Source organism: Gigantopelta aegis, chromosome 2 (assembly GCF_016097555.1).
Source record: "Gigantopelta aegis isolate Gae_Host chromosome 2, Gae_host_genome, whole genome shotgun sequence".
Taxonomy (NCBI): Eukaryota; Metazoa; Mollusca; class Gastropoda; order Neomphalida; family Peltospiridae; genus Gigantopelta; species Gigantopelta aegis.
The window spans coordinates 12,469,455-12,541,543 of record NC_054700.1 but is presented as its reverse complement, the minus strand read 5'-3'; the positions used below and the strand labels follow the sequence as shown (position 1 = coordinate 12,541,543).

Sequence of the window (72,089 nt, the reverse complement as noted above, 5' to 3'; positions counted from 1 at the left end):
CGATTGAGGCGTCGTCCCAACCCACCCGCTAACGTCAACTAACTTCGTCAAGCACTCATTCAGGAATGGAACAATATTCCACAGGCAGAAATCAACACTTTAGTCAATTCTATGCGCCTGCGATGCACAGCAGTGGTCAATTCAAGAGGTGGTCATACCAGTTATTAAATGTTTTTGTTTTGTTTTTTTAACCCCTACCACACTTGGTCAAAATTTCTCCCAGTTTCTGTTAACCTATGGCTATGATTTTTGCACCAAACAATGCATCATGGAACACTCTTTAAACGCATATATAACAATTATTCCACCGGTTTGTTTTCATCAAATTATGTTCAAGCAAAGTTAGCGGAAGTTTCTTATTTTGTTCAGCATATATATATATATATATATATATATATATATATATATATATATATATATATAATAATAATAATAATAATAATACCATTTGATATTTCATGCTGGGTTTTGTTTGTCTTTTCGAATACAATTACCATATCCAGAATATACAGACAGGAATTTTCTATACATAAAAAATAGTAACAAAACAAAACAAAAACATAATAATAAAAAAATTAAAAAATGTATTCCATGTGCAATTTTAATGTTAAAAAGGATATAATAGTCTAAAACATCTTACAAAGGCTGCAAACTTCGCGTTAACGATTCCACAAACTAGATATTAACATGTCCGACTGTCGTGTCATGAAATTAACCACTTTGGTCCCAATTATTGACATAATTTGAATATAAATTCACTTACGTCATCCTTTATTGTATAATCAATATTGTTCGACAGACGCATCCTGTAGCAGGCATGAATTCCAGTATGACGGAATCGTCGGTTGCACGGTGATAATTGATGTCTTCTAAGGCCGAAACCACACCGGGTCCTGGTCCGGGTCCGGGTCCGGGTCCGGGTCTGGATCTGGCGAGCATGGTATCAGTTGAAAATGGAACGCACTGTATCAAATGTTAAAAAACCTCACCACGTCTGTGCTGGCGTCAACTACAAATCTGGTAACATACGACGTTAGCGCATGTATCCTGTGCGAGCCACATTTAAAAAAAATTCTTTATAAACAACATGTAAGATATATATCAATCAAAGTAGAATTCTTATAATGATTGTTGGTGTTCTGGGGCGAATCCAGCTTTTCTGATGAGGTGGGGTCCAAGACAAAAAGGGCACCATAACATTATGAAAAGGCACTATTGAAAAATTACACACGGTTCACATGGAACATAATATAATAGTGCTACAACAGGGACGCTGGCAAAACATTTTTTTTTGTTGTTGTAAAAAACCTACAAATCCTAAATAAAAGGGGCACTTCTCACATTTGGGGGGGGGGGGTCAGAACACCTTGGACCCCCCCCCCCCCCCCCCTAGATCCGCCCCAGGTGTTTATAGAAGAAAATATATCTAAAGATATGAACGCAGTTAATATATATTGAAACACGTAACGGTTACAGCCGGTGACGTCAAAATACGTCTTTGCCATACTGACCAGACCCAGCTTCAGTGTATTTTGGGCCTAAAAAGATACTTTGAAAAAGAAGAATTTTTTTTTTTTAGTTAACAACGCTCTCAACAAATTTTATTTACGATTATATGGCGTCAGACATATGGTTGAGGACCACATAGATAGAGAGATAGGAAACGCGCTGTCGCCACTTCATGGACTACTCTTTTCGATTAGCAGCATGGGATCTTTTATATGCGCCATCCCACAGACAGGATAGCACATACCACGGCCTTTGTTACACCAGTTGTGGAGCACTGGTTGGAACGAAAAATATCCCAATAGGCCACCGATGGGGCTACTTTCAAGATGCCACGCGAAATATTGACGGTGGTGATTTTCCATTGTAAAGTTGTAAAGTTCGTGATTAGTATAACCAAGTACCATGCGCATCGGTTTTAATCGATCACTAATTATTTACAATTATTATTTTTGGCGCGTGTGCAGGGGAGGGAGGGTGTCTGGGGTCAAAGCGATTTTTTTTTTCAATATAATAATTTCTCGGAGAACATGACTCGACCCTCCCCCTAAAAAACTTCACTCGCCTAAATCTAGACACCCCCACCCTCTCCTCGGCATAAATTCCTGCACACGCGCCTTCATTTGACATTAGCGTCATTTAGTTTAAAAACTGCTCATTTACCTACTTTTCCAGGCCTCTGGAAATTGCGAGAACGATCGTTTCGTTCGCACGTTGCTCGCGCAAATTTAATTTTGCGTAACCTATTTTTTTTTCGCACAGAATTTGGAGCACCATTTACTTGGATATAACGGGTTACGCAAAAAGGAAATGGGTTACCTGGATTTATTTCTGCGTAACCGATAAATGAGTCACGCAGATTTTCGATTCTCAGAGGCCTGTTTTCATTTCATTTATTGTCATGCTTACTAGTGTGTCCAAATAAGGTTCATGCACGCTGTCCTGGACACACACACACACACACACACACACGCACACACACACACACACACACACACCTCAGGTATCTAGGCTGTCTGTCTAAGACAGTAGATAAGCGGTTAGTGGTTGGTGAGAGAAAAGTCGGTCTAGTGTCCTTTCACTCGCCCTGGGTGGGAGCCGATACCGGGGTGTCAATCTCATTGAAATCAGCTCTACTATTGGTCTACCCAGTGGAGCTAATTTTAAATCAGATTGCCAGGATGCGAACCCAGTACCTGCTGGCCAGCCTTATATCCTATGGCTTAACCATTAGGTTACCTACTTTGTGCAGTTACGATACATATTAATAAGCTACCGTAGTCGTATAAGGTCCAAAATCATAAAGCTTTCGTACCAGTAACATTACGGGTTATGACTATATATATATATATATATATATATATATATATATATATATATATATATATATATATATATATATATATGTATGTATGTATGTATGTCTGTATGTGTGTGTGTGTGTGTGTGTGTGTGTGTGTGTGACCCTCTCTTTTTGGCAACTTCCAAGCCACTGAAATGTATTTATTGTTAGCGGGTGACATGTAATATCTCGGTCGACTTGTTTTTTTAGGGAAAGCCTAATATATTATAATGCCTGTTAATGTACTTTAAATGTAGCACCCCGTTTCTAAATTGTGTATGCGCCTTTTGTGAAACTATGCACCCTTCCCTAGAACAATCCTGCATTGGCCCCTAACAAGCAGTTACGAAAATTGCCGAACACGTTACCGGATAAACGTCGTCCTTTCTTTGACGTGACGTCAACAATGCTGTGACGTTTAGTTTTAATATGTTTATGGATGTCAACGCGATACTACGCACATTTTCCTGAATGTGGTTAAACTACAAAAATGTGGGATCAGAATCGTTTTTTGGCATTTATAATCATATTTATTTAAAATGTGTATCTAACTACTATAAGTGTAAAATGTGCATGGATATAATACTACCTAATGACGACGGCTAACTACTGTGCTGTCCTGTTGCAATATCTTGTACAAGCTGCAAGCATTGAGCGGATATATGAATTGAGGTAAGTGCCTGGTTGTTTGTTTCTTCTATTGTTTGTTACATAGCGGTAATTGTTAAATACCCGAGCATAAATCGGCAAACGTTACAGAAGTTAAGAACGGCCTATTATCACTCGTTATGTTATTATCTATTAACTATTAACCCCATAAGCGTACGGGCTCCTTTTTGTGTGTGTGTGTGTGGGGGGGGGGGGGGGGGGGGGGGGCACAGGTACCCCCCCCAAACAGAAACCCGTAATACAAGTGCTATAGTTACATATTATTTAACGTTATTATATCATATCTGACATTGTTGTTTGGGGATACCTGGGGGGGGGGGGGGGGGGGGGGAGGCTGGCTTTTGCCCTAATTAAAACAAAATACCCGATACGGCGAATCTGGATAACATCATTTATTATATACATAGCAATGAAATATATAGATCTACGGAATCCATAAAAGTCATATCCTGTGAAAAGTCGTATTTTTCACTGTATTTTAGCTACAGTGAAAATATAGAAGTCGTATTTACTTTTTTTGTAAAAGTGCATGATTAAATTATCTCCCTTTGTCTCTGTTCTTCGTATTTAAATTTGATGATTACCAATGCATCTGCAAAGCAGTTTATCGGTTCGTCCAGTCCACCAAACCAGAGTTATAAATAAATAAAATAATCTTCAAAACTAACCACCTGTACACCCCTACACAAGAGTTGTAATTAAAATTAAAAAAAAAAAAAAAAAAAAACTTTGCAGTATAGATTAATGTACATATTATATTATCAAATTATTAGTAGGTTTGACAATCAACCCGGCCCTCCAAACCAAAACATTATACTAAACTGTTAACTAAACTATACATAAAGAATGTTCAAAACCACCCGCTTGTAAGCCCTTATGTACGAGCTGCTACCACTTAGAACTCGGAAACGATGCACTCTACTATAAGTGGCCAAAGGTGGGGAGGTAGCGAACTTCCGAATATATCAATATAACAGGTTACTAACTATTCTTCAAAAACAACTTGGTAAAATCATGCATACCATTCCGTATGTGACCACAGTAATACAGCTGAACAAGAAAGTAACCAGCCATCCCAAACCTATGTACCAATCAGGGTAGGACTACTAATTATCAACTTCTCTCTTTTCAGCCGCCATGGGTCCAAGCCAGCCAGCCACAAAACCTACCTATATATATAACGCACATTTATGTATTTGCACCATGCACTTAGTAATGAATAACACTAGCAGACGCGGTAAGTCATCTAGGGCACTGAAAGACAACCAGAGAACAGAATATAGAAGACCGGCCAAGTAAGATCAATATAGTTAATGGCGCTAGCCCACAACAAAGTAATATACAGTTACCAATAGATAGATAGCGATAATCACTTGAAGTTGCGGGGGAGGGAAACCAAATCAAAACAAAACCACTATTACCTAGCACGCCATAAAAGGACGACTGTGATGTATGTGACTATTCATTACTAACCAACTAACTCTCTCTTCTCTCTCTCTTTCATTGTATGTTAAATAATATGCTAGGCACTAGGCTTTTTTAACCAATACACACACTACAAGGGCGTGCCCTTCAAATTAGATAACCAGAATAGACTAATCCCCCCCCCAGCCACTGTGTTAACCAACCTACACAGAGGCATGGGGGGGAAGGGTGGTCATGATGACCGTTGGATACACTAGAATAGGGACGTAAGACAATAGGTACAACCTAAACACCAAACTAGGACTACACACAGACAGCATGCTCACCGCAAACAGCACACAGGATGCATTGACTAATGATAACAATGCATCCGCCCAACACTAAAATGGCCAGCACGTGCTCAAATAAGGAACCGGACAAAAGAAACCGGTTCCGAGTACACAATTGCAAACACCCGGGGTAGGCCGAACAAAAGAATACCGGCCGCCCCCACCCCAATAAACCAAAATACTCGCTGCTGGAATGTACTTGGTGTCACTGAGGAGCAAACTGAAGACCAAATCAACACCTGCGCTTCGACCACCCCGGAACAACTGCCTTGCCTACCAGTGTCTACACAATTGCACGAGTCTCCTCTGGGCTGTCATGCCACGACCTGAGTAGGTCAGGTCCTTCTAAGGACCCCATGGACAGCCTAGGGAGACAACCAGCATCATGAAGGTCTATAAATAACGAGCTACTCTCGAACCACTAACGAGTTACACTCGAATTCCAAAATCTATACTAGCTCAATTTTTTTACCTTTCGACCGACCGTTCAAAATTGCGCCTAATCACTCAACAAAACTGCGCACCTTTTCTCTTTTGGTAATCGCTCCACTCAAAATTCCATAGCACCCCAAAACCCATCCGCCTGCTACCGACTCAATCGGACTGCTGGTGCTCCCTTGCCAGTGCAGACGGTCCCTTCTCCTCCCCCCCCCCCACCCACCTTTCCTGTCTTGGACAGAGAGGCCGGCCAAGGCCGGCAACTGTGCCCACGACAGGCGTGCGCTACAACAGCTTGCTCTGAACGTGCACGTAAAACCCTTTGACCTTGACCTTGAATGCATCTGATCGTATTTGAACTTCCCGCCCCGGGACTGACCACTGGCGAAGTCAGAGGCTAGACCCGGGGTGGGCGTGCCCGAACCTTAGTTGGATATGGGCACGTAAATACAGTTCCGCATCCGCATCGTATTTGAAAAATAAAAAATGTAATTTAAACAACTGTACCTATAAAAACGGGATACGAAGTGCAATTACGATAAAAAATATAAAACAAATTGAATACGAAACTAAATAATGATGACACAATGTAGTGTCATCGAGTGTAAGTGTAAGAATTTAACGGCGTTCGACTCGTTTTGTTTTTGTGGGAGTTTTTAGAGGATCGCTTTGTCAGGTATGTTTGCACCGCAGTATTGTTAAATAAATGTTAATAAAGATAAATTTTAATCAAATTTCTTTTTAAAAGTCTTTCTGGCAAAGTTCCATAGGAAGAAATATATTATGACGTTACGTGTTTTCGATAGGATAAGTGAAAGATATTAGGCTACCAAAGAGCGAAAGATATTGTCAAAAATTAAGAAATATGTATATAATAAATAGACCATTTCATGGGTTTTTTCCGAATACGATTTTTATGTCAACTCGTGATGTGTGAAAACCATATTTTTACTAATTGCTTCGCAATTCGTGAAAATATGGTTTTCACACATCACTCGTTGACATAAAAATCGTATTCGAAAACCCCCATGAAATAGCCTCTATTTATTCATATTAGCATTACTACCAAATAGCTACATAGAAAGAAAGAAATGTTTTATTTAACGACGCATTCAACACATTTTATTTACGGTTATATGGTGTCGAACATATGGTTGAAGGACCACACAGATATTGAGGTAGGAAACCCGCTGTCGCCACTTCATGGACTACTCTTTTCGATTAGCAGCAAGGGATCTTTTATATGCACCATCCCATAGACAGAATATCACATACCACGGCCTTTGATGTACCAGTCGTGGAGCGAGAAATAGCCCAATGGGCCCACAGACGGGGATCGACCCCAGACCGACCGCGCATCAAGCGAACGCTTTACCACTGGGCTATGTCCCGCCCCTAAATAGATGTATAGGGTTGCAAATACATCGCTGCGCATTTTTACATGGATTACAACTAAGTTGGAGGATAAATGATGGAAATACATGGTAAAAAGGTCTCAGGTTAGCACATTTTGCCCGAATATCTGTATCATTTTGGGGGCGGAACGTAGCTCAGTGGTACAGCGCTCGCCTAATGCGAAATCGATCTAGGATCGATTCTCGTCGGTGGGCCCATTGGGCTATTTCTTGTTCCAGGTAGTAAGCCACGACTGGTATATCAAAGGCCGTGGTATGTGCTGTCCTGTCTGTGGGAAAGTATATATAAAATATCCCATGCTGCATTAGGAAAAATGTAGCGGGTTTCCTCTGATGTCAACGTGTTAGAATTACCAAATGTTTGACGTCCAATAGCCGATGATTAATTAATCAATGTGCTCCAGTGGTGTAAACAAAACAAACTTTAATTTTTGAATACTTTGAGGCAAGCGAGGCTAATCTCCTGTGTATTATAAACATGTGACGATTATAAACGCAATGTAAATATGAGCGACGGTGTAGTACAGTATAGACAAGAAAAACACACAAAAAAACCCCACAATACCAGTCGACTGATTACAATTTTCAGGGTCGTTGAAACTGGGATACTTTCCTTATTGTAATAAACCAGTCTGATTTAAATCCGTTCCGTAGAGGGGGGGGGGGGGGGGGGGGGACCCACTATTTGGGGGTGGGGGTGGGGGCAACTCACATTATGTATGTATGTGTTGTATGTATATATATGTATAATTTTATAAAATTTAATACAGTAAACAAAAAAAGAAAGAAAAAAGGTTGAATGGCGAGGGGGTTGCATTGCCCCCATGCCCCCCCCCCACTACATTGGGGGTGGGGGTGGGGGCAACTCACATTATGTATGTATGTATTGTATGTATATATGTATAATTTTATAAAATTTAATACAGTAAACAAAAAAAGAAAGAAAAAAGGTTGAATGGCGAGGGGGTTGCATTGCCCCCATGCCCCCCCCCCCCTCGCTACGCATCTGATAACTATTACTGGTAGAACTGATTTCAATCACATTGTGTCATTCTTTATATTTAAACTGACTCTCCCCCACCATCACCAACCCCCACCCGGTCGTCCCGTTTAAAATGACCCTAACCGGTTTAATTGGATATAAATATTATAGTATAATTATAGTTCAGTTGGTACTGATGAGTTCATGGTATTTGTAGTAATAATATTATTCTATTTTCTCCTGTAAACTCTTATCTTGTCACTACAGCTTATGTATCATGCATGTTCCTCATATGACTTACTGTTTGCATTTACCATATTTTGAGACCCACTAGCCGATGTATTTTTCGTATACCACCCCCCAACCTTAAAGTGAATCAGAAAAAACTGGGGGTTAAGCTGCTCATTTCTGAAATAACGGGTAGCATCTATGACTACCCTAGTTCCGCACAAAATTTGAGTACTTTGTTTTTCAGGTACCCCATACATGTTTCAAGCACACGGCTACTTGACACAGTGGTACTAGATGAAATAAAACTGCATACATTTTTACCCAGATGAAAGGTTTTTTTTTTTTTTTTTTTTTTTTTTTTTTTTTTTTTTTTTTAGCAACCAACACTCACATTTATCACCAATCACAGGACTTGTGGTGTTCACTTCTCTATCAAAAGTTCTGTGCACCTCGAACTTTGACTCAGCCGGAAGTTATTTAGTTTAGTACTACCAGAAGCAACCTTACTCAATATTACGAGAGTGAAAATGAAGAGGATGAATACATGACATATATATCATGAAAAATCTACTGTTAGGTCATTTATCATTGGGTCATTGATCAATGGGTGGTGTATTTTCAAAATAAAGTACTTTTTGTTATTTTGCACTATTTATGTCGTTATTTGAAGCCTGTGAATATATGACTACTAAGTTCATTTGGTGATGGTCGATCATTTGAAGGTATAACCGAAGCATACTAGTATACATAGTTAGTATACTAGTAATTGCCATGTTATGGTGAGAAATGTTAGCGTCGCACTATTACACAATTTGTGACATAAATTATCTTAGTCGACAAACTGCAATGATAAAGTATAGATCAATTAGGACCATCAGTTATATAGAGATAGAAACTGGAAATAATAAAAACAAGGTTGGCATTGTGAACTACTGGTTGGCGTAAAATGCAATAAATTGTTATTTTTTTTCTAGCTACTACAGGCCGGACTCGGGATAGGCGTGTTCGAAACCCTAGTGGTATATGGACATGTTAAACCAGTTACTAAGCTAAGCTAAGCAATGCCATAATTAGCTGGGAATGGTTTAATATGAATTACTGGTGAATATCGACAGAAAAACATATTTACGTTTGGTGCCTTCGGATGGTACCGATTGGTCAAATTTGGGGTCTCAACACATGAACTAATTATGTTATTTATATTATTATTTTATTTACTATGAATACCCATAATGTAACCAGCCACATGAATTCGTAGTACTAATATCTGTACCTATATATTTAGAATTAGAATTATTACTATACCACTATAATGTTAATAGTGCACATATATATGTACATCCCACCACTATTACTAGTATGCTATGTTAATTTTACCATTAATTCTTAAATCACTCTCCACCTGTATTTGTATATTTGTATATATACCGTGATTATATATGTATGTATTTATGCTGATAAGTTTGTTTAACTTAAGGCAAATAAAGAACTTGAACTTGAACTTGTACCGCCAGTATCGGCTCGTCGTTACCTTTTGACTGCACACACCGACAAATATGTATTGGTGCAATTAACTAGTGCCGGGAGGTAGATATTCGTAATTAGTAAATAGCTAGTTGTCCCACTATGTAGAATTAATTTTAGGACCATTTATACAAGTTTATCTACTTCCCGGGCATTAACCGGTTTATTACTGTAAATAGTTATGTAGACTTTCCCATCTAAAATCACAGAACTGACCAATTACGTAGTCCCAAATAAAATAAAAGTATACTATCACTTGGGTATCGTGGGCTGCAGTGTTTGCTCCAACGTAGTATACCTACAGGCCTAAGAGTGTACATTTTTCATTTGAAAAATACTATAACCCCATTTCGTTCCGTTAATATAACTTGAAATATATTTAGTTAAATAGTTTATTATATTATCACGTCATTTATGTTGTTTTACAAGTCAGGTTGATTAAAGAGAAGCGCCTTGTAAATTACTGCTTTTGTTTACACTATGCATACAGGAGTTGGTCGGAGCTGACGTCACTTCGTCCCGAGCTAGAGTACCGGACGCATCGAAAAGAAAAGAAAATGGCTGCCTCCAGTTAGCAGGAATAATCACGTTGTTTTTTTATTAACTCTAAAATTACGCGTTTTTCATTTGTTAAAGTGTCAGTATGTGTTGGTGGTCCGGGTATGCATCTTTCCAACACATAAGGCTCATGTTTGAGTTTACTCTCCCTTTAATCAATTAGCTGACTTCATTTCATTTCATTTCAACTTATTTCCGTGCTTATATCCAATTAAGTTTCAAGCACGCTGTCCTGGGTACACACCTCAGCTATCTGGGCTGTCTGTACAGGACAGTGGGTTAGTTATTAGTTGGTTAGTGGTTAGTGAGAGAGAAGAGGGTGTAGTGGCCTTGCACCTACCCATTGAGCCCTTAAGAACTCGTTTTGGGTAGGAGCTGGTAACGGGCTGCAAACTTTGTCTGTAGTCCGATGGCTTAGCCACTGCGCCACCGAGGCCGATCATTAGCAGACTGACATTACCACAGTATTGTTTTATTGCACAGTACCTGTTTAAAGTGGGTTTTTTGTTTGTTATATCTATATTTTTATAGTCTGTATTTAATTGGGTCAGACTATTCTATTATTTTCTACAAAGTTGAACTACATGTCTTATTCAAGGTAAAATGCTGGGGCCCTATTTTCGAAGCCATCTTAGCGCTACGAAATCGTAAAACCGTCGTAGGTTGTGACGTCACTACAGCGCACGCCATAGTGACGTCATAGCTTACGATGATTTCACGATTTCGTAGGCTAAGATAGCTTCGAAAATATGGGCCCTGGAGTCTAGTTGTAACATCTTCCACAGATAGACATACAAAAATAACCCTTACACTTGACAAATATATATATTCTGACAACATGACACAGACGTAAGACAATCACTACAAGAATGAATTAACACGTCATCTCGGGAGACTTTGTTGTACAACCGAGGGAGTAGCTAATTGTATTTAACTTGAAGATATTACATTCCTCCCTTCCAGTTCACTGTTACTGTGAATTAGACAAAAACACATTACAAATTATTGTCCATGTTATACTTCAATGTTCATAAAATTTAAAGTGAACTGTTAATTATATTTATCTTGTAAATCAGAATGTTCAATGTTCAAAACAAATGTTCTTGTTTCCTGTTAACTATGAACTATGAACTGACCAAGGGATTATTATGCCCTTTTTCACACAGGTCATGCATTTACACTATTTAACAAAATCTTTGTGAGATGTGTTGGTAGACGCCTTTCACGAACAGGATAACGTCTCTCTTGCACATCAGGAGTGCCAACTACCGGATTCTGAGCTACTGGAACAAATATTGGTATAGCTTCTGATGAAGATGCAGTTTCAATAACATCATTGGAAACTTTGTCCCCTTCAGTCTCAATCAAAGGAATAGGTGGCTGTATTGGTACTTCAGGTATCATTTCTTGAACCCGTTCAGAAACACAACTCGACACCTGACATGATCTTGATGACGACGGATGATACGATTATCATGATCTAACCTGACACGAGATGATACTGGTCCAGATTTTTCCACAATAACACCTGATACCCATTCGGGTTCCCCCCTGAAATTTCGAATATATACATGTTCACCGATTCTGAAATTTCGAACACGAGAATGTTGATCATGTGTTTTCTTTTGATACTGTTGTCTCCGTTGTACTTTCTGTGATAAATTTGGATGTAACAAATCTTAAGTGACTGCGAAGCTGTCGACCCATCAAAAGTTGAGCGGGTGATTGTCCAGTTGTACCTTGTGGAACATTCCAATAGCTTAGCAAAAAACGAGCCAATTTCGTTTTAAGACTTCCTTCCTTCATTTTATTAAAACTTGTTTTAAAAGTCTGTACTGCCCTCTCAGCCAAACCGTTAGACGCTGGATGGTAAGGAGCGGATGTGTTATGTTGAATTCCATTTCTTTCATAAAATCCTTTGAATTCCATACTTGTGAATGACGTACCATTATCACTCACAATGACTTCTGGCAATCCATGATTACTAAATGAAATGCGTAACATGTCCATTGTAGTTTGAGAACTTGTAGATGCTACAGGATATATGTCCAACCATTTAGAATGAGCATCCACAATTATGAGCCACATTTGATTGTGAAATGGCCCTGCATGATCCACATGAATTCTTGACCATGGTCGTTCTGGGAGTGGATGAAGTGGAGATTTAGGAGGAGATTTTTGATTTAACTGACAAGTATGACATAATCTTACTGTCTCTTCAATTTCTTGATCCATTTTTGGCCACCAAATCAAGCTTCTAGCCAATCCTTTCATTTTAGTCATTCCAGGAAGAGTTGTATAAAGTTCTTTCAGTACTCTCTCTCGTCCTTGAGGTGGAACAATTATTCTTGATTCCCAAAGCAAACACCCATCTTGTGTACTAATTTCATCTTTACGTCTGAAATACGATTGCAATTCATCGTGTGTACAGATGTTTGGCCACCCTTTCTGGGTATATAGCAAAACTTTGGACAAAACTGGATCAGAACGTGTCCACATTTTTATTTGTTTAGCATCAAGTGGTGTTGATTCCAAACGTTCCAACATAAGAATTACCTCCCCTGGCAAAGGAACTGTCTCTGGAAAAGAAGGTAACGGTAATCTGCTAAGTGCATCACTATTTTCATTTTCTTTGCCACTTTTGTATTCTAAATGATAATCATATGCTGCTAATGTCAAAGCCCAACGCTGTAGACGTGCAGATGCCATGGATGGTATACTCTTGTTCTCACCAAGAAGACCAAGCAAAGGCTTATGATCAGTTGTGATCTTAAAACTTCTGCTATACAGATATTGATGAAATTTCTTAACTCCAAATATCATTGCTAATCCTTCTTTGTCTAGCTGTGAATAGTTCTTTTCAACAGGAGCAAGTGTTCTTGAAGCGTATCCAATTGGTCTCTCATCACCGTTTTCCATCACATGAGACAAAACTGCACCAACTCCGTAAGGAGAAGCGTCGCATGATAAAATCAATTTTTTCTCTAGATCATAATGTACCAATAAAGTATCTGAACATAGCAAACGTTTAGATGAATCAAACGCTTGTTGTTGTCTTGACGACCACCTCCACACCGTATTTTTCTTCAGCAAATCATATAGCGGAGCTAACATCGATGACAAGTTTGGAAGATACCTGTGATAGTAGTTGGCTAAACCAAGGTGAGTGAGTGGCCTCCTTAAGGCCGTTTGGGTGCACAGCTTATAGGGACGAGATGGGTTGCATCCCGTTAAGAAAACCCCTAGATTGACAGTCGATAGACGTTGAAGGTGTAGTGCTGTGCTGAAATACAGATCTTGAGAAGCCGGATCCGTCTGAACGAGAGAGAGTATCAGACTAGGATATAGTCCAGTCGTCATGGGTTGGTATAGTGGTGCGGACAGGCCCGACTCCGGAGGATACGAGATGGTATCACTATAAAGCAAAGTAAAGTCTAGAAAAGAGTATTAGGGGCCGACCCCGCTTCCTATTTCTTCTTAGAGTGGGGCGGTCAATCTTCCAGTGCTGCTAGGACAGGCTCGGACATGTAGAAACTAAACGCGAACAACCGTGGCGTTCTGCAGAATGGCCGTCATACGAGTCACGAAAAAACAAGTCAGCATAGTCAGGCGGAGTAATGACGTGGAGACGAGAAATCTCGCTAAAAAAGAATCCAACCTGGTGGTGCAGACTGTCGAAACAAGAAGTGTTCCAGCGTTCAATCAGTTCCAATGGCCGCATACATCCCAGTAGAAAACTTCATTTCGCTGACAAAAACAACGAAATGAAGGATTCCAAAGTCGAGCACACGAAAGCACGTGCAGTGTGCACCAGCGAAACAAACACGTCTTACCGCGTGAAGCTCCAGACTGGGAATGAAGAATTGGGAATACGCATGTGTGTAACACATGGGATGTGTAACAAATGGGAGACAACCGTGAGTTTTGGGCCTTAAAAGTTGTCAATAATTATCACCGTGCAACCGACGATTCCGTCATACTGGAATTCATGCCTGCTACAGGATGCGTCTGTCGAACAATATTGATTATACAACAAACGATGACGTAAGTTAATTTATATTCAAATTATGAACCGAAATGGTTAATTTCTTGACGTGACATTCGGACATGCTAATATCTAGTTTGAAGCAAATGGTCCGCTTTCAGAACTAAAATATACAGGTATATACATATTGAGTTTATGGTGGTAGTAGTATCCAGGCCTGTTGAGTGCCATGATTGACCTACTTTCCCGTGATCACGTGACCTTGGTAGGAAACAATGGCCTTTGTATAGGAGGGTGCTGGCCTTTGTGTAGGAAACAATGGCCTTTGTATAGGAAACAATGGCCTTTGTATAGGAAACAATGGCCTTTGTATAGGTGGGTGCAGGTGTCTGACCTTGGTAGGAAACAATGGCCTTTGTATAGGAAACAATGGCCTTTGTATAGGTGGGTGCAGGTGTCTGACCTTGGTAGGAAACAATGGCCTTTGTATAGGTGGGTGCAGGTGTCTGACCTTGGTAGGAAACAATGGCTTTTGTATAGGTGGGTGCAGGTGTCTGACCTTGGTAGGAAACAATGGCCTTTGTATAGGTGGGTGCAGGTGTCTGACCTTGGTAGGAAACAATGGCCTTTGTATAGGAAACAATGGCCTTTGTATAGGAGGGTGCTGGCCTTTGTGTAGGAAACAATGGCCTTTGTATAGGAAACAATGGCCTTTGTATAGGTGGGTGCAGGTGTCTGACCTTGGTAGGAAACAATGGCCTTTGTATAGGAAACAATGGCCTTTGTATAGGTGGGTGCAGGTGTCTGACCTTGGTAGGAAACAATGGCCTTTGTATAGGAGGGTGCTGGCCTTTGTGTAGGAAACAATGGCCTTTGTATAGGAAACAATGGCCTTTGTATAGGTGGGTGCAGGTGTCTGACCTTGGTAGGAAACAATGGCCTTTGTATAGGAAACAATGGCCTTTGTATAGGAGGGTGCTGGCCTTTGTGTAGGAAACAATGGCCTTTGTATAGGAAACAATGGCCTTTGTATAGGTGGGTGCAGGTGTCTGACCTTGGTAGGAAACAATGGCCTTTGTATAGGAAACAATGGCCTTTGTATAGGTGGGTGCAGGTGTCTGACCTTGGTAGGAAACAATGGCCTTTGTATAGGTGGGTGCAGGTGTCTGACCTTGGTAGGAAACAATGGCCTTTGTATAGGAAACAATGGCCTTTGTATAGGTGGGTGCAGGTGTCTGACCTTGGTAGGAAACAATGGCCTTTGTATAGGAAACAATGGCCTTTGTATAGGAGGGTGCTGGCCTTTGTGTAGGAAACAATGGCCTTTGTATAGGAAACAATGGCCTTTGTATAGGTGGGTGCAGGTGTCTGACCTTGGTAGGAAACAATGGCCTTTGTATAGGAAACAATGGCCTTTGTATAGGTGGGTGCAGGTGTCTGACCTTGGTAGGAAACAATGGCCTTTGTATAGGAAACAATGGCCTTTGTATAGGTGGGTGCAGGTGTCTGACCTTGGTAGGAAACAATGGCCTTTGTATAGGTGGGTGCAGGTGTCTGACCTTGGTAGGAAACAATGGCCTTTGTATAGGAAACAATGGCCTTTGTATAGGTGGGTGCAGGTGTCTGACCTTGGTAGGAAACAATGGCCTTTGTATAGGAGGGTGCTGGCCTTTGTGTAGGAAACAATGGCCTTTGTATAGGAAACAATGGCCTTTGTATAGGTGGGTGCAGGTGTCTGACCTTGGTAGGAAACAATGGCCTTTGTATAGGAAACAATGGCCTTTGTATAGGAGGGTGCTGGCCTTTGTGTAGGAAACAATGGCCTTTGTATAGGAAACAATGGCCTTTGTATAGGTGGGTGCAGGTGTCTGACCTTGGTAGGAAACAATGGCCTTTGTATAGGAAACAATGGCCTTTGTATAGGTGGGTGCAGGTGTCTGACCTTGGTAGGAAACAATGGCCTTTGTATAGGAAACAATGGCCTTTGTATAGGAGGGTGCTGGCCTTTGTGTAGGAAACAATGGCCTTTGTATAGGAAACAATGGCCTTTGTATAGGTGGGTGCAGGTGTCTGACCTTGGTAGGAAACAATGGCCTTTGTATAGGAAACAATGGCCTTTGTATAGGTGGGTGCAGGTGTCTGACCTTGGTAGGAAACAATGGCCTTTGTGTAGGAAACAATGGCCTTTGTGTAGGAAACAATGGCCTTTGTATAGGTGGGTGCAGGTGTCTGACCTTGGTAGGAAACAATGGCTTTTGTATAGGAAACAATGGCCTTTGTATAGGTGGGTGCAGGTGTCTGACCTCGGTAGGAAACAATGGCTTTTGTGTAGGAAACAATGACACAATGGTCTTTGTGTAGGAAACAATGAAACAATGGCCTTTGTGTAGGAGGGTGCTGGCCTTTGTGTAGGAAACAATGGCCTTTGTATAGGTGGGTGCAGGTGTCTGACCTCGGTAGGAAACAATGGCTTTTGTATAGGAAACAATGGCCTTTGTATAGGTGGGTGCAGGTGTCTGACCTCGGTAGGAAACAATGGCTTTTGTGTAGGAAACAATGACACAATGGTCTTTGTGTAGGAAACAATGAAACAATGGCCTTTGTGTAGGAAACAATGGCTTTTGTAGTGGTGGGTGCAGGTGTATGGTCTCGGTAGGAAACAATGACCTTTGTGTAGGAGACAATGGCACAATGACCTTTGTATAGGAGACAATGGCCATGGAGGAAACAATGGCCTTTATGTAGGAGACAATGACCTTGGTGCAGGTGTGCGATCATGGTGTATTCAATTCAATGTATTGTATATTACCAAACAAACTGGTGTCAGCAAACAAATAAAAGCAAAGAAACAACAACAATTAATAATAACACTATGTACAGGCCATGTGTAAGTCTGACGTTGGTTTTGACTTCATTGTATAACGTCTACTGTGTTGTTGTATTTTTGTATTCACAGTGGACATAGACGTGAATGTTTTGTCACAGTGTTTTATTCTAGACACCAAAAATAATAGCCGTTAAAATATGTCTCGTGGGGAAGGACTGTAGCTGTTTGCTGACTGTTTGGTCTAAAGTGAGGCTTTCATGTCGCCAGACAAAATGCGTGTGTGATGATTTTCATTCATTTGTATTTCTTTAGCACATTGTTGACGTTTTCTTTGTTGTCGTCATTCAGCCATTCATTCATTCGCTTTATAATAGAGGAGTACTTTATCAGACCTCTTCATCGGCCCTCATACAAAGGCATTTTATTACGCCTCTCCGAGTGTTTATGAAACCAGGTGAACTGCAAAAGACATACCGACGCGTGCCCATCTTAAGTAGCAGAATAAATTTGTTATGGTATGCACACTGACCGTCAAAGTTTGTTTGTGTTTAGCGACATCACTAGAGGACATTGGTTTATGAATCATCGGTTATTGGATGAAAAACATAATTTTGACAGTTTTAGAGAGGAAACCCGCTACATCTCATACCCCTTATGGGGCCAGTATTTCATAATTAAATACAAACTTTTGCGTGTGTGTGTGTGTGTGCGCGTGTGCTGGTGTTGACTGAATGAGGTCAAACGCGAAGGTGGTAACTAGTGTGTGTGTGTGTGTGTATGTGTGTGTGTGTGTGTGTGTGTGTGTGTGTGTGTGTGTGTGTGTGAAACACTCCCAGCTCATTGCTATGGAGAAAGAACGCGTGACTGCAACTCAGCTTTTCTTAGTTATGTCCTGCGTCCATGAGTGTGTCTCTGGACGTGTCCCTATGGTAGTGACACTGGTAAAGGGTAATAAGTTGGTAACGATGTTTTTTGGGAGCTCGCACGATGAGATTTGTGCCTGGGAGGAGGGGCACTGGTCATACGTATCACACACATTCAAACATTCCTGTACCATATCTTTATGCGTCATAAGGTATATATGTAAAATAGTTTTGGAAAACATCATCATTTGAGATAGAACCTTCAAAGGAGCAACATGTCAGACCAGTACAAGTTATATGTACCCGACGTGGATAAGTGGACCCGTTTCTATAAACTGCAGGCAGAAGGTAAACTTCAACCTCATTTTCCAGTGCAACGTGGTGGGAAAAGTCAGATGATGTACAGTGTAGATCGATGTCTAGAACTGTATGACCCTACATGGAAAAAAGAAAAGAGGAACAGAACAAGCCTCCGACACCCAAAGTCGTCATGGTGTCCCCAACACAGCAGGTGGTAGAGCAAGCCAAGGCCGATCTGAAACGGAAACAACAACAACAAAGTGGTACGGGCTGGAAAGCCCCGAAACTGAAGAAGCATTTCTAAATAAACTATAAAAGGAACTATGTGGGTCAGATATCTTCATTTCATTTAGAGTCGTCATGCAGAGCACATGTTCAGAATGTGGTTTCACATTCTCGCGCAGAGACACCATGTTAAGACATTTTCAACAAAAACATGCTAAAAGATCTACCACCACCACCACCACAGCAGCCACCACCACCACCACCACAGCAGCCACCACCACCACCACCACCACCACAGCAGCCACCACCACCACCACCACAACAGCCACCACCACCATCACCACAACAGCCACCACTACCACCACAGCAGCCGCCACCAATACCACCAACACCACCACCACCACAGCAGCCACCACCACCACCACCACCACCACAGCAGCAGCATCCCCTAAGATTGCTACATCCCTTCACCATGATCGTGTCGGGACCCACGTCGTGTGGAAAGACATTTTCGGTATACAAATTGTTGAGGGATGGTAAAATCCAGCCGCCTCCTCAGCGCATCATCTGGCTCTACAAACGATGGCAACCTCTCTATGATACGATCAAAATGGTTGCTCGAGTAAAATTTGTTCAAGGTATACCTGCGAATTTGGAAAAGGATCGTTATTTGGATCCCAGAGTCAGAAATCTCATCGTGTTGGACGACCTGATGTGTACAGCTGGAAAAGACCCAAGGATCACCGACCTGTTCACAGAAGGAAGTCATCACAGAAACTTATCCGTCATCGCCATCAACCAGAACCTGTATCACAGCTAGGATCCGACACAGAGAAGAAACTGCCATTATCTAGCGCTGTTCAATAACCCCATCGACAAGCAGCAAGTTCTGACGTTGGCACGGCAGATGTATCCGGAAAACACTCGTCATTTCATGCATCGGTTTGAGGAAGTTACCCACAGGCCCTACGGACATCTCTTGGTGGACTTGAAACCGACCACGCCCGAACATTGGCGCCTTCGACGTAATGGTTTAGAGACGGGGCCGTCCGGATGGTATATAAGCACGAGCGTAACGGCGAATGTCTCAGAAGAGTTTCAACCACCGTCGAAAAAAGAGCTCTACGTGCAAATCATGCAAAGGGACGCATTCAAGAGAAAACTACCAGGCATACCCGCCTACGAAAGTGACGACGAAGAAGAAGATGAGGTAGAGCCCTATCTGAAAAAGGTCAAGAGGATGCAGTCTTGCGATACGTGTGGTCTGGTCTTTAAAGACGGAAGTGACTTGCAGCGACACGTGAAAACGTGCGAGGAGGGAAATGAAGAGCCGTCGTCCGATCTGGAAAACGAAGGCATTCGTCTCATGGTGGAACGTGAATTCGACATCAATCATAATTATCTCCAAAGCAAGAGGAAACGCTACGAAGATAAAAACATGTCCCAAGATGCCATCGAAAGAAACATGAAGACATTGCAATGGAAGTTATTTAAAGACACATACTCTCGCTTTCTGACCTATATGCATTACTTTGACAAAGGTCCCAACACCAGGAAAATTCTTCAGTTTGTGAATCCAGACAGAGATCTCAGACCACAGATTCGTTCTAAATTAAATCAGTATTGTTCCTGGATCGGCGAATATTTGGACGAACAAGACGACGACGATACCGACGATGAGGATACTGATGATGAGCACGAAGATGAAGAGAAATGAACACTAATATTATTCACATGTCGCCCTTAGGGCCTCTCGATGTAACCCAATGTATGTCCATTGCATGTGTAGTTGTCTATAGTGATTGTAATTTAGAAATAAATGAAAAAAAAAAAAACATTGCGTTTTTTTTGTGTTTTTTACTCTATGACTAGATTTGTGATTGGATATTTCTACCCCGCTACTTTATAGTAGCAAGAGCTGTGTGCACAAGACAGAACATACCACGGCTTTTGATATACCAGACATAATGTACTGGTTGGTTATAGCCTATTTGGCCATCGACGGGGATCGATCCTAGATCGACCGCTGTATTTACCCATTTGGTAATTAAAAAGCCCTGTAAGAAGGCTAGTAGAGAAATTTTGTTTAAAAATGCAGTTATTTCCCTTTGGTCAAAACGTACTACTTGTTAAACCCACGGCAGCGCGCGTGTCGCCGACTTACACTAATGGATTAATCACGTGTGACATTTCTCTCTCTCTCTCTCTCTCTCTCTCTCTCTCTCTCTCTCTCTCTCTCTCTCTCTCTCTCAACCATTGCGGTTTCTGTTTTGTTTACTCTATAACTAGATTTGTGATTGAATATTTCTGCCGCTACTTTATAGTAGCAAGAGTTGTGTGTACAGGACAGCACATACCACGACCGTTGATATACCAGACATAATACACTGGTTGTTTATAAAGGCTTGTAGTCTAGGGAAATACTCATGTTCAAAATGCAGTTAAAAGAGCATAGGTTAGGTTGGAGCGTTGAGTTGCAGTCACGCGTTCTTTCCCCATAGCAATGAGCTGGGAGTGTTTCACACACACACACACACACACACACACACACACACACACACACACACACACACACACACACACACAACACATACACACACACACACACTAGTTACCACCTTCGCGTTTGACCTCATTCAGTCAACACCAGCACACGCACACACACACATGCAAAAGTTTGTATTTAATTATGAAATACTGGCCCCATAAGGGGTATGAGATTGTATATATAAAATATGCCTTGCTACTCATGGACAAAATGTAGCGGGTTTCCTCTCTAAAACTGTCAAAATTATGTTTTTTCATCCAATAACCGATGATTCATAAACCAATGTCCTCTAGTGATGTCGCTAAACACAAACAAACTTTGACGGTCAGTGTGCATACCATAACAAATTAATTCTGCTACTTAAGATGGGCACGCGTTGGTATGTCTTTTGCAGTTCACCTGGTTTCATAAACACTCGGAGAGGCGTAATAAAATGCCTTTGTATGAGGGCCGATGAAGAGGTCTGATAAAGTACTCCTCTATTATAAAGCGAATGATGAATGGCTGAATGACGACAACAAAGAAAACGTCGACAATGTGCTAAAGAAATACAAATGAATGAAAATCATCACACACTCATTTTGTCTGGCGACATGAAAGCCTCACTTTAGACCAAACAGTCAGCAAACAGCTACAGTCCTTCCCCACGAGACATATTTTAACGGCTATTATTTTGGGTGTCTAGAATAAAACACTGTGACAAAACATTCACGTCTATGTCCACTGTGAATACAAAAATACAACAACACAGTAGACGTTATACAATGAAGCCAAAACCAACGTCAGACTTACACCTGGCCTGTACATAGTGTTATTATTAATTGTTGTTGTTTCTTTGCTTTTATTTGTTTGCTGACACCAGTTTGTTTGGTAATATACAATACATTGAATTGAATACACCATGATCGCACACCTGCACCAAGGTCATTGTCTCCTACACAAAGGCCATTGTTTCCTCCATGGCCATTGTCTCCTATACAAAGGTCATTGTGCCATTGTCTCCTACACAAAGGTCATTGTTTCCTACCGAGACCATACACCTGCACCCACCACTACAAAGGCCATTGTTTCCTACACAAAGGCCATTGTTTCATTGTTTCCTACACAAAAGCCATTGTTTCCTACCGAGGTCAGACACCTGCACCCACCTATACAAAGGCCATTGTTTCCTATACCAAAGCCATTGTTTCCTACCAAGGTCAGACACCTGCACCCACCTATACAAAGACCATTGTTTCCTACACAAAGGGCAGCACCCTCCTATACAAAGGCCATTGTTTCCTACCAAGGTCACGTGATCACGGGAAAGTAGGTCAATCATGGCACTCAACAGGCCTGGATACTACTGGTGGTGCAAAAACAAAATAGAAAAGGTCCACTTGGTTCATATTCGAACCCATCCAGGTCCAGCTCACGCTACGCCCCTGAAAACACTTTTAGAAAAAATAAAAACAACCCCTCCCCTCAAGGTTATCAAAAGCCGAAGCACCACTGACCCTCACGCCAGAAATACAGTGCATAACAAAACATTTTTGTTTTTGTTTTTGTAATTTAAAAAAAATGTATTGAAAACAATTGGAATGGTATTTAGATATTGTATAAATGTTTGTCATATTTCATACGATTCTTAATAATAATGACATTTTTTAAATTTAATAATTATCAACGTATTAATACATTTCATCAACTTTTATTTGCCGATACGAATTTAAATTGTCGCATAATATAGTAATCGGAAAATAATGGAACAAATAAAGAGGCGGATCTAGGGGGAGGGGAGGGCCCTTTCCCCCATAAATTTTGCGACAGTTATAATTTTAGTATCTATTAATTTCCATTTTTTTACGACCCCCCTACAAACCTCCGCCACTGAAATATAATGTCTGTACTGTAAGTAACTATTTATAAATGTTCAGTTTGTGTTCCGAGGCCGACGATGATGGCATGGTTTCAAGATATGGTATGTCAAGTGTTAGTTTGGAATAGCAGTTGATTAAAATATTATTTTATTTTATAGCTATTTGTCATTTGTATATTTTAATGCACTTTCTCCCAGGTATACTGATTTAAAAAAACACACGCACCAAAACCAAAGTGAAAAAGACGTTTTTCATAAATATATTAATTACCCCCCCCCCCCAAAAAAAAAAAAAAAAAAAAAAAAAAAAAAAAACCCCCAACAACAACCCAAAACAACCCCAACAACAACAAAAAAAACCCAAAAGAAACAACACCTTTTATGTAGCAAATATATACATTTTCAGGATTATTGCAATTAAAAGGTCATTTACCATCATTAAAAACATTTGCTGATCATAAAAGGGATATAGCTATTTATTTGAAACTATGTTTCTTTGTTTGTTTGTTGTTGTTTTTTTGTTTTTTTTTTAATTGAAATGTACTGGGGTTACATGACGTGATTTTTCAAAACTATGTGACCATATATTATGGCTACAAAATTAGCGTCCATGATAAGCAAGACATTATAAAGCGACCTTTTGCTATTGTGCCGTTTTACTAAACCTAGCCAGAGTACACCCGTTTTACACCAAAATACCTATATTAGCATGGGCTAGAATTACCACAAAGAAGTTAAAGTTTGTTTTGTTTAACGACACCACTAGAGTACATTGCTTTGTTAATCATAGGCTATTTTCTTGGGATGTCAAACATTTGGTAATTTTGACATATAGTCCTAGAGGGGACCATCGCACAGACAGGACAGCATACACCACGACATTTTGTATACCAGTCGTGGTGCACTGGCTGGAACGAGAAATAGCCAAATGGGCCAACCGACGGGAATCGATCCCAAACAGACCGCGCATCAAACGAGCGCTTTACCACTGGGCTGCGTCTCGCCCTCACAAGAAGTCTTCAATGTTAGCAAGTTACACGTTTGTAAACTACATGCTTTCTTCTATCAACTTCAGTCAGTTGCCACTACAAACTAAAGCTGTCTGCAATACAATAATCACAGTCAAACGGTCACTACTTGCGCGGATATATTTCCGGATGGTTTGGCAACTAAAATGGGGAGATAACTGTGATCTGTAACCTGTTGCTGTATTGGCCATTCTCAAAGGACGGTGAGGTTTAAGAGTCCGCTATCTAAAGCAAAACACCCTACGATATTGCGTTTGTGTATTGACCTTGATAATCGAGTGTAGTCAAAAGATACTAATAGTAATGGCCCGCAAAGATACCGAACAAAACTGAATCACCTTTTCTAAATGCACAAATAATACAAAAACTAATCTAAGTCAGCTCCAAATAGATCTCATTACGTGAAACAGTCGATACGTTTACTATTCATATGGAAATGGCTGAAACAAAAACCATTGTACTCAGTCGGAAATAATTAATTGTTTTCTCATTAAAGAAACTCGACAAACTACTGTATTAAACTATGCTGGGAAATGTATCACATATTACGATGGTTCTCCAATAAAAGGGCATTCAAAAAATCCAATTTAAAATTCTTCCGTCAACTGATATCAGTATAAAGAAACCGGTTCATTACTTGTTGCTGCGCGGCCTAACATGAAAAGAAATGTTTATGATGTAAAATGAAATAAATAACCTGTTACCAGGCTTTCGGATTAGTATTGTTCTCGAGACAAAAGGATTGTTTTACATCACGGCACATTTTGTTTTTCTTTTTTTGATCAGCGGTCTTGTATTAATTACAAGACTTTGTCTAGCGAAGAAAAGCTAATACACACTGTCGCCACACACAAGCCATTCCTTCATGTTAATATTGCAATCTCACCTGACCACCTTATCACCTGTTTACTGATATCAAGCACGGCGGAAACAAGTAGACATTGTGTGTGTGTGTGTGTGTGTGTGTGTGTGAGACTGGGATTGGGTGGCTGACTGAGATTGGGGGGGGGTGGGGGGGGGGGTGCTGACTGAGATTGGGGGCGCAAAGCAAAGTTTCTAAGGGGGATAGGTGGGTATGCTCCCCCGTAAAAGTTTGAAAACTAGATGTTCTGAAATACATTTACCTGCATTCTGCAAGTGAAATTCATGTCTGCCTTAAGATTTACTACCAGTCATATTTTTTATCCAGAATTATTGGCGGGATGGTGAGTGGGCGGGTGTATGCGTGCGCGCGCGTGTGTGCACCCATTTACCTTTTGGCACCTTCCTACGCCACTCTCTAGCTACAGCTTTAATAATTTAGTAAACTTGTGTTGTCGCTAACGAGCCTTAAAAAGAAGAAAAACATGTTTTGTTTAACGACACCACTAGAGCACATTGATTTATTAATCATCGGCAAATATACCTGACAAAGCTATCCTTCTAACCACATTGTCGTAACATTTGGAGAATTGATTTAATTATTGAATGGTGAGTCCGATAATTACCAAATGTTGCAGGATTGTTCACAATTCACTCTAGTCCATTGTGAGTAAGTGATAGGACACACCACCAAGGTCAAGGTCATCTGGAGTCAATACCGGGTGTGGCCTCCGCGTGTGTTGACAACTGCCTGGCACCGCCTGCCCATTGAAGCAACCAGAGTACGGATGACGTCCCGGGGGATGGTGGCCCACTCGGCCTGCAAGGCTGCTGCCAGCTCGGGCAGGGTCAGGGGCTGTGGTTGTCGCTGTCGGAGGCGTCGGTCCAACTCGTCCCATAGATGCTCAATTGGGTTCAAATCCGGTGATATCGATGGCCAAGGAAGGACATTAATGTTGTTGTTCTGTAGGAAAGCCGTTGTGAGACGTGCTGTGTGAGGCCTGGCGTTGTCATGTTGGAACACTGCGTTGGCGTTGGCCATAACTGGAACGATGTGTGGCCGGAGGATCTGGTCAATGTAGCCCTGTGCATTCAGGTTGCCCTGCACGTGGACCAGGTCAGTTCTGCCAGTGTGTGAGATGGCTGCCCACACCATGACACTACCCCCGCCGAATCTGTCCACTTCCTGCACGCAGTTTGCCGCATAACGTTCACCACGACGCCTATACACGCGACATCTTCCATCATGACGTCGGAGCAGAAATCGGGACTCGTCACTGAACCACACCTGTCTCCATCGCAGTTGAGGCCATTGTCGATGAATTGGCACCACTGCAGTTTTCGACGGTGTTGTGGTGTTAAGATGACAGAACTGGACGTCTGGCGCGAATTCCTACCTCACGTAGGCGGTTCCGTACGGTCTGGTCGGATATCCTGCGCAAACCTGGTATTGCTGTTTTGTGGAGGTGGCAGTAGTCAATCGTTCCCGAAGGTGGCGTACCCGGATGTAGCGGTCCTGCCCGGGGGTAGTGACCCGTGGTCGACCGGATCTAGGGAGGTCACGTGTTGATCCATGTTGCTGTAACGGTCCCACAGTCTGGAGATGGTGCTTGGGGACACATGGAATGCCCTGGCAACGGCCGTTCTGGATTCGCCTGCGTCTAGTCGCCGATGGCATTGTTTCTCTGCGGTTCACTGAGACGTGGCATGTCCTGGAATGTCAACTGTCGGCCAGATACAGAGGCCAGGCAAGCGAAACCCTGCACTTTTATACTGTCGGTGTTCATGTTGCACGTGCAGACAACGCACGTGCAGTGGTGACATGGTTTGCACGTGGCTGCGTTTTTGCGAATATTCACATTTTGGAAATTTATTGTACAGTAGCTGCGTTTTATCGAATGTAACCGTGGGAATGTGTTTGGGACATGCAATGACCTTATATTCACAAAGCATGAACCGGTAGGAAACATAAAATCGGAGTTATAACCCATTTGTACCCTTTTGCGTTTCTTTTTTTGAAGAGTATATATATATCAAGAGGAAACCCGTTGTCGCCACTTCATGGACTACTCTTTTCGATTAGCAGCAACTTGCAGCAAGGGATCTTTTATATGAACCATCCCATAGACAGGATAGCACATACCACGGCATTTGATGTACCAATAAATCTCGAAGAAGTAACAAAGTGCGTTTTATCCCAGGAAAGACGTATGGTTATGTTAAAAGAAGGCAGTAATCCAATCGATCATCATTTTAGTATTATATTGAGTATCATTTCAATGATATAGCATTTCTTGACATTAAGGAGGAGGGTGAGGGGGAGTAGCCCAGTGGTAAATCGCACGCCTCATGCGCGGTCGGTCTGGGATCGATGCTCGTCGGTGGGCCCATAAGACTATTTCTCCTTCCAGCCAGTGCACCACGACTGGTATATCAAAAACTGTGGTATGTACTATCCTGTCTATGGGATGGTGCATATAAAAGATCCCTAGCTACTAATGGAAAACTGTAACGGGTTTCCTCTCTATGACTGTCAAAATTACCATATGTTTGACAACCAATAGCCGATGATTAATAAATCAATGTGCTCTAGTGGTTAATAAATTATTTTACTCTAGTGGTGTCGTTAAACACAAGAAACTCATTTAATAAACATATTAGATATTGAGTATCTCTTCAATGATATAGCATTTCTTGACATTAATTTAAAAGTAAATACTAGTATATAGCGCAATAAACTGGTTTTGTACAAAATCTCAATGCTCTGCACTGCATACATTTCCCGCTGTTCAACTTCACACAGCACAGTGGGACTTGTTTGTTTTTGAATCACCTGCTGTATACCCATAGCATTAACCCCAGGTCTGTAGTTTAAAGAGACATACCCTAGTTTTTAAACACTAAGGCATATTGTTTTACTATTAAAACCGTTTTTGATAACTGAATCATACTTTACTTAGATTTTATTGTTTAGATTATCCATTTCCGCACATTCGAAATGTTTTTGGTCATCCTGGTGTTTTTAATATCACAAAATGCATTTTTCATATTTTTAAAAACGAACGTGCGTCTGAGAAGTAACAATTATGGAGTCGAGTGTTAGTCTATTTTTAGAGGATATGTCACCATTTCAAAGTCACAGACTCTTGTTTCACTCAATTATAACTTTATCCAAATGTGTTACAGGTTTGTAGATTAACTAAACTTAGTGTTAATTTACACGGGTTGAAACTAGGGTATGTCCCTTTAAGGGCACCTGTGCCCCGGGTGAGTAATCAGTACTATAGATCTCGAATAGCTAAGCATTAAAGCGACAGACTCCAGTTTTTAAACACTACGACGTATTTTTCACTATTAAAGCCGTTTTTCAATATTTAAATTAGTACTTACATGTATTTTATCATTTAGAACATTAATTTTCGTACACCTGAAGTGGTTCTGGTCACTGGATGTGTAATACTCCAAAGTGCATTTTTGATAATTCTAAAAACGCACGTTCGTCTAAGAAGTAATGGTTAACGAAACAAGCTCCAGTTATTTTTTGAGGGATATTTTCCCGTTTAAGCATCGCAGACTTTAGCTTCTCTCTGTTATAACCTTACCCAAATGTGTGTTGCAGGTTTGTAGATTAACTAAACGTAGTGTCCATTTTCACGGGCCGAAACTAGGGTCTGCGTCTTTAATCTTTGTAACTAAAAATAATGTAGCCCTATTATTAGCAACGCTTAACAGGTGCGACATGCTAATAACTCGGTGACTTGAGCCGACTTTTGACGAAGAAAACGTGCATTTCGCCGGTTAGATTAGGGTCTGTAATTGTTCTGAATCTAATTTAAAAAAAAGTCTCTTAATCTCTATTAATGAACATCGTATCGTCCTTGCAAGTTTCTTTTTTGCATTGCACTGCAAGATCACAAAGTTGCGAGACTTAAGTGAATATTCACCTGCACAGTCAGCCGTAAAATCCAATGTTAAAAGTCAAGTTTATTTTGTTTAACGACACCACTAGAGCATATTGATTTATTAATCATCGGCTATTGCATGTCAAGTATTTGGTAATTCTGACTTGTAGTCCTAGAGGGGAAACCCGCTACATGTTTCTATTAGTAGCAAGGGGTATGCAGGATAGCATATACCACAGCCTTTGATATATTAGTAGTGGTGCACTAACTGGAACGAGAAATAGCCAAATATCACTGACGGAGATCGATCACATACCGACCGAGCATATATATATATATATATATATATATATATATATATATATATATATATATATATATATATGTATATAATGATTTTCAATTAATTTTAATTTCAACTCGTGCTTTTATATATATAGGGTAAAAGCACGAGTTGAAATTAAAATTAATTGAAAATCACGAATACTCGGGAGCATAGGCGTACGGGCTCCCACTTTTGTAGGAGGGCAGGCTGGCTGTTGCCCGAATTAAACGAAAATGCCCCAATCTGCATAACATTTATTTATATCAGTGTTGCTAACAAACAGCTATATAGGGTTGAAAACAAATCACTACGCATTTTCACATGGACGGATGTACAAATATAATATATAGATAAATATATGGCTGATACAAGAGTACAACAATGATCAAGCAACTTCTAATACTGCATGTCAAAATACCGTATAATGCTTTCATTATAAATAAAGTCTCCAGAAACAATGTAAATCACAATAAATTACAAAGTGAATTGATTAATTAAAATTATTTTGAGCAACCCTAAATCTTAAAAAACTGTTGCAGTACAATTATAAAATGAAGAAATGAAAGCAATAACGAGAAAACAGCTAAAACTCTAACACCCTTTCCCCAACCATAAAAAACCCCAACAAAAAACAACAATAAAAATCCCCCAAAACCCCCTTAAAATAATGACAGAATAAAAATAAATACAAATATCAATAAAATCGCAAAGAAAAAGTGTTTTAAAGACTAAGTGATTGTCATTGTTAAAGTGATGGTGTTGGTAATAAATATAAAAGCGATGGCCATGATGCTTGTAACAACAATAACAACAATAACAACAATAATAAAGTAACAATAATTCTCAAAAGAAGTTCTAGAGTAACAGAATGGTAGGCAGTTCTATATATCAGACATGTCCGTTCTTGGGTCCTGACCCACCACTGCCAAATTCACCTGCTTTTTTGTCACTTCCGCTTCCTGTCTCTCTGGCGCCTGTTGACTTGCGGTTGGTTGCAACATGGAGTTGTCGTTCCTGGTGAATGACGCCGTGGGGTGAATTCTTCGCCTTCGACTAAACAGACCCCTGAGTGCCTCGCGGAATCGACTGCCGCTGATGCAGTACAGGAGAAAGTTGATGGAGTTGTTGGTGTACATGAAGACATTGACGGTCGCCCAGGTGAGTAAATACATGGCTTCTCCTCGCGGCTGGAGTGTCGCGTAGTCGAACCAGTACACCTCGCCGATCAAGAATATAGATATGGGCGACGTGCATACGAGAAACACGGCGTTGGTCGTCAACAGCATCACCGTCATCGACGACGTCTTGGACGAGCGCACCTTGATGTTCTGGGTGTTCGACAGACCTATGTTGGCGTCGTGGCGCCTCCTCTTCCGGTTGCTGATGCAAACTTTCACAATGATGGCGACGTTTCCGGTTATGAGAAAGAGAAACGGAAGCAGACAGAACAGGCAGAGGTCGATCCACGGCCAGATGGTGTTGGCGAACGTCTCATATCCGGACCAGAGCGAGGCACAGTGCTGTATGCTGGTCGAGTTCCCGGACCGATATACGACATCGCCGAGGCCGTATAGAAAGTGCGAGTTGACGGCCAGGAGAAAGGTCGCTATCCCGGCAATGATGACGCCGGCGGTCGTCCTGGTGCACATGCGCTTGACGCTGTGCGGGAACCAGACGGACACGAACCGCTCGAGCGTGACGGCCACGAGCAGCCAGCTGGAGAAGTCAAGGGAGAAGTAGACCATCCACACGTGCACCTTGCACAGCAGCGGGTGGAGGTTGCGCAGGTCCGTGCCCTGGAGAACCCGCAGCCACTGCCGCAGTAGCCCCGTGTACAGCACGAGGATGTCGACGACGGCCAGCACGACGAGGTACAGCGACACCGTCGACTGCCGCATCGACTTGCGGGTGAGCACGGCGATCGACATGACGTTGCCCAGCGTCCCGGTGACGATCAGACCGGGCGAAAACACCCGCCACAGCACCATGGCCGCCTTGTATTCCAGATAGTCCGTGACCTGTGGGCTGACCGGTGTAGACGACGTCGTCGAATTCATGTCGACAGCAGTGAAATGTGCGGGTCACAACAACTACTACGACGACGACGACCAGGTTAATAGTCTACGAAAGACGAAGTTGGTTTTGAACTATTCGTGACAATAGCACATCTGCATTTTGTGTTTATAATAATCTTCCAGCATGTATATAACAGCAAACAGACGTGTGTGTTGTAATATAGAATGTCTGTAATCACAACATTTACATCAACCCGTTAGTACAGTACAAATGTATCTGTGTAATGCATGAATCCTTACACACTGTATTTATATCAAGGCGTTAATTCAGTACACATTTATCTGTTGTAATGCATGAATCTTTACACACTGTATTTATATCAAGGCGTTAATTCAGTACACATTTATCTGTTGTAATGCATGAATCTTTACACACTGTATTTATATCAAGGCGTTAATTCAGTACACATTTATCTGTTGTAATGCATGAATCTTTACGCACTGTATTTATATCAAGGCGTTAATTCAGTACACATTTATCTGTTGTAATGCATGAATCTTTACACACTGTATTTATATCAAGGCGTTAATTCAGTACACATTTATCTGTTGTAATGCATGAATCTTTACACACTGTATTTATATCAAGGCGTTAATTCAGTACACATTTATCTGTTGTAATGCATGAATCCTTACACACTGTATTTATATCAAGGCGTTAATTCAGTACACATTTATCTGTTGTAATGCATGAATCCTTACACACTGTATTTATATCAAGGCGTTAATTCAGTACACATTTATCTGTTGTAATGCATGAATCTTTACACACTGTATTTATATCAAGGCGTTAATTCAGTACACATTTATCTGTTGTAATGCATGAATCTTTACACACTGTATTTATATTAAGGCGTTAATTCAGTACACATTTATCTGTTGTAATGCATGAATCTTTACACACTGTATTTATATTAAGGCGTTAATTCAGTACACATTTATCTGTTGTAATGCACGAATCCTTACGCACTGTATTTAGATCAAGGCGTTAATTCAGTACACATTTATCTGTTGTAATGCACGAATCTTTACGCACTGTATTGAGATCAAGGCGTTAATTCAGTACACATTTATCTGTTGTAATGCACGAATCTTTACGCACTGTACTGAGATCAAGGCGTTAATTGAGTACACATTAATTTTATCTGTTGTAATGCACGAATCTTTACGCACTGTATTTAGATCAAGGCGTTACTTCAGTACACATTTATCTGTTGTAATGCACGAATCTTTACGCACTGTATTTAGATCAAGGCGTTACTTCAGTACACATTTATCTGTTGTAATGCACGAATCTTTACGAACTGTATTTAGATCAAGGCGTTACTTCAGTACACATTTATCTGTTGTAATGCACGAATCTTTACGCACTGTATTCAGATCAAGGCGTTAATTCAGTACACATTTATCTGTTGTAATGCATGAATCCTTACGCACTGTATTTAGATCAAGCCGTTACTTCAGTACACATGTATCTGTTGTAATGCACGAATCTTTACGCACTGTATTTAGATCAAGGCGTTACTTCAGTACACATTTATCTGTTGTAATGCACGAATCTTTACGCACTGTACTGAGATCAAGGCGTTAATTGAGTACACATTAATTTTATCTGTTGTAATGCACGAATCTTTACGCACTGTATTTAGATCAAGGCGTTACTTCAGTACACATTTATCTGTTGTAATGCACGAATCTTTACGCACTGTATTTAGATCAAGGCGTTACTTCAGTACACATTTATCTGTTGTAATGCACGAATCTTTACGAACTGTATTTAGATCAAGGCGTTACTTCAGTACACATTTATCTGTTGTAATGCACGCATCTTTACGCACTGTATTCAGATCAAGGCCTTAATTCAGTACACATTTATCTGTTGTAATGCACGCATCCTTACACACTGTATTCAGATCAAGGTGTTAACACAATACAGGCTTGTTATAATATATGAAAATCCCGTCTCACTGCATTTTTATCAAAGAATAAATAAATACATACAATACATATGTTGAAGTCCGTCTTCCTTGTATTTATATGAAGGCATAAATACTGTAACAAGTCATTTGTATTGCAATAGCTGAAGTCCGCAATCAACGAAGTTACATCAATACAGTACAAAATAGTTTGTTGTAATATGCGATGTTCCTCCTGATAGTATTTGTATTAACGCGTTAATACAGCTCAGATGTATGTTGAAATACACGCCTGAAGTCCATCTTCCCTGCATATATATCAAGGTGTAAATAAAAGTATATGTTGTAATATTTGAAGTCCGTAATCACAGTATTGATATCAGTACAGTACAAACTTGACTGTTGTAACACGCAAAATTCTTCACGATTTCTATTTGTATCAAACCACATGTATATATTGTAATATGCACACGACGTCCATCTTTTCTGCAATTATACCAAGGCGTAATTAAAACACAAGTTTTGTCTGTTGCAATATACAAAGTTATCAGACTTTATATCAGGCGTTAATGCAGCACCCACGTTAAGCGAAATTCAAATGTCTTTGCGAATCCATCTTTAGATGCATACCTTGAAATTGTCGCCGACTTCTCCGTACACACACCATACACGTTTCGATGGTCTATTTATGTTATTATTACAAAACCTTTTTATTTTATTTTTAACCAAAACAAGATTAAATTGATTCTGAATTACTTCCTGCGTTGAAATCGTGTTTCACTTCATCACGAACAATAACACCAAATAAAATCCTCCCAAATCAATGTCGTATGAAACTGCTCATCTGTGTTTTTGATCCCAGCTCGTTGGGTAGAATACGACAGTGCACAAGTTACAACTTCTGATATCTGACTAACAAGAACATATTATTGGTTTTCGTGATGCATTGACTTCGCATGAGGACGTTATTAACAAGATCATTGAAAATACCCAATCAATAAACAGAAATATGTGAAACAGAGGTTTTCTATTGGTCACTGGCCAAACGTGGTTGCTATATGGGTCACAGGATGAACCACTCCCATTTGTCAAAATGATAAAGAAAAGTGAAAATGGCAACGACAGTAGCCAAATCTCATTTCCTTAAACAGGAGTATGTAAGGGGCGTTGTTAATAAGCTTTGATAATGGTTATTTCATAGTCATCAGAAGATACCAGCATCTGGGAAAGGAGGCAGCTATATATTAATTCCCCTTTCTACTGGGGGTGAGGTGGGTCGGGGGATATGGGTGTTGCATAATCACGAGAGTTGCTGGGCAGTGCCACCCTGCTTCCGAAGCATATAGATAATTATCATTCATGATCAAAATAATGATCGTATTTAATGCGATACCGCTTCACGCACGTGTCTTACACGCAGGAAATTAACATTTATCAATGTGCTGGGGTGTCATTAAGCCAAAGAAAGTTAAGTTTGTTTTGTTTAACGAGACCACTAGGCACATTGATTTATTAATCATCGGATGTCAAACATATGGTCATTTTGACAGTCACAGAGAGGAAACCCGCTACATTTTTCCCCATAGACAGGGTAGCACATACCACGACCTTTGATATACCAGTCGTGGTGCACTGGCTGGAATGATAAATAGATCAATGGGCCCACAGACGGGGATAGATCGCAGACCGACCGCACATAAAGCGGACGCTTTACCACTGGGCTACGTCCCGCCCCAAAGTTAAATAGATCCCAGCTCGTAATATTTCTAATGCAAAAATGTTTTTGCTGTCTGAATGTGTTATGATCGTGTTCTCTGGCCCCGAAAACCCATATATTGATATATTACATGGGTGAATGATCTAAAAGCTACAAAATTCACGAAATGAAATGAAATTTGATCGCCATTTTTAATGAATTAAAGTTCCGGATATAAAAAGTGGTCCTAAACAAAACATTCCACCAGATTCGTGTTCAGTGATGACCAAAAATGGCCATAAAAATTATAAGGCATACTATATTATAAGGCATACTATATTATAAGGTATAATGAAAAAAGAAAAATGTTTTATTTAACGACGCACTCAACACATTTTATTTACGGTTATATGGCGTCAGACATATGGTTAAGGACCACACATATTTTAAGAGGAAACCCGCTGTCGCCACATAGGCTACTCTTTTACGACAGGCAGCAAGGGATCTTTTATTTGCGCTTCCCACAGGCAGGATAACACAAACCATGGCCTTTGTTGAACCAGTTATGGATCACTGGTCGGTGCAAGTGGTTTACACCTACCCACTGAGCCTTGCGGAGCACTCACTCAGGGTTTGGAGTCGGTATCTGGATTAAAAACCCCATGCCTCGACTGGGATCCGAACCCAGTACCTACCAGCCTGTAGACCACGACGCCACCGAGGCCGGTACGGCATAATGCAGAAAAAGTATTTATTAGCCCAAGTCTGGCAATAATTGTTGAACTGTATAACTAAATATAACATTTACACTTTCCGCAACATTAAATTACCTATTTTTTTTCAATTCTCCATTCTTCTCCGGAAAGAGCCAGCGTTTTGAATTAAATATATAAAACAATAACAATAGTAGCTTCCTGCAAAAAAAAAAAAAAAAAAAAAAAAAAAAAAAAAATATATATATATATATATATTAATGTTTACATTGGTATAGCGTAATACGTCAGTCACTAGCAGCCAGCAATCTACTAATGTAGATATTATTCATCCCTGTAAAGGAACAGTCCTGAGTTTACAACCATTGTAAAATGTTTCCGACCAATAGAACCTTTTCAATGACGTAACATACAAATTAAAGCTATTTTCTTATTTAAATTATCAGTGTTTGTATTTACAAGGTGTTTGTTGTTGTCCTAATGCTTGTAGTAGCCCAAACCGGATTTTACCTCCCAATATATATATCACGAATTAAAGTAAAAACTGAGTGCAACAAACATTAGTATACGACCGCAAACACTATCAATATACAGACACTGGTATTCTAAACAAGAACATGCATTTAATATGAAATGGTAGTCGCCAACAAGGCTCTCTTATTGCAAACTCAGGACAGTCCCTTTAAGCTACTTCTCGTTCTAGCCAGTGAACTACGACTGGTATATCAAAGGCCGTGGTATGTGCTATTCTGTTTGAGGGATGGTGCATATAAAGATCCCTTGCTACTAATGGAACAAAATATAGCGGGTTTCCTCTCTAAGACTATATGTACAAATTACCAAATGGTTGACATCCAATAGCCGATGATTAATGACTCAATGTGCTCTAGTGGTGTCGTTAAACAAAACAAACTTCAAACTTCTCATCACACCTAAACCTGTTTTTATTTTCAGAGGAAAACAAAAGTTACAACAAAAACCTTGAAAAGGATTGCCAATAATATATATATATATATATATATATATATATATATATATATATATATATATATATATATATATATATATCATATAATATCTTACATTTTCAGTGCAATCAAAGTATGTGATATTTTTTAGATCACATACTTTAAGAATTTGATAACTTTGCAAATTAGATGCAAATTAGTCGAGGTCTCGGCACTAGGTTTATTGACATTTAAGCAAACGTACTTGGGTGACACTCCATGATTGACGTATGCATTCAAAGTCATCAAATAAAAACATTTCAATGGCAATTTGACAAAATTTCATATCCCGATTTTTTACATTCCTGTGAAAGCAGCTCGGCTAGCCAGCAGAAAACACCTCAGAATAGCCTTAGAAGGGGTCAGTTTTTCAAAATGTTCGAGGGGAGGCCCCCCCAGATTCCCCGCCACGGGCTTCGCGCCTGCGGCGCTCGCGGTGTCGGGCTTCGCCAGACACCTCGACCCCCCCCCCCCCCCCGCAAAATTTCCTGTGCACGCCCCTGGGATTAGAGGCCTGTGATATCTTCCTGTCTCTAGACATAGGGGAAGGTTACCAGCTCTAAATTTAAATTGCCTGTAAAATCTAAGTTTGTTTCCGTTTAAATGGACATTTCTGAGTTTGCTGCATTGTAAGATGTTTCCGACTAATAAGATATTTCTACGATTAAGCTTGTATATTAATATATTTTCTTGTTTAGAATATCAGTGTCTGTATATTCAATGTGTTTCTTGTCTTAATATTTGTAAGAAGCCCAAACTGGATTTTGTCTTCAAATAATTTCGTACGTACGAAAAAAACCCATATTTTAGGAAAGAAAATGAAATTTAACCTAGTACAAATATTAGAACGATCAGAAACACGTTTAATATACAGCCGCTAATATTTTATGCAGAAAAATATATTTGATATGTAATTACAATCGATAAAAAGTCTCTGTTAGTCGATAACATCTTTAAAATTGCAGCAAACTCAGGAATGTCCCTTTAACTGGTTATTATCATTTCATATCTCTTTAAACCATTATACTCATCGTTTCTTTGTAACATAACCATAACTGATCTTTATGCTATTCTGACCGGCTTGTTCAACTGTCTTTCCAAGTTAATATTGGACCGGCCTCGGTGGCGTCGTGGTTAGGTCATCGGTCTACAGGCTGGTAGGTCCTTAAGCATAATATGTCTGACGCCATATAACCGTAAATAAAATGTGTTGAGTGCGTCGTTAAATAAAACATTTCTTTTTTTCTTTCCTTCCAAGTTAATACCTATTTTATATGCGACAGTTTGTATACGTTTTGTCCATGACTTGTCATGTCTTTTAGACCACTTGTGGATTTGTGACAAAAGTCTTTCACCGTTTATGTTTTCTAACTGAAACAATTGTCTGAACACCTCAACGCGTTGTTTGCTTACACAAGAGAACCAGCCCATGTCGTCACGCGTTCCCGCATTTGAGCATATATCCCGTGTAAGGGGCGGGAAGTAGCCCAGTGGTAAAGCGCTTGCCCTTGATGCGCGGTCGGTCTGGGATCGATCCCCATCGGTGGGCCCATTGGGCTGTTTGATGTTCCAACCAATGCGCTGGCATATTGAAGACAGCGGTATGTGCTATCCTGTCTGTGGGATGGTGCATATATATGATTCCTTGCCACTAATGGAAGAATGTAGCGGGTTTCCTCTCCAAGACTATATATCAGAAATCCCAAATGTTTGTCATCCAATAGCCGATGGTTGGTAAATCAATGTGCTCTAGTGGTGTCGTTAAACAAACAATTATTTTTTTCTTCAACAAAACAAAGTTAAACTTTTAACTTTTTGAAAAGCTGGCACAACCAGCTTTCTAACGAGTAGGCCTTGAAGAAAAAAAAGATGTCACATTTTCTCTTCTACACGATCATTGTTTTCCCTCGTCATGGAAGCCTTGTCATCTTTCGAAGCGTGCCTTGTGGAATAAGCTTAATTGAAAGCTAACAAGATTACTGGTGAGGTACATGATACGCCTGTCAGACAAATTATAATTGTATGTGACACATCACCATCCCAAGTTGTTCCTACATGTGAGAGATATCCTTCAGCACGAAAATAATTGGAATCATTAACTGGAAACAGTTCATATTATCTACCTGATCTACACGGATATGCTTCAGTCATCTAGAAGAGCGCAGTCTGGATTATACACCAGTTTTTCTAAGGCTTATTGCTTTTATACTCAGGGTCTCGATTTAGCGGCATATAAAGCCGAGTTTATTGCCCATCTGCAAGTAGATTAGGGAGAAACTGAAGGTCAAACCCCCATAATCTACTTGCAGACGAGCAAAGTCTGTTTTATAGCATTGTATATAGTTTTATAGTATTGTATATAGTTTTATAATAATGTATATAGTTAAACTCCTCTAAACCGGACACCTCCTCTAAACCGGACACACCGAGGCAAAAGCTCCGGGTATCCGGTTTAGAAATTTTCTCTTACGTACATATATTTAAAATGGGCCGCAAAAACGTGCGGTTTGGGAGAATTCCGGTTTGCAGAGGGTCTGGTTTTGAGAAGGTTTTCTGTAACTGTATACTGATCGCCGTTAGACCAGCTTAGTTAAAAGTTACAGTTTGTTTGGTTTTACGACATCACTAGAGCACATTGATTTATTAATAGTCGGCTATTGGATGTCGAACATTTGTAAATCTGACATATAGTTTTAGAGAGGAAACCCGCTACATGTTTCAGTTAGTAGCAAGGTATCTTTTATATGGATCAGCCGATAGATAGGATATCACATACCACGGCCTTTGATATACCAGTCGTAGTGCACTGGCTGGAACGAGAAATAGCTCAGTGAACTCACAGACGGGGATCGATTCTAGTCACATCGTGCATCAAGCGAGCGCTTTACCACTGAGCTACGTCTCGCCCCCGGTGGTGTAGTGGTTACGCTATATAGCTCTGGTAGGTACTGGGTTCGCATCCCGGTACAGGCTCCCGACCAGGGTGCGTTTTAAAAGTTCAACGAGTAGGCGTGAGACCGCTAACCACTAACACCCCTCAAAAGAAAAAACAAACAAAAACAGCCCAGATAGTTAGATAAGAGCCGTGGTATGTACTGTCCTGTCTGTGGGAAAGTCAGATAAGAAGATCCCTTGCTAATGGCTAAATATAGCGGGATTTCTACGAAGACAACGTGTACGAATTACTAAATATATGACATCGAGAAGCCGATTGGTTAATTAATCAGTGTGCCCTAGTGGTGTTGTTAAACATTAATTTTAACGTGCTTGTATAACACGTTTAGTAACAACCAGTAATTATTGTAAACGTAATAGCACGAGGTAAAAACAGCATTTGTTCCACGTCATTAGTAACGCAAAGTTACAAGAAACACGATATACTAATCAAGTCACGAAAACTAATAATGATAATTGACGTGTATAGAAAACTGGACATTCGGCGAAATGACAGGTAGGCCTCAGTGGCGGATCCAGAAAATCCATTTACGGAGGGGGGGGGGGGGGGGGCAGTGACATGAGTTGGAATGCCAAGGGAACTTTGAGGGAGGTTTGGAGGGGATCGTAAAAAAAAGAAAGAAAATTAATATATAATAAAATTATAACTAACGCAAAATTATGGGGGGGGGGGGGCGGGCCCCTGGGGCTCCTCCCTAGATCCGCCTCTGAGCCTACTACGTGTCAAAACGGTCGGTAAATTAAAACATGTGCGATTCGTAAAATAGACGCAATATACAGTCCAATCCATTGTATACAGTGAAACCTCTCAAAACCGGACCCTTTGTAAACCGGAATTCCTTTTTTAAAAACCAGTACAGAACTTAACCTCTCTAAACTGGATCCCTCTTAAAACCGGACATTTTTATTACCAAGGGTTAGAGGGGTTTCACTGTATATGTATAATATATTGGTATTCATTTAGATAGTGTTTTCATCATCCATAAAAGTGTCCCGTGGTATGTGCTGTCCTGTATGTGGGAAATGCATATACAAGTTTGTTTTGTTTAACGACACTACTAGAGCACATTGATTTATTAATCATCGACTGTTGGATGTCAAACATATTATGGTTATTTTGGCAGTCACAGAGATGAAACTCACTACATCTTTCCTAATACAGCAAGGGATCTTTTATATGCACCATCCCACAGGCAGGATAGCACATACCACGGCCTTTGATATACTAGTCGTGGTGCACTGGCTAGAGTGAGAAATAGCCCAATGGGCCCACCGAGCATATAAAAGATGCTTTGTTGTAGGAATAGTCTGTATGGTGACAGCTCTCCCTCTTCCCTTCGCCCTCCCCATAAATTTTCGGCTTTGTTCTGCGAAAAAAAAACCCCAAAACCCCGGCGTATGCCGCGACGCTCTGTCTGCCGAATGGCAATGGCCATTCCGCCTACGCAGGATTTTCATTTTTTATTTATTTGTTTATTTACTACAGCAAATTGCTCACAGGTATGTAGCCTACATTCGATTTACCTTGCTTCAATATTACAAGTCGACATGCAATTCAATATGCAGTATGTTAATAATAAAAGTATAACAGTACATGCGCATCTTAGAAAAAGCATACTTAGGACGGACACAGTTTTTTGTGTGTAAGAAATTAAGGATAGAAAGTTTGTTTTGTTTAACGACACCACTGGAGCACATTGATTAACTAATCATCGGCTAATGGATGTCAAACGTTTGATAATTCTGCCACGTAGTCATCAAACAAAACCCGCTATATGTTTCCCAATACGGCAAGGGATCTTATATATACACTTTCCCCACAGACAGGACAGCACATACCACGACCTTTGAAGGAGAAATAGCTTAATATATATTTAAATTCGTCAACCTTTCACTGAAGTCCATTTGCAATAAGATGGAACCGATGTATTGGCATGAACCTCTACAACGAATAAAGTAAGAATTCATAAAAAAACATTATTATAAAACCATATCAAATCGCATAACAATTAAAACAACAACAACAACAATAAAACAATCAATGTAAATATGTTTAAAAAAAAATTATCATCAGATTGCCTGTTAATTGATACATGTATAAACGCTATTGATATGATGAAACAGCAAAATTCTGCCTTTGCATTATCAAGTGCTAATAACAACTAATGCAGGTGAAACTGCATATCATGGCTGTTCCAGCAGTTTGTCTTCTCCCCCGTATTAAAATGAGCTTTAGTCTATAGAATTTGCTAGTATTTCGTTAAGATTAAAAAAAATTTTACATACGATTTTATTTGTTTTTGTAAAAAAGAATGTTAGAGAGCTGTTATGGGTTTAAAACTTAATAACATGTTTTTATACAAGTTTTAGCATTATTTTATATATAGTCATAAGGCACTTCATCATTTCTCTTTTGACAAAAAAACGGACCATAAGTACAATGTTGTGTACTAAAAGTCATACAGTACAGTAATGGTAGTATGTATTCCAATATTTTATGATTCGTCATTATTTTAGGATTGTGTATTGATGTCACCGAGACGAAGACTAATGACTGTGTGTTGTGCGTCACGCACCTGTTCCAAATCAATGTTTCGTCTTGACACGACCGTCATAAAGGAACGTTTTTAACATACTCTCGCAGGGGTTCAACATGACATAGCCACTTCGAGATTATTAGATTAATTTATCATCGGTTATTGATTGTCAGACATTTGCAAATCTGACATATAGTCTTAGAGATGAAACCCGCTACATTTTCCCTAATTCAGCCAGGGATCGTTTATGTGCATTTTCCCCCAGACAGGAAAGCACATACCACGGCCTTTGACCAATTGTGGTGCACTGGTTGGAACGAAAGGGGGAAAAAAAACCAATCAGTTGAATGGATTCACCAAGGTGGTTCGATCCTGCGACGCAAGCACCTCAAGCGAGCAATCAATCGACTGAGTTAAAACCCACTCAGATCTAGTTTACTACCATGGTGATAAGCTAAATTTCCTTTCTGAACAAAAGCAAATGTTGGCAAAGTTTATAGACCACCACCTCCACATTATTAACACGCCACATCCATCACCATGGTCATCATCATCATCATCATCATCATCATCATCATCATCACCACCACCAAAACCACTACCATTATGAACATCAGCACCATCACCACCATCATCATATGATCATAGCCATCCCCATAACCACCACCATTATTATAACAACCACAACCACTTCCACCACCACCATGATTATCATTATCACCACCAGATGCTTGTTGATCCACAGACATCATCTACGCTAGTGAAATATGTGATAAGACAGTGTAAGTGAAAGGGAATCGGTGAATGAAATATGATAAACATGATCATTTAAAGGGATTCCATGAATCATATATGATAACAGTGTAATTTTAAAGGGCGATAATCAATGAAATAAAAAAGTAAAGTTTGTTTTGTTTAACGACGCCTCTAGAGCACATTGATTTTTATCTTATCATCGGCTATTGACGTCAAACGTATGGCCATTCTGACATATTTCTTTAGAGGAAACCCGCTGCCGCCACATAGGCTACTCTTTCCGATAAGCAGCAAGGGGTCTTTTATGTGCACTTTCCCACAGGCAGGACAGCACATACCACAACCTTTGATGAACCAGTTTTGGATCACTGGTTGGAACGGAAAATAGTAAATGAAATATGATAAACTGTATTTTAAGGGGATTCAATGAATGAAATATGATAAGTGTGCTTTTGAAGGGAATCAATGAATCAAATGTGATAACAGTGTACTTTTGAAGGGAATCAATAAATCAAATGTGATAACAGTGTAATTTAAAGGAAGTTAATGAATCAAATATGGTGAACACTATAAATTAAGGGAATCAATGAATCAAATGTGATAACAGTGTAATTTTGAAGGGTATCAACGAATGAAATGTGATAAACAGTATAATTTAAAGGGAGTCAATAAATAAAAAATTATAACAGTGGAATTACTAAGAGAGTCAATAAACCATATATGATACATATGATAACAGTTCTTAAGCGTACGAGACGGGGGTGGGGTGGGTGTGTGGTGTGGTGGGCAGGGGAAACTGCCCCCCACCCCCCCCAACCCCCCACCCCCCCAGTGCTGGAGCAAAACCTCAAATCAGAAAAACAAATTATACAAATATTCGGGCAAAATGTGCTAACCAGATACCTTTTTACCATGTATTTCATTAGTGTTCGATATTCGACTTGAAAATGGTATTCGAATGTCTTTCTTTCGATGGAAATGACTCAAAACAACTGACTCATTAAACGAACGGGTTCCTTTTGGTTTGAATGTGTAATATACTTTTAATATCCCCCCCCCCCCCCCAAAAAAAAAAAAAAAAAAAAAAAAAAAAAAAAGAAGAAGAAGAAAAAGCAAGTTAATACAGAAAACAAATAAAAATCATAATTCAGTAGTGACTGGTACCTGGCATCAGACTAGAGTTATCCACCCATTGTTACTCAAAATACGGAAACGAATGCGAGAAAATATAGTTTTCTTGTTATGTGATTAATGGCTGGGGAGCTGCTTTGTATGCTGAATTGTTACACTGGGTTTGACAGGGAAGAGGATGCAGTTAGTGAATATGTGCACTTGGTTTACACTGAATACTGCATACTGCCCCCCACAGCACTTTGAAGTCATGCAACATTTGTATAAACTGCACAGAAATGGGTGTGATTCGGTCCCTTAGCCCACGTGTGTTTCTTTACATTGATATAACGTGAAAAAGAGATGGACAACAGGGGTCGTCCTTTTGAGTGTCCACTGACCCCAGCCAGGTAAGGTTTCTTGTGAAATGCTAATGGCCTGGTGAAATCAATAAAAGTGCTACAGCCACTGGGGTTATATGAGAAAACATAGTGTAATTAATTGTGGTCTGAGGCCTGATATAGTGGGATGTTTGACACAGGGTGACACACTTTGATACTTAATTGTCGGGTAACTATGACAGTTACAGGACTGACAATGTACATGCTAATTGTCAAGATAGGTAGAAATCTGAAACTAATCAGTTTGAATGGTGATTTTTTTTTTTTTTTTAAATTAATTAAATTTAATTATATTTATATTTTAAAATTTGTAATTTCACAAATTTTGACATGATTTTTGCCTTCATTGTACCCCTATTAGGTACATTCTTTTCAATCAGAATGTATTTTTTAAGTGTTTTTTTTAAAGGGACATACCCTAGTTTTTAAACACTAACGCATATTTTTGACTATTAGAGCCCTTATTTGATAACTTAAATCATACTTTACTTAGATTTTATTGCTTAGATTATCCATTTCCGTACATTCGAAGTGTTTTTGGTCATCCTGGTGTTTTTAATATCACAAAATACCTTTCTCATATTTTTAAAAACGCACGTGCGTCTGAGAAGTAACAGTTATGAAGTCGAGTTTTAGTCTATTTTTAGAGGGTATTGCACCATTTCAAAGTCTCAGACTCATGTTTCACTCAATTGTAACTTTATCCAAATGAGTTACAGCTTTGTAGATTAACTAAACTTAGTGTTAATTTTCACGGGTTGAAACTAAGGTCTGTGCCTTTAACAATATTGCATTACATAAAAACAGCATACCTTTAACTTTAAACACGCTAGCATTACTTCTATATATATATACATATCGACGAGAAATGATATATTTGGCAACAGAAATGTTTTGGAATCGTTTAAATTCCATCCAGAATTAATTGTAAAGTTTTTGAAACACTTTGACTTCTATATAGTTTTAAAATATACTTACCTTGATTTTATGTATTATATTATACTTTTCCCCCACAGCTCCTTACACTGTGGTTTTAAATGCATATATATAAATAATATTTCCATAGACTTACCATTTGTGACACCCAATAGCCGATATGTATTTTTGTGCTGGGGTGTCGTTAAACGAACATTCATTCATTCATTCATTCTATATTTTTCTATATTTTTTCTTCTTCAATTTTCAATATTTTGTTAGATACAATTTAAAGCCGCACACCCTAGTTCCATCCAGCGAAAATAAATTATAATTTGGTTAATCTACAAACCTGTAACACACTTAGATCACGTTTTTATGAAATGGAGTGAAAAAGCAAGTTTTATATCGATAAATACCATGGGAATCCCCATGTCCCAATTGCTTGAAATAATTTTGAAAGTTTGTATTCTGATGTCACCGGTAGATGTCGCTCGAAACACAACAATGCCTACGTCACGACAAATTTCACAGACTTGGGGTGCGTTCTTTTCACCTCTCCTGTCCTGGACATGTTCCAAATGTTCTGTCCTGGTTGTATCCCCTCTCCAGATATCGTAGGACTTAGCAAAATTATTGGTTTTAAGGGTTTGTAACGTTTTGTATTGAGATACTTACTTGTCTGAACTTTATTGTTACTGAAAATATTCACGACCTGTGAAGAAAAATCTCACAAATGAACAACAACACATCGGATGTTGATTGCGCGAACCGTGCACGAGAAAACAAACCGAACCAAAATGATAACGGTCACGTGGTATACCCACGTCTGTGACATTGAAATGGAAATATCCCCTCTAAAAATAGATTAGACGTTGTCTGCTCAACGTTTTTTTCTCAGACGCGCGTGAGTTTTTCAGAAATACGAAAAATGCATTTTGTGGTATTACAAACACCAGGATTACCAGGATTACCAAAAAAACACTTCAGGTGAATGGAAATATATATTCTAAATAATAAACGGTAAGCAAAGTGCAAATTTATTTGTGAAAAAATGGGTTTAATAGCGAAAAACAACGCCGTAATGGTTAACAACTAGCCGTAACTAGGGTGTGTCCCATTAATACATAATAGGATTCATCTCCAATATCCGTATTAGTATATCGTGTTTTCATTCGAATTATTAAACCATTTACCTGTTTGCTGTTTTAATCTTAAATTTCACGTAGGCAGTTTAGTTTAAAAGTATCTATTTTGGTACGACAATCGTGTCAAATCAGGCCATCTGACAGAGTTTTTCATGGAGGCGTTTCAGAAAAAAACCCTATTACAAAACGGGTCACGGTTTTTTAAATTAACTATCGGACATATTGATATATACGCTATTTCCTTCTATACATCTAATAAAAATGTGTCTTTTCTGGTGCTGTTTAAGGTTGTTTCTTGTCCATGAAAATTGAAGGTGAAAGGAAAACAAAGTCTGTATTTTGTGTATTGTTGTAATCGACGATGTAAAGACTTCTTGTTACTGCATTTTATAGAAATCTAGTTCAAGCTGAATATTAATATATACTTATTGATTTATTTTATACGATGGCCAATGTCAGGATATTTTTCAAAGGTACGTCAGTGGAGGAAAAACAATATGAGCTAGAGGGTTGGGTTGTTGTTATTGTTTTTGTTTTTTTTGTTAAAGGCACTAGCCCATTCGGCTACTGGCTTTTCATTTGTCACTAGCCCTGTGTTAAATAGGACTAGCCCCAGGCGTCGGGCTAGCGGATTTGTCGAATAGCGAATAGGTTTCGAAGTTTAATTTCGTTTTGAATAATGTATAAAACTGGCCCAAGAAAAGTTTTATATTATCGGAAAACTTACTGCTGTATGAATTTATCGCAGAGATTTAACATCGACATATTGATTAAAAGGACATTCCTGAGTTTGCTGCATTGTAAGATGTTTCCGACTAATAAAATATTTCTACGATTAAACTTACATATTAAATATATTTTCTTGTTTAGAATATCTGTGTCTCTATATTCAATGTGTTTCTGGCCATCTTAATATTTGTAAGAAGCCCAAACTGGATTTTGTCTTCAAATAATTTCGAAAAAAATATATTTTAGGAAATAAGATGAAATTGAACCTAGTACAAATATTAGAACGATCAGAAACACGTTTAATATACAGCCACTAATATTTTATGCAGAAAAATATATTTAATATGTAATTACAATCGTTAAAAAGTTTCTGTTAGTCGATAACATCTTAAAAATTGCAACAAACTCAGGAATGTCCCTTTAATGTAGATGAACCTCATGTTATAAAAAAAACCTGTTTATGAATCGGAGCCACCCACATGACATCACTCCTAACACTATACTTTGTGCACCACGACTGGTATATCAAAGGCCGTTGTATGTGTCAACCTTTCTATGGGATGGTGCGTATAAAAGATCCGTTGCTGCATTAGAAAAGATGTAGCGGGTTTCCTCTGATGACTACGTGTCAGAATTACCAAATGTTTGACATTCAATAGCCGACGGTTAATTAATCAATGTGCTCTAGTGGTGTCTTTAAACAAAACGAACTTCTTCTTCTCTATGCTTTATGTTCCCTACTGAACGCATGAGGCAAGTGGCATGCAGGACCGATCTCATGATTAAAACAAACCGCATTGTTCATTTCATTTACCGTCATTTTCCCCATCCAACCTAAGCACTCCAGATATTCGAATACTTGAAAACTCTATTCGAATATTTCGAATACCAAATTAGCGAGCGAATATTCGAATATTCGGACTGAACACTAATTTCCATCATTATACCCTCAATATTAGTTGTAAACCCTGTAAAAATGCGTGATGATTAGTTTGCAACCCTATATGACTGTTCGGTAGTAATGCTAATATGTTGTATCAAAATTCGGGCATTTTCGTTTAATTCGGGCAAAAACCAGCCTGCCCCCCTCCCCCTCCCGACACCTACAAAAGTGGAAGACCGTACCTTATGTCACAGTGTAATTTTGAAAGGAGTCTGTGAGTCAAATGATAAACAGTATAATTTATACCAAACCAATGAATCAACTGTGATAAACAGTGTAATTAATTTAAAGGGAGTTAATGAATCAAATATGATAAACAGTGTAATTTAAAGGTAGTCAGTTTTTCAAATATGATAAACAGTATAATTAAAAGGGAGTCAATAAATCAAATATGATAAACAGTGTCACGGGGGTCCTATAATACCCGTAACTGAATAAAACACGATTATCCAAATATCTCTCCTAACTGTATATCTATTAGATCTCTCTGTATCGGGCAGTGTGTACCCGAGTAGCTCGGCTCTAGGTATAAACAGAGATAAGATCTTATGTAAAGTATATGTAATATAGCATGTTTAGTTCACTAGAAAACACAACAAAACACAATACACTTTGGAATCTGTATTAACCTTAAACTGACAAATATAATTGCCGCAGTTAATTAATTAACAACAACAATAATAATAATAACAACCCAGAACTAATCACTTAATTAGTTAATCCCTAGGTGTCTAGTTTACACAATATTCTAATCACTTCACCGTGATACAACACACACACGTGTGGTAATTGAGAAACGCTTCCAGGGGAACTTAATTAATAAAGGAATTACAACTCTATTCCTAACTGGTTAATTTTTAATTAACTCTTAACTACTCATTCAGTAACCTTGTAATACAGAATTAATACTGGTACCTATCACAATAAAGACAATAACCTACAGTTTACCTAGGCCCTCTAGGATGACTGGATAATCTTTATATATATTTAGACCAGTGAGCCTACAGTATACTGCGTCAGATGACCGGCAGCACCGTCTAAATAATATTGGTATAATACAGTATTAAAATATTTAAAGTCACATCAATCACATCAAGGTTATACAACAGAGCAGAAATAAAATATTTACCAGTCCGGACGGACAACGTTCCCCCTGGAAGCCTTCTTATGTTTCTCCCCGATATCTCTAAAATCCTATCTATTTATTAAAAAATCTGAGAGACAGCGAATATCGCCTGGGGGCACAACGCGGCACCTCACCTATCATGTGAATTTGCCCCAACTCCCAGAGACGATATTTTTCCTTAGATGGCCAGACTTACTGTCGCCTAGTTCGCCAAAAATCACGGTCGTAAGACCGCACTATCGTAGGTATTACGTAACTACTGGCCACATGGCCTCCACACCTGGTCTAAGTGTGTAATAGGGGGGGTACGGTCGCGCGGAGGTATTACGTAACAAGGTGCCCACCTAGTCTAAGTGCATATTGGGAACAGCTCGACCACCGTCGCGCGGTGGTATTACGTAACCACGCTGCACACAGCCCTCTAAAACAATTAACATCGCCACAGGCGAAAAAAAAAAAGAGCATGTTCCGTCACAAACAGTATAATTAAAAGTGAGTAAATAAATAAAGTATGATAAACAGTATAATTCAACATGAGTCAATAAATCAATATGGTAAACAGTATAATTTAAAGTGAGTCAATAAATAAAATGTGATAAACAGTGTCATTTTAAACGGGTGAATGTGTCAAATATATGATAAACAATTGAATTTACAAAGGGTGAAAAAGTGAAATATGTGAAAAAACACATTGCACCGTACATTTTAACCTCATATCTACTGAGAAAAAGGGGAAAAATAAACTTACAACATGGTTTTTATTAGCAACCCTCATGTTTTCAAAAAATCAGTCACATTAAACATATTTGTTCTTTGGACTAGCTCAGTCAGTTGAAAGAAAGAAATGGTTTATTTAACGACGCACTCAACACATTTTATTTACGGTTATATGGCGTCGGACATATGGTTAAGGACCACACAAATATTGAGAGCGGAAACCAGCTGTCGCCACTTCATGGGCTACTCTTTTCGATTAGCAGCAAGGGATCTTTTATATGCATCATCCCATAGACAGGATAGCACATACCACGGCCTTTGATGTACCATTCGTGGTGCACTGGCTAGAGCGAGAAATAGCCCAATGGGCCCACTGACGGGGATCGACCCCAAACCGACCGCGCATCAAGCGAGCATTTACCTCTGAGCTACGTCTTGGCCCAGTCGGTTGAGTGCTCGCTTCAGGTGCTTGCGTCGCAGGACCCATTCAACTGTTTAATTTTTTTCTCGTTCCAACCAGTACACCACAACTGGTTAAAAAAAGGAAGGAAATGTTTAATTTAACGACGCACTCAACACATTTTATTTACGGTTATATGGCGTCTGGCATATGGTTAAGGACCATACAGATAATGAGGGAGGAAAGCCGCTTTCGCCACTTCATGGGCTGCTCTTTTCGATTAGCAGCAAGGGATCTTTTATATGTACCATCCCATAGACAGGATAGCACATACCACGGCCTTTGATGTACCAGTCGTGGTGCACTGGCTAGAGCGAGAAATAGCCCAATGGGCCCACTGACGGGGATCGATCCCAAACCGAACGCTCATCAAGCGAACGCTTTACCACTGGGCTACGTCTCGCCCCACAACTGATCAAAGGCAGTGGTATGTGCTTTCCTATCTGTGGGAAAGTGCATATAAAAGATCCCTTGCTGCATTAGAAAAAATGTTGCATGTTTTTTCTGACTACGTGTTGGAATTACCAAATGTTTGATATCCAATAGCCAATGTGCTCTAGTGGTGTCGTTAAACAAAACAAACCTGATACAACCTACACTGGAATGAATAACAGGTGAACACTAAACAAAAGTATATTAAGTTATTGACAATAAAAGATGCAGAAAGAAACACTGTTATTCACTGCTAGTAATTTAGTACAATGCATCCCAAATGGTTAACCTAGATTTGCCAGCTTAGTTAGTTCATACCTACCGACGTATCTGAATAACAGGTGAACACTAAACAAAAGTATATTAAGTTATTGACAATAAAAGATGCAGAAAGAAACACTGTTATTCACTGCTAGTAATTTAGTACAATGCATCCCAAATGGTTAACCTAGATTTGCCAGCTTAGTTAGTTCATACCTACCGACGTATCACGAAACCTAACGTGACATATTAACATTAATGTTCAAGCACGCTAAATTAAAACTGCACTATAAATAGTAAATCGTAAAAAGTACAAACAGGTCAATTGATCTGTTACTCCAGGCACGTTGGAAGAAAGAAGACATAAGTTGGGTGAGTGGGGCTGACTGAGAGCGAGGGGGCAGAGAAAAGTTTCTCGTGGTTTCGGAGTATGCTTCCCCGTAAAATGTTGAAAACTAAATGTCCCGAAATGCAATTTCCTGCATTCTACAAGTAAAATTGATCTCTGCCTTAAGATTTACTACGAATATATATATATATATTTGTATTCCGATCTCTGTTTCGCGGTGCTTGTACTCTAATCTATTAACACAGCGTGATTTACGAATGTTAATGAAGTAACAGAAGTCTCAAGTTGGTGTTGTAGTTTCTTGTAATTTTACTTTCCAAACATGAAACATTATTAACAAATTAACAACATGGTGATACAGATAAAATATATAAGTCAGAGCTCTTGGGTGAATGACACACAGGTCTCCCGACAGAGTTGACATTGCGACTGAGACCGCAAGGGTCTCCCCTTGGATCCCACCTTCCCAGTCTATCTATATATTTCTCTCTCTTTTTTTTCTCTTTTTTTTTATAAGACTTTGCTAAAATGGTTACGTCTTAATGTTCCATGGGTATTTATTTCCCGTCAGTAGCTTTTCCCTAGGCACATACCCAGAGTTAGGCCTCTCTGTGAATTGTGTCACATGATAAGTTATAATAGTTAACTGCCGACATAAGAAGTAATACTTAATTGTTGGCAGACCGTGTATTAGCTAGTGGCATCAATTAAAAGTTCGCAGTGTCTTGATTGCAGTGATTTAGTTTCAAACTAATTGTCTCATTGCTTGCCCCTAAGGAACTAAAGTCTAAGTTATTGCATAATCGACAGATGACACCCTAACAATTAAATGAATCGTATATGAACGCTAGAAATATATACGTACATTTGAATATAGTTGTAAATCTTCCACTATGATACTATTATTCCTTCCTTTTTTTTGTTTTTCGCGCCCTGTGCTATATGCAACACAAAGGCCTGTGCGTATAAAACGTTAAATTCTAGACTCACATCTCTAATGACGTCACACGTATACAGTTAAAATTTGTTTTGTTTACCGACACCATTAGAGCACAATGATCAATTAATCATCGGCTATTGGATGTCCAAAATTTGGTAATTTTTACTGATAGTCATAGAGAGGAAATCTGCTACATTTTTTCCATTAGCAGCAAGGGATCTTTTATATGTACGATCCCACAGACAGGAAGGCAAATAACACGTTGCATTGGTTCACCGATGTAGTTCGATCCTGCGACGGAAACACCTCAGGCGAGCGCTCAAGTTACTGAGCTAAATCCCGACCCTTGAGTACACTGACCATATATAGTTTTTGAGTCTTGAGTCTAGACTCTGGAAGTTTTATAAGAACGGGGTAAAGTAAAAGTGACTGGGCGATCGCCTCAAGTACGGTGAGTCGTTATGTCTTTATCTGTATTAATCCTTATTTATATATCAGTATTAATCATTATTTATACTTACGTCATTATCCATATTACGCTTGGTCTGGGATCGATCCCCATCGGTGGGCTCATTTAGGCTATTTCTCGTTCCAGCCAGTGCACCACGACTGGTATATCAAAGGCCATGGTATGTGCTATCCTGTCTGTGTGATACTGTGTTATGGTGCATACAAAAGATCCCTTGCTACTAATGAAAACACGTAGCGGGTTTCCTGTCTAAGACTAAATGTCAAATTTTTTGACATCCAATAGCCGATGATTAATAATTCAATGTGCTCTAGTGCTGTCGTTAAACAAAACAAACTTCTTCTTTTATTGATATTAATGTATTGTATATGTATTTGGCTCATTATTAATGTTAATCGTTAATAATGTTTATGTCGTTATCTTCACACTGTTTTATTCGGATTTACAACTGTTTTCTTCAAATTTACATATATTTTCTTCAGACTTACAACTGTTTTCATCAGATTTACAACTGTTTTCATCAGATTTACAATTGTTTTTATTCAGATTTACAACTGTTTTATTCGGATTTACAACTGTTTTCATCAGATTTACAACTGTTTTTATTCAGATTTACAACTGTTTTCTTCGGACTTACAACTGTTTTGATTCAGATTTACAACTGTTTTGATTCAGATTTACAACTGTTTTATTCAGATTTACAACTGTTTTCATCAGATTTACATATATTTTCTTCAGATTTACAACTGGTTTTATTCAGATTTATAACTGTTTTATTCAGATTTACAACTGTTTTTTTCAGACTTACAGCTGTTTTTTATTCAGATATACAACTGTTTTATTTAGATTTAAAACCGTTTTCTTCAGATTTACAACTGTTTTCTTCAGATTTACATACGTTTTTGTCAAATTTACAACCTTTTTTCTTCAGATTTACAACTGTTTTTCTTCAGATTTACAACTGTTTTATTCAAATTTACAACTGTTTTCTTCAGACTTACAACTGTTTTTATTCAGATATACAACTGTTTTATTTAGATTTAAAACTGTTTTATTCAGATTTACAACTGTTTTCTTCAGATTTACATATATTGTTGTCAGATTTACAACCTTTTTTCTTCAGATTTTCAACTGTTTTCTTCAAATTTACAACTGTTTTTATTTAGATTTACAACTGTTTTATTAAGATTTACAACGATTTTCTTCAGATTTACAACGGTTTTCTTCAGATTTACATCTATTTTATTCAGATTTATAAGAGTTTTCTTTGGATTTACAACGGTTTTCTTCCATTTTATGTTTTATTCAGATGTAGAACTATTTTCAGAATGTAGAAAAAACGATACATGTAAAAACAGCATACGCAAAAACGGGATTGATAAAAAAGGCACGAACATAAATAAGGCAATATATATATATACTTTTTATTAATCACAATAATTTATCTAGATTTACCTATCTATTATCAAAGCCGTATTCATCTACCCAGCACCACGGATAAATACGGATTAAGTCTTCTTCCAATAAATTAAATGAAAAACAAAATCAATAAATAAAAAACAAGAAGCATTATCAAAGCAACGGTTAAACAATTGTCAGGGTCAAATGTCATATATCCAATCAAATGATTCCCTGGTTTCGACCACAAACAGAAATAACACGCATTTTTAGAGTACAGTATGTTTGAGAGTACTGCTAAAGCAATACAATGTCATATTCCCTAACCAGAGCCCAACAAACTGTCGTATCTCTTAAGTTCATGGACCAAAACAAAGAAGAAGAAAAAAAGAAGAAGATAAATCACCATGAAAATCAGTCTTGATCTATAACAGTACATGATTAAGCAATAACACAAGTTTCAGCTCAATATCTTGAAGCATTGCTAAAAACAGATCCGAAAAACTGTATGTAGGATAGACGGACAGACAGACAGACAGACAGATAGAATGAATGAATGAATGTTTCACGACACCCCAGCACGAAAAATACATCGGCTATTGGGTGTCAAACTATGGTAATGGAAACAAACAATTCATACGGTGGGTAGACAGAATGTCAATGGATAAAAGGTCAGCGGTCAAAATCTAAATGGATAAAATGTCAATGGTTAATATGTCAACGGACAAAATACCAGTGTCAACCATTAATGTGGTATCTGGGTCAAAATGTTAATCTGTGTGTGTGTCTGTGTGTGTCTGTGTGTGTATGTATGTGTGTGTGTGTCTGTGTGTGTTTCTGTGTGTGTGTGTGTGTGTGTTTCTCTGTGTGTGTGTGTGTCTGTGTGTGTGTGTCTGTGTATGTGTCTGTGCCTGTGTCTGTGTCTGTGTGTGTGTCTTTGTCTGTGTGTCAGTGTCTGTGTGTGTCTGTCTGTCTCTGTGTGTCTGTGTCCGTGTGTGTTTGTGTGTGTGTGTGTGTGCGTGTGTGTATGTGCGTGCGTGCGTATTATGAGAGAGAGAGAGAGAGAGAGAGAGAGTGAGAGAGAGAGAGAGAGAGAGAGAGAGAGAGAGAGAGAGAGAGAGAGAGAGAGAGAGGATTATGTACATTCAAGTTTGTTTTGTTCAACGACAGAACTTGAGGTCATTTATTTAGTAATCATTGGCTATCGGACAGTTTTCACATACAGTCTTAATACAGAAACCGGCTTCATTGTTTCACTAGTAGCAAAGGATCTTTTATGTGCACCATCCCACATACAGGATAGCACATACCACGGCCTTTGCTATACCAGTCGTAGTGCACTGGCTGGAACGAGAAATAGTCCAAGGATCCCAACGACAGGGATCGATCCATACCGACCGCGCATCAGGAGAGCGCTTTATATATGTACATTAAATGCTGAATATACAAATTACTTGATATTGGCGTGTTTACTTTTCCAGTAATTCAAATTAATTTCATAAATAACAATTTGAAAAAGATTATTTGTTAGCTTTTAGCTAAGAACTTTAAAAATACTAGTACTATTTTGTTTTCAACAAATAAACGTAACATTTTTAGCTAAAACATTAAAGAAATCAATACCATTATTTTCACCTGGTGTTCTTACAATTTATTACACACCAGAACAATCACTCAATATCTAACTAGTGTAATATTGGCGTGACGTGAGCATGACGTAGATCTTTTGCTGATCCAATTCGTAGAAAAATAACGTTTATTAGGTCTCGACATATGCTTGCTTCTGCGAAGCAGCTTCTTTGCTATTGGTTTGTAATAAATAAAATACTAAACTAACTTGAAATGGACGTCAGCGTTCTCTCACTCATTCGCTCGTGAACAGTGTTGTTATCTAACTCGCTTTCGCTCGTCAGATACCAAAACTGCACTCATTTCATAAAAATGGTATGACAGGCAAGCTCGTTTAGTATTCTATATATACTCTTAAAAAAAAGTAGGGGAACCTGAAATGCTAATGTTATACGTTTTGACCACAGACATCCTAGTATAGAACGTTCAGGTCTGTTTATGAACACACCGAAACACATTCCATAGTTTGCACATGTATCACACAGTTGCCCCGTACACGTGCGTAGGGTGTCATTCTTGATTTTTGACAATTTCCAGGAAGGTTCATTAATCACCGTGGAACATTATTTCTGTCAATCCTTTTCATTCTGTTGATCATACAGTTGTTATTGTTTTGTTTCTAGTCATTTTTATTGTTTGAATTTGCGATTTACTGATAAAAAACCGTCAACTTTCAAATTTCACTTCTGACCCCAATCGTCCTTCAAGATCTTTAGTGGTCATAAAACCTACTGTAATATTGAACTAACGGTTGTAATGTTTACCCAACTAATTCACTATTATCATATAACCATCCCCACAGCTAATATACCTTACAATTTTGGCAGCTGTAAATTCTTATTAGAGTTCCCCTACTTTTTTGAAGAGTATATATATTTTATGGCTTTTGTTTTCGAATACGATTTTTATGTCAACGACATGAACATGAAGACATGAACAGTGGTTGATCCAGAAAATCTATTTATGGGGGGGGGGGGGGGGGGGGCAGTAACATGAGGTGGAATGCTAAGGGAACTTTGGGGAATGTTTTGAGGGAGATCGTAAAAAATTAAAATTAATATAATATATTAATTTTCATTTTTTATTATAATAAAATTATAACTATCGCAAAATTTGGATCTGATGAACTTACAAGTTTGGTTGTCAGCGAATGAGTGAGAGAACGTTGACGTCCATTCATTTCATTTCAACTTATTGTCGTTCTTATATATAGAATACTAAACGAGCTTGCCTGTCAAACCATTTTTATGAAACGAGTGAACAGGTTTGGTATCTGACTCGCTTTCGCTCGTCAGATACAAACACTGTTCACGAATTTCATAAAAATGGAAAGACAGGCAAGCTAGTTTAGTATTTTATTTATTACAAACCAACTGCAAACAATCGGCAACGCAGATGTAAGGCAATGTCGAGACTTACTACACGTTATTTTTGTACGAATTGGGTCAGCAAGTGATCTACGTTACGCTTGCGTCACGCCAATATTACACTAGTTAGATATTGAATGGTTGTTTTGACATGAACAATACCTTACACTGATGTGTAATAAATCCAATTAAGGTTCAAGCACGCTGTCCTGGGCATACACCTCAGCTATCTGTGAAGGAAGTTAGGCGCAATTTTGAACGGTCCGTCGAAAGATAAAAAGGGAGCTACGTATAGTTTTGGAATTTGCTATAATGTATAAACAATATATAAACGGAACGGGAACGGTAACTGTTTACGTGCCCATTTCCATAGGGGTTCAGGCACGCCAACCCCGGATTTGGTTACTACAATATATAAATGGGTATGGGAACTCTATTAACGTGCCCATATCCTTAAAGATTCAGGCACGCCGACCACGGATCCAGCCTCTGACATAGTCAGTGGGTGGTTCCAGGGCAGGAAGGGGTGAGGGGGGGGGGGGGTATATAAATGTTAACGTCCATTGACTCCAGCCTTTTATACTTTCTGAAAAGTACCACATGACGTCATAACAGCCAATCAGATTTTACCTTACGCTAGGAACAGATCTACCTTTACAAGATACATATCATTCCATTTAATAATTACGCTATGCACACAATAGCTCAATAAATAAAGTAATTGCTTTTTGGTCCAGCTTCCGTTTGCAATTTACAGTTTGTAAATGCACACTCTAAATCCTGAGAAACTTCAACTTTTATAAAGACGTCAGTTTAGCCCATAGCAAAAACATTGCTAACTTAAAATAATTAATACTGGAAATTCCTAAAGTGCATAAACATTAAGCCAGCATTTCCTCATTGCTTTTTCAGTCTAAAAGTAGCGTAAAACCATTTCACAGAAAAAAGCATTTAGAACATTCATCAAAACAACATTATTTACCTCGCAAATACATTGACTATCATTACACAATTGCTTTTATGGGGTCTAATTTCAATATAAAATAGTTTTAATGAAAAAACCTTTAGAATATTTATAAAAACGACATTATTTACCAGGCACAATAACAAGCTATGGCAAATACATGGGGAATTCACACTAATAATACACACAAATTCTAATGTGCCTAAACACGAGACTATCATCTAAATACACATTTGCGTTTTTGGTCTAATTTCAATATAAAATAGTTTTAATGAAAAAGCCTTTAGAATATTTATACAAATGTCTGACTTTAGCAACCTGTATGTGTAAACACGTTCTCATCCTATAAGGCTATAGTTCCTAAAAACATCAATATTACCTTAACCAGTTTTACTGTTATTAAATTAATGAAATGATTTGCTATAATGATTGTATAAACAAATATTAGGATACGTTTAACTAAGAAAATATGTTACTCGATCGTACATGTTTTGGAGGAAAATAAACTTTAATGAAGGGCAAGGTCGCTATCGGCAGCCATGTTAAAACAGTTAATCAAATGGAAATTTATCCCAAGTTTATTTATAAGTCCATGGGATATTTTGATTTATGAAAATTTTGACATCAATATCATTAATACATGTATATATAAAATTTAGTTTTTCTTTAATTTTATTTTAAATTATTAAGTTTAAATTCCATTAGTGTGTCAACTTTATGCAGAACGCACATTAAGGCAAAACTTTTCTTAATATGCGATTTGCTTCCCTATTTAGCAAATTTAAAATGGAGGGGATTTTTTTTTATATTGTTGTTGGAAGATTTATTTTGCTAATCAGGGGCGTAACGTGAGCTGGAACTGGGAGGGGGGGGGGGGGGTGGGGTGGGGTGTTCGAATATGAACCAAGTGGACCTTTTCTATTTTGGTTTTGCACCACCAGAAACTCCATATGTATAAACCTGTATGTTTTAGTTCTGAAAGCGGACCATTTGTTCGTCCGACCCCCCCCCCCCCCCCCCCCCAGCCTACGCCCCTGTTAATAATGATGCAAGTACTTCAATCGAGATTTAGTGAGTATGGTTGGTTATACATTTTTGGTTTGTGTATCCATTTGTTGCATTATTTCGGTTAAGAAACGTTTGAAACATGGTGTCACAAGTTTTTAACACCAGCTATATATATATATATATATATATATATATATATATATATACACACACACTGGTCATACGGATAAAGCAATAGCGGTTGGATAAAAATACTCTGTGGTTATGTCGCCAACTGGGAAAACGCGATAGGTAAGAGCAAATTGATAATTTACTATAGAGTTTAAACTTATTCTTTCAGCGTTTGCTGGTGATTTAAAAGTAAATATAGTTAAACAAGTGTGTAAAAGTTGGAAGTGATACCACTGATATTAAGTCCGCAAACAAATAATATATTTGCATAATGATATATTTTCAGTAAAATTCAAGTCCCCCCCCCCACCCCCCCCGCCATTTTCTTACATTTAAAGTCAAACAATGTAATACCTGCTATACAATTAAAATTAATAGTAGCATGGCACGCCCTATTACCGCGTGGCTTATCGGAAAATAGGATTCTTAACAAAAACATTTGTCTAACCTAACGGTTTGTTTTGCTGTTTTGTTATTCAACCTTTCATGCATATAGTGAAATAGAAAAATCCCACCCAGGTTATTAATTTCCAGTAAGAAACATGACCAGTTTTGATGCGGTGACGTACATACGCAAAGGGAAGGAACTCTCAGATACCGCGGGTGTTATGATTGTTTAGTATGGAGGCCCGTTATGGACAAAATGTAAATAAATGTTACCTTATTATTGAGCGTGAACAGCAAGCAGGTCCTAGTGTGAATATCACCAGAATGTGTCCGTTTAACGTCCTATTATCATGGTTAAAGGTACCTAAAACCAATAATTTAAACATTCTCGTTACATATAATCTGAACAAATCCTGGAATGCAAGATATTTTAAATTGAAACAAATCATAAACTTCAATATACAGAACAGTAACACTGTAGAAACTTGCTGAGTATATTATGCATGCAGTGAAGCACAGAAACGTGCTGTCCGCCCTTACAACCTTGGTATCACTGGAGAATATAAAACGTTTCTAGTGATCACCTATATCACATTGTACCCACTTGACATTCACAAGATTTACACATTCTCTGTGTGCAGGAAGAGAAAACGTTACAAATTTCGATTCCTCCAAATTGCTTTCAATGAGGTGGATGGTCCAGGCTGGGGTGGTGAAGGTAAGTTTTTGTGTTCTTTCCAATTATCATCTTTTCAGTGCTTTGTTTACTTTTATTTTATTTTATTTATTTATTGTTTAAATATTATTATCAGTACCCCTTATTATTTATAGTTGTGCTTATAATTAAAAAAAAAAAAAAATGTTTAAAGTGACAAATATTTTGACGATCTCGCTTATTCTCTACGTGATTCAGTCAACCAACAATGTGTGACGTTACAGTTTCGTGTTAATATTATGTGGCCTTTATGCGCCTCCATACAAGCCGTAACACGTCATTACACAAAATTTCGGCTGGTCAGCTGACAAACCCAAATAGCAGACGACAGGTCTGGGACACGTGAATAGTCGGAGAGTGGAAAGTGATGGCAGAAGGGTTCTCAAACAAGTGAACATTCCACAACTGTTTGGAGTCTCTTGGTGGCAAGCTTGTAGCGACCAGAGCGCCCATTGGTTCCGGATCCGTGTATTACAACTACAAGGGATTCCACAGTCTTGTACCCATGGCCCTTGTGGACAGTCAATACCGCTTCCTATATGTGGGAGTGGGTACAAATGGCGGGCAAGTATATTTTACCGAATTGCATTTAGTGTTGATTTGGTTTGTTTTACAAGGCAATGGTGTAATCGTTTCAACGCATATATGATTGACACTAACAATACTGTATTATGATAAACCAAATAACTTCGGTTGGGTCAAAGTTCGAGGTGCACCGAACTTTTGATAGAGAAGTGTGATGGTTGTAAAACAATAGTTTCATTTGGGCAAAAAATGTATGCAATTTTATTTCATCTAGTACCACTGTATCAAGTAGCCTTGTGCTTGAAACATGTATAGGGTACCTGTAAAAAGAAATCGAATTTTGTGCGGAACTAGGGCAGCCATAGACGCTACCCGTTATTTCAGAAATGAGCAGCTTGACCCCCAATTTTTCTGATTCATTTTAAGGGTGAGGGGTGGTAGTATTTATGTCCGTGGCGTTTATGTCGAATGATACACTGCAGGTAGGAGTTTTACCCACATGTGTTACTATTGTCGTCTATGGGATTTGATTTGGTAGTATACACCCTTCAGCAGCATGCGATCTCTCAATACCGCAGCGTTATTTATCCAACCGCTATCGCTTTATTCGTATGACCAGCGTGATATCACAATATTCGGACGTAAATTAAATTAAAATTTGTTTTATTTTTACTGGAGCACATTGATTTTTTAAATCTTATCATCGGCTATTGGACGTCAAACATATGGTCATTCTGACACTGTTTTTAGAGGAAACCCGCTATCGCCACATAGGCTAATCTTTTACGACAGGCAGCAAGGGATTTTTTTTTTTGCGCTTCCCACATACAGGATAGCACAAACCATGGCCTTAGTTGAACCAGTTATGGATCACTGATCGGTGCAAGTGCTTTACACCTACCCATTGAGCCTTGCAGAGCACTCATTCAGGGTTTGGAGTCGGTATCTGGATTAAAAATCCCATGCCTCGACTGGAATCCGAACCCAGTACCTACCAGCGGACGTAGAAAGAACCACACTTGCTACGTCCCTTCGGACACATTGGGCCCATTTTGACAGTGTATTTATGCTGTTAATTCCATCGTGAAAACCCCCACCAAGATATAACTTTGTACAGTGTAGCTGTACTTTTAACATCTGCTGAGATGTTTGTTAACAAAACATTAATTTCCTTCCCCTTTGGTGGCAATGTCTACAGATGCATTCGTCTTACATTGAGTACAATAACAAGGAATGATCAATTTTACACGGAAATTTACTTCCTTCTTTTCTTGTCATCTGTGAAAGTCGCACGTATCAAGGGTACTGGACTAACGTACTTGCGTAACGACTGTACTCGATAAGCAGACGACTGGGTACAATGCAATCAGGTTACTAAAACCACACCGCCTCGCTATTCTCTTTGATCGATCTTTCCTTAGTAAAGTGGGTTACAGACAACTTTAAACGCATTAAAGGGACATTCCTGAGTTTGCTGCAATTTTTAAGATGTTATCGACTAACAGAGACTTTTTGACGACTGTAATTACATATCAAATATATTTTTCTGTATAAAATATTAGTGGCTGTATATTAAACGTGTTTCTGATCGTTCTAATATTTATACTAGGTTCAATTCCATTTTATTTCCTATAAAAGTTTTTTTCGGACGTACGAAATTATTTGAAGACAAAATCCAGTTTGGGCTTCTTACAAATATTAAGACGACCAGAAACACATTGAATATACAGCCACTAATATTCTAAACATGAAAATACATTTAATATGTAAATATAATCGTAGAACTATTTTATTAGTCGGAAACATCTTACATTGGAACAAACTCGGGATTGTCCCTATAGGTAGTACTAGACCAAATAACTTCCGGTTGGGTCAAAGTTGGAGGTGCACCCAACTTTTGATAGAGAAGTGAACACCACAAGTCCTGTGATTGGTTATAAATGTGAGTGTGTTGGTTGTAAAAAATAATAGTTTTATCTGGGTTAAAAAAAAATGCAATTTTATTTCATCTAGTACCAATGTGTCAAGTAGCCTTGTGCTTGAAACATGTATGGGGTACCTGTAAAAAAAAGTACTCGAATTTTGTGCGGAACTAGGGTAGTCATAGACGCTACCCGTTATCTCAGAAACGAGCAGCTTGACCCCCATTTTTTTCTGATTCACTTTAAGTGTGAGGGGTGGTAGTATTTATATCCGTGGCGTTTATGTCGGTTGATACGTTGCAGGTAGGAGTTTTAGCCACATATGTTACTATTATCGTCTATGGGATTTGATTTGGTAGTACACCCTTTAATCAGAATAAGACTGTTGTATTAAGTCCTCTCACTTTTGTGACCTGATTATCGGACACATTTGTGATTGTGGGACATACAGATTAGATTCTAATTCTAATTCTGTTGTAGCGCACGCCTGTCCTGGGCACAAGTACCGGCCTCGGTCAGTGGCTCCGTCCAGGACAGAGAAGAGTTGGGGAGGGTGAAGGAGGGACCGCCTGCACTGGCAGGTACCAAGGGAGCACTTGCAGTCCAACCGTAGCCGGTAACAGGCGGGAGGTGGTATGGTGCTATGCAATTTGGAATGTCCCGTAGGATTAAGCCAAAGGGAAATGGTGCGCATTTTAATGAAGGAAGTTTGGCGCAATTTTGATGGTCGTTCTAAAAATAAAAGGTAGGGAGTTACGTATGAGTTTCGATTTTAGTAGGCCGAGAGTAGCCCGTAACAGATTAGATGATCAAGTCTCGGCTTATACCATGCCATTGCTGCCTTAAGCTGATATTCCTTTTGTCCGGTTGCGTTTGCGGCTCCGTTTACGACTCCGTTCGCGGTTGCGTTTACAATACGTTTTGAGTGAATCCATTTGACAGCAAAGTATGCGTTTATACAGCTTTTTGGCAGAAAGTCATCATGGCGTCAACAATTACCGCACGGCAACACGGATGAATCGCGCCACGGAGCGATTGAAATAAGCGCATGCGGTTTCGGATAACTAAAGGCAAACGGACCGCACTAATGGAATCACTCTCACCTGGAACAAGCTGGCTTGATTAAACCGCACCGCACCGCAAACCGAGCCGCAAACGCAACCGAACAAAAGGAATCTCAGCCTTAAGCACTGCTGGGGGTGTCTGTAGCTCAGAGGTAAGGCGCTCGCCTGATGCGCGATCGGTCTAGGATATATCCCCGGCGGTGGGCCCATTGGGCTATTTCTCGTTCCAGCCAGTACACCACGACTGGTATGGCATGTGTTATCATGTCTGTGGAATGGTGTATATAAAAGATCCCTTGCTACTAATGGGAAAATGTAGCCGGTTTCCTCTCTAAGTCTTATGTCAAAATCACCAAATGTTTGATAGCCAATGGTCGATGATTAGTAAATCAATGTGCACTAGTGGTATCATTTTATACAAAAGAAACTTTAACTTTAATCAGCGCTGTTTTAGTATTGATTACATGTTTGAGGCGGGAAGTAGCCAAGTGGTAAAGCGCTCGCTTGATGCTCGGTCGGCCCAGTACCTATCAGCCTTTAGTCTAATGGCTTAAAACTACATTCCCTGGAATATTTTTATTATTTAAGCATATAGAACAGAAAATCCAATTACGTTTGGTGCATATATGACGCCGCACTCCGCATTGGTTTCACTACGCTGGCTTATCCAGGTCAAAAACAAAGCCAGTATTTTGAAAGTGGGACACTTTTGACGGGCTCGTACCGATCTCGGGTTTCATTGGCTTATCACAAGTGTAGAATTCCCCAACAAGAGATCACGTGAGATTTCTAAATTTTTATACAAATTTAACTGTTTTGATTGAGGGGTCGTCTCATATTTCCAAAACATATTTATATCCATAGAGGTATGGTACAACGCCTTTCCAGGGATCGGTGAGTGGGGGATTTTCCTTGAAATTTTGACAGTGGCCAGCTGTTGGCATACGCGTTACATGTAAGGGAGTGTTACTAATTACGTAACGCTCTAGGGGTAGAGGAAGAGGGTACTGTGTTCGATTTACGTAACATTTTTCAAGACTATATGTTATTTTTATTCATTACTTAGACCTAAAAAGGTGTTTTTTGGAAATGCGCGGTCAGTCTAGGATCGATCCCCATCGGCGGGTATACAAAAAGACCATGGTATGTGATATCCTGTCTGTGGGATAGTATATATAAACGATCCCTTGCTAAAAAAAAAAAATGTAGCGGGTTTCCAAGGCGCGTGTGCAGGGATTTCAGCGGGGTTGGGGTTATAGACTGTGTTAAGCGAAGTTTATATGGGGCCATACTCCCACAGAAAATACATTTCAATTTGTTTTAAGCTTGGTCAATAAGGGTTTCGACCTCCAATACCCTCCCCCTGCACATGCACCCGATTCCTCTCTAAGATTATATGTCAAAATTACCAAATGTTAGACATCCAAAAGCAGATGGAAGGAAGGATAGGATATGTTTTATTTAACAACGCACTCAACACATTTTATTTACGGTTGTATGGGGTCGGATGATTATTAAATCAATATGCTTTATCTTTGATGTCGTTAAACACCCCCCACCCCCAACTTTACCCTTTCCAAACGAAATAATATTTATTTGAATTTGTCGACTTTAACACGTAAAATTAAGAAGTGAAAACGTTCATTGTCTACTTTAGTATATTTTATTTAAAAAATATATACATGATTAATGTGTTACTAGTATACAAACTAAACTTTGAAAGTTCTACTAACACTTTATAAAATATCAATTCTGAAATAGGAAGGTACGACTGTCGATAATACGTTGTCAAGATCAAACCGGTTTTAACTAAAGACTCTAGTACCGTATCCTCAACCGAACCTTCTTCGTACAGCGCAAGATTTCACTTTTAATTTTTTGAGACGAACCCTACAATTTGAAATCGGCAAACGCACGTGTTAACTGAAACTGATAACAGGCTGTTGTGTGTGCTTTACCGAGCTATGGCGGCACAGGCGACGAATCAAGCGTATACGTTTGACGATATCCGTTCATAGCGAACTCACACGACTTTTTTTAAAGTGCATTTGAGCTTGTATTTCACATTTGTACATGATGTTATAATATGGTAACCAGAGAATGTAACTTTAACCACAACACTTGGGATTCTTCTCGTCCCAACCAGTGTGCCACATCTGATCAAAGGTCGTGGTATGTGCTTTCCTGTCTGTGGGGAAAGTGCATATAAAGATCCCTTACTGCATTTGGAAAAAAAATGTAGCGGGTTTCCTCTGATGACTACGTGTCAGAATTACTAAATGTTTGACATCCAGTAGCCGATGATTAATTAATCAATGTACTTTACATACATGTATAAATGTACAAAAACCATCGCTGCTGCTACAAAGTGGTGGTGGTGGTGGTTGTGGTGTGTGTGGTGGCACATGCCGCCCCCACTCCCCGTTTCCTACGCCCGTGTATTATTATTATTATTATTATTATTATTATTATTATTATTTTAATAATACGTAGATGAACCGAGTGACATGTGCATGCAGTTTTGCGTGTTTTAAGTCGACCTACACGACCTACTTTTTAGGCACGTTCCCGGAAACAAAATCCATTCAGAACATTTATGGTATGTATTTACATATGTATAAATGTCGCTATTTGAATGGCTAATTAGATACAATGATTAAGACGTCTTCCAATAAATCCATAAACGTACTATACTTGTATGCTGTTTATACTACTAATGGAATCATTGTACTAATGGAATCGTGTTTCCCCAGCTTGTTTAAAACGCCACACACATTTAACACAGACAAAAAAAAGAAAGAAAGAAATGTTTTATTTAAAGGCATACTGTCACGGATTTAAGGACCTTATTTCTCTAATAATGGATAATAACTAAAAATTACATTAATTGTTGAAAACCAAATCTAGCTATTGCATCACCGTAACTGAACCATGATGGAGTGAAATCAATGTCAACCCTCTCGGGAATTTTAGTTTTTGAATTATGGACCATTACCATAATTCAATTATTTTTACAAAATTTCATTAATAAATGGAGTATGGTGGTTATGAAGATGGTTGAATAAAGTACATTTAGGGACAAATCGAATTATTTTTGTTCAGGTAATACTTTGTTAGACCATTAAATAGGTCAGTGGTCTGTGACAATATGCCTTTAACGACGCAATTAACACAGATAAAGACATTTTGTTTTGTATTTTGGACATTACAAACATGGATGATGATGATGAGATGAATGGTGAAGCCGCAGTATTTCCATTTTGGTATGGGACTACTTGACAGGTCCGTGCTCCACGCTTACTGTCAGTTGAGCTATCTGTGTATCAACCGAGCCCGGGGTACACGGAACCTGCAGTGCATGTCGGATAATCATTCCTATGTGGGGTCATACACTCGGGAGACACACCCATTATCGCACCCGTGAAGTGGGTGAAACTCGGTGCATGTGCCTTACACCTACCCATTGAGCCTAGCGGTGCACTTACTCTGGGTTGGAGCCGGCACTAGCTTGAAAAATGACCCATTGCCTCAGGTGGGATACGAACCCAGTACCTACCAGCCAGAAGTCCGATGGCCACCGAGGCCAGTGAATCATAGGAATCTTAATTGGACACTATTCTCTCAAATCAGTCACTAGTACAGTGAAACCTCTAAAAACGGGGCCCTCTGTAAACCTGAATTCCCTAAAAACCGGACGTTTTTCGCGTCCCCTTTTTAAGTATCTGTACAGAAGAGAACCTCTCTAAACCGGATATTTCATAATAAGGAACTTTTTACTTGGTAGCCGAGAGTGTCCGGAGTATCGAAATATATTTTTAAAAAGCGAAACATATTGACAAAAATTCGGAAAGATGTGTAAAATAAAGTAAACCATTTAACGGCGTTTTTTTCGATTACGACTTTCATGTCAATTCGTGATGTGTGAAAACCATATTTGCGATTAACATAGACTCAGTTGATAATATGTTTCATATTACAAAGCACTCGTGACGAATCCCCCCTCCTCTGTCTGTCTCTCCCCACCTCTCTCTCTCGCTCTGTATACTATCGAATAGACAACATCACATACCAGTCTATGATATACTAATTGTGGAACATTGCTTATAACGAGGTCGAGATCAATCGATTATACACGCATCATGCAAATGCTCAACTCTTAAACTATACCTCTCAGTATTTACACCAAATTTTGATTTGTACAATATTGTTCTCAGAGGGGCTTTGGTCTCCCTTAGATCCACCACAGTGCGCGCGCGTACCAATCTAATTAAAATTAGCTCCACTATTACATGTGGATCTAACAGCAGCCAGTTGGAGCTCATGTCCATCAATCAAAACCTTACTTGCAGAATCATGCTAGTGATTTGAAAATAATTTGAAAATATTCCTAATTATCCTGAGGGTATACAACATGTTTCATGTGAATTACGAATGCCTTACTTAGACCAGTAGAACTAATTTTAATCAGATTGCTAACAACACTGCGTAGTCTCCAATGTCCAGGTAACATTTCGTCTGTAAATACTAATTTAAATATTGGCCAATCACACTTCGCCTTTTATAATGTTATTTGGGAGCATACACATTCTAAAAATATTGGGCGAGTCTATTTTAGTGGCCGCAGTACAGCGAACCATACCAATACGTACGGGATGGGTTATCAGTCTTCAATTTTACATTAAAAATTATTTATTTATTTATTTATATTAAAAAAAAACTAAATCAGTCTTCAGTTTTACATTACAAATTATTTATTTTATAAAATAAAACAAATTTTAAGGCATTCGTAATTCACACGAAACATGTCGTATACCCTCAGGATAGTTCGGAATGTTTTCAAATTATTTTTAAATCACTAGCATGATTCTGCAAGTAAGGTTTTGATTAGTGGACATGAGCTACAACTGGCTGCTGTTAGATCCACGTGTAATAGTGGAGCTAATTTTAATTAGATTGGCGCGCGTACATACACTCACTCACACTCACACACACTTGCTCAAACACACACACACACACACACACACACACACACACACACACACACTCTCACACTCTCTCTCTCTCTCTCACTCACACACACTCTCTCTGACACACACACACACACTGAACATACACACACACTGACACATACACACGCACACACACACACTGACACACACATAGATACACATAGATACATACATACACACACACACACACACACACACACATATATATACACACACATATACATATATATATATATATATATACATATATATATATATATATATATATAAATATATTAAAATGTTTGTTTTTTAAAGTAACGACAAACAACATTTGTAGCTTCAGATGTGCATTGAACTATCAAGACTTCGGCTTTTCTTCTTATACCCAAGCAGAAGACAACACTTTGGTATATATTTCCAACAAAAGCAATAATATAATTAATTCGTAATTGCTTTTTTTTCTTCCGACATTTCCTTGACCGAACCTGTGACCATGTAAGTAGCTTAAAGCAAACAAACAAAATCCATATCTGCCGTCATCCTTAATCATACACATTAAATAAGTAAGTATTATAATTAATATGTTTGTGGGGTTCTACCTCTACCGATATCACCAGCGCTGTCAGGGTCGCAGAAGACAAACTCCCACCCCAGTACTAACACTAGAGTTTTAGACAATAACGGACGTCAGTAATATTTCCTGTTTACGTTATAAAAGAAATTCGAGACGTCCATGGTGACAGCATCACGACTGGTACATCAAAGGCCGTGGTATGTACTATCCAGTCTATGGGATGGTGCATATAAAAGATCCCTTGCTGCTAATCGAACAGAGTAGCCCATGAAGTGGCGACAGCGGGTTTCCTCCATCAATATATGTGTGGTCCGTAACCATATGTCCAACGCCATATAACTGTAAATAAAATGTGTTGAGCACGTCGTTAAATAAACCATTTCCTTCATTCTATGGTGACATTTGTTTTTTATTACATTGCTTCAGCAATACAACTGTCTTAGATTTGTACCTGTATATGTCAAAATTTTAGAATAGCAAATTTAGCAAATTCAGTGAAGAGTTGAGATAAAAATAAATAGCGTTTTCTATACACTCAAACATCTTATTTATTTAGTTGTTTCTGTTTTCTTTCTTTTATTGTTTAATATTATTATATAATTATATTAATTATTATATGTTGTCTAGCGTTGCGTTACTTGTACTGTTACGTTACTAACGTGCCGATATCCAAAAAAGGTTCAGGCAGCTTTGCATTAATAGACCTACGTTATGATACGTTACGTTACGTTGCATTGCATGATGTTACGTTAAAGGGCGTTCTCATTACGCGATTAGTCGTGCCAACGTGTCGCATGCGATCGAATCGTACTGTGGGAACACCCAATCGGAACGACTTTAATAGTCGTATACGATAAGTCCGGAATCGTACGATTACAACATGTTCTATTTCTCACGACAAATCGTAAGCTCTCAGCCAATCAAATCACATTAAAGTACAACCGTTAATTTAGTTTACTTCCGAGTTGTTGTTTTTTCATTTGCTTATAAACATGTCAAAATGTCTGGATTTGATGGGTCCATAAAACCTATTATTGTCCAGATGTGGTCAATAATTGTTTTGTTACATAATGCCATCAGTAAATTGTCTACATTCATGTTTTCTCTATTCTTTATTTCCGTGGAAATTTGTAGGCACTTACAAGTTACATTTCCGCAACGTATTTGAAAACTTTTAAGCTTTGTTTGACGTCATCAAATCTTATGACGTAACGTCTTCCCACACACACCATTAGAGTCGCTACGACAAATTGCATGCGACAAGTCGGTGCGACTAATCGTATGAGAACGCCTCTTTGCGTTACGTTACGTTACGTTACGTTACATTACATTACGTTACATACTAATTTAGTATACTAGGCCTACGTTATATTAAACAACAACAATAACACTCAACTAAACATTCTAAAAAATCTACAATTGAAAAAGCTAAACAATGCGGATTGGGTGATAATTAACTGGGAAAAGAAACATTAAAATGTAAGAACACAACACAAAATAAGCAATCACGTCTGACATACTTTTAAACTAATTTCACTTTGTCACAACAATGAACTAAAATTTTGTTCTTGAAGTAAATGATTTTTATGCGTGCTGCCAAATGTCTGTTTCTAATACGAATCTAACACAACTTCCTGTTATCGGAAGCAGAACGTTGTAAAATCAACAGAAAGTACTAAAAAATATAATACTCCGCGCAAAAAATGTAGGTAGCTAAATGGTCTTCGAGCGAAATCGCATTACGAAAAAAAGAAGAACGTTTTTACAATAATAATGATAACTATTTTAAGATTAAAGAATGTTTTTGAGAAAACTGAGTGGTGAAGAAAAAGCTTTCAAGATGTTGAGGACATCAATAGTTTTTGTTTTACATACGAGTGGAAGAATACTCGCTTCCATTACAGATGTACTCGAGAACGAGGCTCAAACACCGCCTCGTGGAAAAAAAAATCTATATATCAAAATAAATGGTATATTTTTCACACAGAGCTGAGTGCGAAGGTGATGAAACACACTAATTATACACGAATCTGCCAACATCGCGGCACTTAAGGGTACGAAATCCATCAAGCTACCAGCATAAATATATACCTTAGTTCCGGTCTACATCTCACATCATTTCCTTTCTGTCCGGACCAGACAGTTAGCATAATATAGCTGTAGACTAAGTAGGAAAAGACGTAACGTCTGGCCTTGCGCTTATAAAAGTTTTAGTCTAGACTCAAGACAAAGAGATTCCGAGTCTTTAACGTCATGGCAACGCCACATAAACTGCAAGCATGTGACGTCATTAGATATTGAGTCTGGACTCAAAACGTTTTATAATCACAAGCCCTGCTGGCTCCAAAAAAAAAAAAAAAATAATAATAATAATAATAAAAAAAAAATAATAATAATAAAAAAATAAATAAAAAAATGAAAGAAATGTTTTATTTAACGAAGCACTCAACACATTTTATTTACGGTTATATGGCGTCAGACATATGGTTAAGGACCACACATATATTGAGAGAGGAAACCCGCTGTCGCCACTTCATGGGCTACTCTTTTCGATTAGCAGCAAGGGATCTTTTATATG

The 72,089-nt window shown here is 38.8% G+C and overlaps 1 protein-coding gene across 1 annotated transcript; it reads right to left on the bottom strand.

Moving 5' to 3' along the window:
* Positions 1 to 29,929: 29,929 nt before the first annotated feature.
* LOC121387239 (FMRFamide receptor-like) lies at positions 29,930 to 31,198 on the bottom strand. Its single transcript, XM_041518267.1, has one exon. The coding sequence runs from the start codon at positions 31,196 to 31,198 to the stop codon at positions 30,023 to 30,025; it is 1,176 nt and encodes a 391-aa protein (XP_041374201.1). The 3' UTR covers positions 29,930 to 30,022.
* Positions 31,199 to 72,089: the final 40,891 nt, after the last annotated feature.

Excerpts from the sequence above, each read along its gene's own strand:
- LOC121387239 (XM_041518267.1), bottom strand. The coding sequence starts at position 31,198 with ATGAATTCGACGACGTCGTCTACACCGGTCAGCCCACAGGTCACGGAC.